The sequence below is a fragment of the Erigeron canadensis genome, chromosome 5, assembly GCF_010389155.1.
Source record: "Erigeron canadensis isolate Cc75 chromosome 5, C_canadensis_v1, whole genome shotgun sequence".
Taxonomy (NCBI): Eukaryota; Viridiplantae; Streptophyta; class Magnoliopsida; order Asterales; family Asteraceae; genus Erigeron; species Erigeron canadensis.
Genome location: NC_057765.1, coordinates 32,982,038 through 33,052,375, shown reverse-complemented (window position 1 = coordinate 33,052,375; position 70,338 = coordinate 32,982,038). Strand labels below are relative to the sequence as shown.

Below are 70,338 nucleotides of genomic sequence, written 5' to 3'. Positions count from 1 at the left end.
GGTTGGTTAGCTGGGTGTAGGAAAGTTGTTGGTCTTGATGGCTGTTTTTTTAAAGGGTACTGCACAAGGTGAGTTGTTGTCAGCAGTTGGTAGAGATGCAAATAACCAAGTATTTCCAATTGCATGGGCTTTAGTGGATGTTGAGACAACACAAAACTGGTTATGGTTCACAAGATTGATACAAAATGACCTTGGATTAGAATATGGTTATGGAATTGCTATAATTTTTTATCAACGTAAGGTTAGTTGTCTTCAAACTATCATTTTAATTCTTGCTTACTTGCTTACTTTTACATAAGGTTAGTTATCTTTTTAATGTCATTTTAATTCTTTACAATTGGGCATAAATGATAGGGTTTGATTGAGGCAGTTACTCAGGTCCTACCAAAAAGTGAACATAGACAATGTGTTAGGCATGTGTATGCAAACTTTAGAAAAGTTGGGCAGGGGTGTATTTCAAGAACTACTTATGGCAAGATGCAAAGTCTAGTTATCCAGAACACTTTTTTTACATTCTGGATAAAATCAGCCAAGGGAACGAAGAAGCATTCAATTATTTGCTTAATAAACAGCCATACACATGGACAAGAGCATTTTATAATCTAGGTTTAGATTGTGATTCTGTTGAAAATGGAATATGTGAATGCTGGAATTCAATGATCAAAGACCTTAGGAAGATGCCAATAATACATATGTTTGAAGAGATAAGAAGGTTAGTGATGATAAGGCTTAATGACCAAAGAATTACAGGCCAGTCATGGACTGATGATATATTCCCCAATGTGAGACCAAAACTGGAAGAAAGCAAAAGAACACACATGTATATATTTAGTAGTTTTCTGCTTTAATATTCAAATGTCATAACAAACTACTTATCAGTCTTTATAATTGTGTATTAGGGATTGGGAAGTGTTCAGTATTGGTTATCAAGAGTTTGAAGTGATATAATCAAATGAAAGCTTTGTTGTGAATTTAGATACCAAAGTATGTACTTGTAGAGTATGACAGTTAAGTGGGATCCCATGTTTACATGTAGTTAGGGCCATATATGCTCAATACAGAGAGCCTGAGCCATTTGTGAGTAACAGTCTAAGGAAAAGAAGGTTCTTGTCTACTTATATGTATAAAATTAGATTTGTGGGTGGTGAAATTATGTGGCCAAGGATAAACAATATTCCACCATTGGCACCACCTTTAAGAAGAATGCCTGGAAGACCAACTGTGAAGAGAAAAAGAGCAAGCAATGAGGATGGACCTATTATGTCAAGTAAGTCAAAAAGAAGTGTTCAAGGTGTTGTCAATATGGTCATAACACAAGGAGTTTTACAAATGCCCCATTCCCAAGAGAACCTAAGATATCCAAAAAGAAAGGAAGGCCAAGTCAAGGTGGTGGTGGTGGCAGAGGTGGTGGGGACAGGGGTGATGGTCCAAGTCAAGGTGGTGGTGGCAGGGGTGATGGTCCAAGTCAAGGTGGTGGTGGTGGCAGAGGTGGTGGTGGTAGAAGTCAAAGTGCTGTCAGAAGTGAAAGTCAACCTGTACAACAACCTGTACAACAGTCTGCACCTGTTACAATTGGGGTTGAAGAACAAAATGTTCGAGTTGAAGAACATGTTACAAATCTCAATGATGATGAACTTATTCAACAATCTGCACCTGATGCAACTGCTTAAAGGAAAAAGCTGACACCCAAAAAGAAACCATTTGTTCCTCCAAGAAAAAAATCTGAAAGGATTATTAACAAAAAGCTTAGCACCAATGTGATAACCAAAGATGGGGTTGGCAGTAGTGGTGACAAACCATTAACTATAGACTAGATGTATGCAATGCATTATGTAGTTCTATCTTTTGAAACACTTCTTATCCAGTATATATGCTATGTAATGCTATCTTTTGAAACACTTATGCAATTTCAGTATGTAATGTATGGTAATTATCCAAATCTTTTTTTTTTCTTCAGTATGTAACTTATGCAATTTCAGTATGTAATGCATCAGTATTATACACATTGACCATAAACATTTGCATTCATTGGATATTCAAAAGCTTACAAAACACAAACTACAATTCTTGAACAGATGAGGATATTAAAAGACTAGAAATACAAAATACCTAATAAACAACTAGAAAATACAGAATACAACAACATATAATACCCATTATAATCATTCTTGAACACTTCAGCTTTTTCTTCAATTTCTCAATTTCTTTTTAATATATCTTTCTTTGATCTCTGAATTCAACCATCTTACTTGCATACCAATCATTCGGTGGTCGTGGGTCAATCCATGTGAAGTAGTTACATCTTCTAGCAGCCTTGTAGTTAGAGCAACCAAGAAATCATCTACCTGGGTTGTTTGATGTCCACGACATCCATCTTCTTGCTACATCACCACAATAGCAACGAGAAACACCTTCCCCAAATAGAAAAGGGGGAAAATAAAACAGGGAGAGAGAAAGTGGTGGGAGAGTGGGAAAAGGGTTATATATATATAATTCTCTATTTCAATTTGATGATGTGGCATATCTCAGAGCTTGCCACATCATCTTTTTCCTACGTGGCGATCTCACGTCGTTAGTCTCTTAAACGTTGACACGTAAGCTAACACCTATACATACTTGACAAATCATCATCATAGCTTTTATTAATTATGAATAAATAGCATATTAAAAAGTCATAAGCATGATTAAAACCCACAACCTCAAGTTTATTATGTGAAACATAAACCACTTGATCTAATGAGATTTTTGTTTATATTTTGAAAAACATGATAGATATTCGGTCTAAAATCCCACAAAAAATTATTAAAAATATTATTTATATAATTTAGATGACACTTAACATATATATAAAAGAGATATATGGTAATAGTTTCTTACCTAAAATATATATATTAATGACATATTCCAAATTTATAAAAAAGTTTCCATATTTTAAAGATCTTTTTAATTCTTATTAAAAAGTAATAATGATTCTTAATTTTTTTTAATATAATATCTTTTGAGATGTAATATTTTTTAATTTATATTTAATTTTTATTTTCCAACATAAATATATTATAAAAATATAAACTTTAGATTACTTGGAACATAAAAGAATGTTGTCTTAATTTAAGTTGAATTTTTGTTTTTATATACTCTATGTTTAATTCTTTGAGGGTGGATGTAATATGTAAGGAGACAAGGTGGTGATCGACCGATGACCAGTTGAAACACCACCCGCCCTGTAGGTACCAAAGGGGTGGGTAGCAAAGTGGTGATGGTGGTGTAAATCTGGTTTCTTTCTCACCCTCTCACCTTTTTAGTTTTATCTTTTTCTTTGTTTTTTATCACTCTCAACCTCACTCAATATTTATATTATGTATGTTAATATGAAAAAAGAGTAAATACGTACAAAAATATAGAAAACAAAGGTGAAACTTATTTCTCATTCAATGACTGAATAAGCGTTATTTAGGCAAAACTACATCTCATGTGATCCTAAAAATAAGGAAATAAACTACCAACTTTACCTAAGGAATTGGTCATGGGTATGACCCATAATGTCCATATTCTCAATTGCATATAATTCGGTCAACCCCATGAATTTATATCACTTATTTGAAGCAACACTAAAACCAACTCAAATACTAACTTAAATAAAACCAACTCAAACTAGATAATATGACTGAGTCAAGATTAATTCTTACATAGACGGTGAGAGAATGGTGAAATATTCATTGCTTGTGGAAGGGGTGATGGAGAATGAAAAAAAGTGAAGATTTATCTTGAGGTTTATAATTTTTCCTTCTAATAATGTTTATTACTTTGTCATTTGATATTTTACTTCATTACATAAAAAAATATCTTCGTTCTTTGATGACAGTTTTTTTTTATATTGAACATTTGTTGAACTATTTGATAGAAATTTATGTTATCTCGTGCAACGCACTGGCTAAACCTAGTATATATATATATATATATCTTTACATGTATTTTCTTTATTTTTTAAATGTATTTTTGTTTTAGTCAATGCCACGTAAGTAGGATCGATGATGTGGCACTTAATAGGTGTCGGGTGTCAAAAACTAACAATTTTCCCCTTTTTAGAAAATTTTTAAATATTGTATCCTTTAAATAGATGAAAACAAAATATGATATCCTTTTTAGCAATTTTAGGTAAATAGGTTCCCCTTTTATATACTTTTCCTTTTAATATACTTGAATTCCAATTTTTTAATTTTGATTGATATAGTTTGAAACTACCCGTTCATCGGACGGGCTTGACACTAGTTGCAGTATATAATCAACTAACAAATTGACACATATGAGACATGTATTATCAATTGCATCCAAAAACGAATGTTTTTTTTTTCCTTTCTCTTTTCCGTTTTTGTACAAATTAGGGGACGTGATATCGACATGTGCTAAAACTATTGATATCTCTTATATTAATATTAAATATTAATAAAAGAGAATTGTTTCTAGTTATTTTTTTCTTATGTGGCAAACTCATATCTCTTCCTATAAGTGCTTTTAAAAAATTATGACATCATATTTGTTATTTATTTTTTTTGCTTTCTATAATTTTATTCAACCTTAAACATTATATATTATAAATAATTTAGGAAAGATATATCTCATTAAATAGATAACTGAATATATTATATTATTTCTTAAGTTTAAAGGAAAAAAATATAACTATATACAATTAATATATATCAATAAGTCACATAAGATTATCGTAAATTTAGTTTTTAATTTATAGTGTATAATTATTACTGCATTGATTCATTATTATTCATGCTAAATTCCATAAAACATAAAAAAAAAACTTTAGTTATTTTTTAATAAGCATTACTTGTAAAACTTTTATTAAAAATCCAGGGTTGAACCCGGGTTAATTAGCTAGTTATGTATGAATTTTGCTTTCATAAAGGTTTAGCTTGTGTAGTGTAAGTTAAGTTAACTAATTGTACACGTGTAATGATAATCCAACATAATTATATATAATTTTTTTTTTCAAATATGCAATTTTTTTTAACAGGTGAATCGAACATCACAATGCGGGATTTAGACTTTGTTGTCTTAACCAAATTCACGTTGGAGAACCCTCTCACCCAATACCTTATAAAAAGGAAAACCCTTATTAATTCATCTGAAGTCACGACGATTTAATAATCCCCAATAAAAAAAGTCTTTTAAGATTTATGCGTAGTGATATTTTCAAAAACTTAAATGGCTAGATTATAAAGTTAATTTATATCTAAAAGATACAGTAATTTTTTAAATTGATAACAATAAGTGATGATGTCTTATGCGTTCAAGAATTAGAATGACTAGTATCAATGTTTGATTAAGACCAAAAGGATAATCTTTCATGTTCAAAGTGTTAGATGTGGAACGGGTATTTCACTACCATCATTTCTCGTTAGTGTCATATTAGAAACATCCTCCCACCATTAATGAACCATTAATCTCCTACAACGTTTTTAAATACATTACTAACCAATTACTATTTTTATTAACGAGTCATTATATTTTTATACTAACATTTGGGAGAAAAAAAAACACTATTACAACTCCCATTCAATACCACAATGAAAGAGATAGGCTATTAGTGTATGTGACGACCACATAATGTCTATAAAACTCTATATTTTAGTACTTATTTTATGTATCGGCATAGTTTAAAGCTAATTTGGGTATCCAACAAAACGTACACTACGAATACAATATGCTACTAACTCAATAAGTTCAATTTAAAGCTATTGGTATATCTTATACACTTATCAATATATCGCAAACTGTTCGGCCTCAGACTAAATATTGTGGGTTACTATAAACTGGTTTACCATGAAGCCATCATGAGTAACACAATGGTGCATGCTTGTGGTGGGACTGTGGGAGCATCATGAAGACAACATGAACTCAATCACGGACCATTATGTGCCCCTCACAAGTAACGATGTGTTCAAAAGTTAAAAATATCTTATACTTGTCATATTTTAAGATTTATAAAAAGATTATTAAACTATGAGTATATATCATCTTCATTTGACTAATATCAATATAAACCCTTTGTTTCTCTGCGTATATTTAAACTATCTCTATTACCTAATAAAAGAAATCACACCCCCCCACAATAAATGTTTCTTTAGTATTTACGGTTTAAGATTAATGTTGGTGGATCAATTATTTTTATTAAAGTTACAGTTTTCAATTTTAGTAATTAAGATGTCTTTTATCTTTTATTTGGTAAGATTAATGGATAAGGAAAAGTTTTATTTATAAAAAATCTGGGCATAAAATATTTTAGACCGCCTTCCCTACCACTGTCGCTGTATTGCACGGATACTATGCTCGTATCTATATATAGATAGAGTAAAACCAACAATGATACTCGTAATATTTAGAAGTTTACTGTAATATTTAATAACGATGTTAAATGATTAATGATTAATGAAACTTTGAAAAACCATAAGTGTATTTTACTGAGAATAATAAAATAATAAATAAATATAAATTAATAAATAATAAATTGTAAATAAAACAAATTTTTTGATTGGGAACAATGTTAACGCATACACATATTCTCACACATTCTAGGACCTTCTTCTCACCCCCAAAAACGGATGATATCCTTAAGAAGAGTACAACAAACACTTAAAAAAAAAAAAAAAAAGTCCTCTATAGAAGGATCTAGAAAAGAAAAACCCCCAGTTCCCCTCCTCTATATAATCCCCCAAACAATTCTCCGGTCTCTCACATATATTATTAATCAAAAAAATTCGTTCGTAAAAAACATTCTCAGTTATTATTATTTTTTAATCAGAATTCTATAATCAATGGCGGACACAGAGACGTTTGCATTCCAAGCGGAGATCAACCAGCTGTTGAGTCTCATCATCAACACTTTTTACAGCAACAAAGAGATCTTTCTCCGTGAGCTCATCAGCAACTCCTCCGATGTAAGCCTTCTTTTCAATTTTATCTCATGATTTATTTATATAGATAATAGATTACCTGCATTCTGTAATCGAATCAGTTTTATCTGTTAGATTTATGTGTAATTATCATGTATATATATGTATGTATGTACATGTTTTAATTAATTGAAAATTGTTATTATGTGATCCTTTTATTATTATTTTGTGATTATAAAAGTAATTTTATCAATGTAACTGTATCAAAGTAATTCTCGATGTTTTTAAAAAAAAAAAATAAATTATTAGCTTATAATCTGAACTAAATTGATATCTTTCTATATGAGTGATTATATCAATGTGATTGTATCAAAGTAATTATATGAGGTGGTTCTTGTTAACTCACTTAACAATTTGTTTGCTTTGTAAAATCACTCAGCTATATAATGTTATACTATTATTATCTTGTAATTGGAAAGTGTATATTTTATCAGTTGAGTTTGTTTTATGCATAACTTAATAACATTGCTCATACATGGTAAAAGATGTATACTTTATAAAATACTTGAGTACAACAATGTAGTTGCCAGGTCCAAAAAATGACAATGTAGTGCCAATTTAATAAAACACAAGTTCTGATTAGTAGTGGCTTAACATTTTCGTTTTTTAGTGAATGGATTCAGTTTGTCTATTTGTGTTTGCCAAATTGTATAGCTAAACATAATATTCGTTCATGGTTTCAGGCTCTTGATAAGATACGGTTTGAGAGCTTGACTGACAAGAGCAAGCTAGATGGACAGCCAGAGCTTTTCATCCATATCATCCCAGACAAGACTAACAACACCTTGACAATCGTCGACAGTGGAGTTGGAATGACTAAGGCTGGTGAGAATTTAATTTAGTAGACTACTATCTTAACTTTTTAAACAATTATAAAACACAAGAAAGACTGTATAACTAATAATAATTGTATATGTTATTTTCAGACTTGGTGAACAATTTGGGTACCATTGCAAGGTCTGGCACCAAAGAGTTCATGGAAGCTATTGCTGCTGGTGCGGATGTTAGCATGATTGGACAGTTCGGTGTCGGTTTCTACTCTGCATATTTGGTTGCTGATAAAGTTGTGGTTACAACTAAACACAATGATGATGAGCAGTATGTCTGGGAGTCTCAAGCTGGTGGGTCGTTCACGGTTACCAGGGACACTTCTGGTGAAAACCTTGGCAGGGGTACTAAGATGACACTCCACCTAAAGGAGGATCAGCTTGAATACCTTGAGGAGCGTAGGCTTAAGGATTTGATTAAGAAACATTCTGAGTTCATCAGCTATCCAATTTCTCTCTGGATTGAAAAGACTACCGAAAAAGAAATTTCTGATGATGAAGATGAGGAGGAGAAGAAAGACGAAGAAGGCAAAGTGGAAGAAGTAGATGAAGAGAAGGAAAAAGAAGAGAAGAAAAAGAAGAAGATTAAGGAAGTGTCTCATGAATGGTCTTTGGTGAACAAGCAAAAGCCTATTTGGATGAGAAAACCAGAAGAAATCACCCAGGAAGAGTATGCTGCTTTTTACAAGAGTTTAACTAATGATTGGGAAGATCATTTGAATGTGAAGCACTTTTCAGTTGAGGGTCAGTTGGAATTCAAGGCCATTCTTTTTGTTCCCAAGAGAGCACCTTTTGATCTCTTTGACACCAAGAAGAAGCCTAACAACATCAAGCTCTATGTCCGCCGTGTCTTTATCATGGACAATTGTGAGGAACTCATTCCTGAGTACTTGAGCTTTGTAAAGGGTATTGTCGATTCTGAGGATCTTCCTCTCAACATTTCTCGAGAGATGCTGCAGCAAAACAAGATTCTCAAGGTGATTCGCAAGAATTTGGTCAAGAAGTGCATCGAGCTGTTCCAGGAGATTGCTGAAAACAAGGAAGATTATAACAAGTTTTATGAAGCTTTCTCTAAGAATCTCAAGTTGGGTATCCATGAGGATTCTCAAAACAAGACTAAGTTAGCTGAGTTGCTTCGATATCATTCCACCAAGAGCGGGGATGAGATGACCAGCTTGAAGGATTATGTCACAAGGATGAAAGAGGGCCAAAGCGACATCTATTACATTACTGGTGAAAGCAAGAAGGCTGTCGAGAACTCACCGTTTTTGGAGAAGCTGAAGAAAAAGGGTTATGAGGTGTTGTACATGGTTGATGCTATTGACGAGTATGCAGTGGGTCAACTCAAGGAGTTTGAGGGGAAGAAATTGGTTTCTGCAACAAAGGAAGGTTTGAAACTCGATGAGAGTGAAGATGAGAAAAAGAAGAAAGAAGCTTTGAAGGAAAAGTTTGAGGGTCTGTGCAAGGTGATCAAGGATGTTTTGGGCGATAAGGTGGAAAAGGTGGTTGTTTCTGATCGTGTGGTGGATTCTCCCTGTTGTTTAGTTACTGGTGAATATGGTTGGACTGCAAACATGGAAAGAATAATGAAGGCACAGGCTTTGCGGGATTCAAGCATGGCTGGTTACATGTCAAGCAAGAAGACCATGGAAATCAACCCTGAGAACCCGATCATGGAGGAGCTAAGGAAGAGAGCTGATGCCGACAAGAATGACAAGTCAGTCAAGGACTTGGTGCTGCTGCTATTTGAGACATCATTGCTCACCTCTGGGTTCAGTCTTGATGACCCCAACACATTTGGCAACAGGATTCATAGGATGTTGAAGCTTGGTTTGAGCATTGATGAGGATGCTGCAGATGGTGATGTTGATATGCCCTCTCTTGAGGAAGCTGATGGTGATGCAGAGAGCAAGATGGAGGAGGTGGACTAAATGGAAACACCAAAATCTGCTCTTTTATATCTTGATTGGCTTTTGGAACTTGATTGAATGTGTTGAGCTTGGTCATGTTTAGTTTTTTGTTATTTTTCTTAGTACTTTTTGGTGTCAAATTTGATGCTTTCTACCAAACAATATGCTATGATGTTGGGTGCCAAACTTGCACGGTTGAATTTCATGTCTAATTTCTAGTTTATCTGATCCAAAAGTTCATTATACAGTGTTTGAAAAATTCTGCTAACCAAGTTTGCAGGAAACAAAACCATTTGGTCGATGGAAATCGGTCAAATAGAAATGTTCTTCTAAGCTCTTGTGAGTTATTGAATTTATGTGACCAAATATGTGAGTTATCGAATTTATGCATTGTTTAGTCGATCTGCAAGGAAGCCAGAAATACTGATCTCTCTATGTCTACGAATACCAAGTATAGTAAAGAAAACAGAGAACAAAATTTTTGATGGTAAAGCACAATAAAATCGTTGAGGAGGAGTAATGGAATTCAGGTCATGAATAATTTGGGAATAACAGTTTGAAAACAAGGGTTCGTCATATGGAGTGGGAGTGTATACTATCAATTTGGTAAAAAAAACTAATGCTAGATAGATGTTTATGTCTTAATGATCCCTGTTACAACTGTTGTCATCGCTTTCTCGAAACAACTGATCATGTAGCTGGAAGTGCCTGTGGATTACATCACCTAGCTCATCTCATCGCCTTATCTGGTTTTATTTTATTTTATTTTTTTTCCAAAATTTCAATGAATTCCGCTTTAGAGAAAGAAAATGCATTTGTTATGTCTGATAAATGTTGTATATTTATGAAAGAAGATGGTGTATAACATTCTACTTAAAATCAGAAGTAGGAGACGTTTATTGTGAACATATGTTTTGAGTTAGATTTGAGAAAACAAATCAGTTGATAAAACATATCAGGGAAAACTCAAACGAAAAGTGCCCATAATAATAGTTTGTATTTAGGTTGACTTCTCATCTGGTTTCTTTGACTTTACAGGAAATGCAATATAAAGGAAGAGACTCCTAGCCTAGTCTAATTAAGAAATTGAGTTGTTGGTATCTATGAGATCATGCCATGCTAATGAAGGATGATATAAGTCTCTGATCACTGATGTAAGGAATACAGCAAGGCGATTAACAGCTCTTCATACAAGGGAAAAACAACATGGTCGTAACCTTTGTGTGATGTCGTTTTATGATGACTATCAGGCTATGTTAGGTGAATGCATGTCACGTGGAAAGGCGAGAGGTGGAAACTCCGTTCTTTAATCAGTTTGACAAAGACCGGGCTTGGAACCTTCGGATTTATTAGTTTTACAAATGTTGTGTTTAATTTGAACAACGTTCATGAATGTAAATCTGTATGGAAAAAAAAAACACGATTTTCCTAAAATTTTGAAGAATTAGTTATTGAAACAATAAATAAATAAAATGAAATAATTCTCCTTAAGAAAAGGTGAGAAGCCGAAAATTTTAAAACTCAACAAGGCTATAAGGTATATCATGTTTAATTAACATTCACAAACTAATACAAAAACCCTAATCACATACCTTATTTCCTCCGCTCCATCTCATTCCTAGTGATTTTATTTGCTAAATCAAACTCGGTTCACATAACATACACAATAATACCATGTCTATATCATTCAATTCCTGTATTTTTACCTCCCCAATCCCCACCACCCGTTCTCATTTAATTCAAACTAGAGCATCACCTAAGTCCTCCTTTCAACATATCACTAACAGCTTAAGAAGGTAAAACCATCTTAATTCATTTTTTTCCCCTTCATTTAGACATTCTATCAATCGCATTGCATGCATTATCTAACTTTTTTCTTATTGACGTATACAACTGTGAATGTTATGATATGTATAAACAAAAAGTCTTGTTTCCTCAAGCAAAGTTTTGGCAAAAATCGATTGTTGAACACCGAAAAACATTAATTGATAACAATGATGAAGATGTTTCTGATACTTTGTTTATCCTACAACATTACCCCGTTTTTTCATTAGGAACTAACGTATAGTTCCCATAAAAACTTGCTTTTTGATATACAAAAACCTCCTTTTCCGGTACATAAAACCAAACGCGCTGCAGGTGAAGTTACTTACCATGGTCCCGGATAGGTAGATTTTGTATTGTATCTTTTTTTTTATAAGTTTTTTTTGTTATAAGTTAATGTTGAGATGATATGTTTTATGCTTTAATGTAATGTATATAGCTAGTGATGTACCCGATTATGAACCTTCGTTACCAAAAGAAAAAGATGGACACTCGTTGGTTCTTAGGAGCGCTTGAGGAAGTAGTTATCCATGTTCTTTCGTCAATGTTTAATATAAAAGCTTCTCGAGTTCCGGGTTTAACTGGAGTTTGGGTTGGTAAGTTTTGTACTTTTTTAAGGCCCGACATGTTTGGTTTTGCGATTTCAAAAAGATTATGAACTTATGATTGCCATACGAAAATGATTAAAAATGGACTTTTTGTGAAAGGAAAACCTAACTTTGAAAATGTAGGTTTGGACATGTTTTTTGAATCGTCGTCGTTTGTTAATGTAAACTAGCAGGAAGAAACTAGGTTGTTGCAATCTACTTATCTTGTTTGAACTTTTTAGGGGACAAGAAACTAGCCGCAATTGGGATATATGCATCAGCAAAATGGGTGACATAACGGATTAGCATTGAATGTTTCAACGGATCTTTCCCCCTATGAGCATATACATAATTGTACATGGAATACGAGACCGTGGAGTTGGAAGCATCAAAGGGGTGTTGAATGAAACTTCTTCGACGTGTGATGATGATAAACTCATTGATATCGCTCATGATTCATTGTTAAAAGAGTTTTGTGAAGCTAGTTTTTCAGGTTGAATTGTCTCATCAGCCGATAACAAAGTTAAGGAATGTATTGATAAAACAATGAGGTTGCTTATTATTGTTGGCTAAGATTATTAATAATCAAGTTCACTTAGCAATAAAAGTTCTTTCTAATTAGCACTTAGCAATAAAAGTTCTTTCGTAATACAAAAGAAACTAACACTACAGCAGCAGCAACAACACATTTCCGTCAGTGGCAGAGAGACGAGTCCAACTAAGTTTAGAAACATTCACATCAAAGTTCCTCCATTCCACTCTAATCCAATGTGTAGTCATTAGTATGGTGACTCCTATTATACCCTCTAATCCCACCCGACCCTGCACTTCAAAGAACAGCCTCAGGTAACTATGGCAGTATGGCAAATCCTTGGTTTTAAAAAGCAAAAGGCACACAAAAGCGATAGGGTTCATTTCCGAAGAGCAATGTGCAAGGCTGGAGCTATGTGGTAGCCAAGGGTGGTCATGGGCTCATGGCAACCCCACAATTTATATAAAACTTTATATTTTTAGTATTATTTCTACATGTTTATTTAGTTTTAAGGTAATTAGCAAACCCGACTAGTATAAATGAATTTTATACTTTATTCTTACGGTTGTTAGTATCATGAAAACTGTTCGGCGACCCCCGCAAGGCGCACACTTGTGAAAAAAAATTATTAACTATTTATGTAGTATCTATAAGTCTATAACACATAAAACACTGTCATTATTCTGAAACAAAGAGAAAAAAAATATAAATAAAGAACAATAGATATACATAAAAAAAATAAAAAAATGACCAACAATTGGGGTATACTGAAACCACAATGGGAGTATCTGTTTGGAGCCAACTGAAATTGATATAGAAAAGAAAGAAAAAGAAACAACGAGAAAAACTAACCGACTTCGTGAAAGATGGTGAAACGGGGTATGCTGCCTCTAGGTTATGTTTGGGTATCGTTATATACAGAACGAAATGCAGTTGTGGTCCTTATGATATCACAGTTTTCAACTTTGGTCCAAACTTGTGAAAAGTGACAATTTTGGTGCAACAGCTGACTTTTTCAAAATCTTGGTCCAAAGTTAACATTCCGTTTGTTTTGCTCTGTGAGTCACGCCATGTGCCAGGCACGTAATGGCCAAACATGTCTTTTTACATATACGGGATCATTTTTGCAACTATCTTATTCTTTATTTTGTTTTTTTGAATTTTTCTTTTTAAATTTATATCCAACTCATCTCTTACTTTTTATATTGTCTTTTTTTTTTAAAGGTATATCCAACTTATCCTTTACTTTTTCACTTTAAATACTTTTTCACTTTAAAAAAAGGGGTAAAAAGAATATAAGATTTGCAATCTTTGATCCAACACAACCTTAAAACATTCAACTACCAATAATCCATTCTTAATGAATGAAATATAGTTAATAATGTAGATAGAACCGATAACCAACTAGCAGCGTTTCCGACAGAATCAGCAATAGAAGCAAAAACTCCATCGGTGATGAGTGAATTATTTAAAACTTTTTCCCCTCGCTTTTCATTAAAATGATATGAAAACGAACCGTTAATGTGAACTCTTGTTACTTAATCGTACTAAAGTTATTAGAAGGTTCAGTAACATATAAGTTAATGAGGAAAAACCTTTAGTATGGATGGAGCTTAAGAAGATGAAACGTTGAGATTCGGAAAGCAAACGAAAAATCTGGAACAAACGGATCCACGAGTGCCGCTTGCCAAGAGCAGCGAGCGCAAGGGGGTGTTGAATGAATCTTCTTCTTCGTGTGATGATGATAAACTCATTGATATCGCTAATGATTCGTTGCTAAATGAGTTCTATGAAGTTTTTCAGGTTGAATTGTCTCATCAGCGGGTAACAATGTTAAGGAATGCATTGATAAAACAACGAGGTTGCTTGTTATTGTTGGTTAAGATTATTAATAATCAAGTTTACTTACCAATAAGAGTTCTTTATAATTAGCACTTGAAAAATTGTTTTCAAAATGGGTTATTTTTTTCTAGTTGTGATGTGAGGTGGTATGACATGCTAATGTTAGATGAATTGTGATTGAGTGTTTCAAGCTTACTAATGTAACGAATTTTAACATGATTGTAGATAACATACATCAAGACAGTGTGTACTTAATTTCTATTTTTATCTATTATTAGTATTAAACAGATGTCACAGTTGTAGGTTCAGGCCCCAATTAATATACTCACCAACTATATATATGTATATGAAAAGTGTAAAAGAGATAATTTGGAGAACGTTTCTGTATTACTTTCTTAATAGGATACCAAAAACTTACTGCCTACTACATGCTATATATACTAATAAAACATACATAAAACATAAAACTATCTATCTAAAACTGCCATGTACTCCATGAAGTCCCCATTACTCGGTCAAACTTGCTGGACCACATCTCCACCATTATGCACATGCTTTACCTTGTAACTTCTTATCATGAAATACGATTTCTAATATCTCATAATTAAAACAAAACTAGGACTTACTAAATTACTTGTCAATACTAACTTTAATTACTTAATAAAACATGCTAGTATGCTACCAACCAAATTAAACATACTTAAATCAAGATTAGACCCAACAACAGTGTTATCTTTGTTATTTTTGCAAGCAGATTTAACACTTACACATACTATATGATAGTGAAGTATGTGTTATACTCGTTACGCTTATGCAATAATGGATTGTTCTTTGTGCCACTAGAGACTTATTTTAAGTTGCTAATCAACTAATTCAATCTGGTCAGGTCAATGTTTAGACATCAATTGTCCATTCAAATTTTTTAAAAAAATCCTCTATCGCATGAAGAAACTCACAATATGTTCATTGTTTTAGCTTTGAATGGTTCAAAGACTTCCTATGAAATAGACGATCGACTTGTAAAGAAATCAATTTGTTTAATAAGTTAGCGATAGTATCCATTTGTGCTATCGGTATTAGGGGTATTAGCTAGGGTGTTCTCCATTTATCCTTTTTAAATTGTTTAATAAGTTTTTCAAAATAGAGGGATGAACTTGATATCACTACCCTCTTGAATAATATCAAAACTGAATTCTGCATAAGATGCAAACCGTAAACAGTCTGGTATATTGGATACAATACCGGTTAGTCCTGATCTCACATATCTTATTTGAAGCTATTACTAAGTGCTTCTTGGTTCAAATTAGAGGACTTGAGATATTGAGATTAATACATTTTTTGGAAAGATTATATTTTTGGTCCCCAAATTGACAAGATATAAAGATATCGTTTTTGTTAGGTCCAGTTTAAGCTAAACTGGAGCTCTCCAGTGACATCTGGAGAGCATGAGGAATTGTCCGAAATATTAGAAGTCCAGTTGCATTGTACAGGTTCAGCAACTGATGACTTCCTCCAGTTGAGATCAGAAGACTAGAATCTGAAGACCTTCCAGTTGAAGTCAAAGACAACAAATGGAAGATAGAGATTGGCAATGGCAGCGAAGCCCAGTTGACAATCTACCAGATCAATCAACTGGAGAATCCTCCAGTGTAAATGCTCTTACAAAGCTTTACACTGATTACGAGGAGGACCTTTTTACTCTACATCTTTTTAACCGGAAAATGATATTGTCTTTGGATAAAGATACAAAGATGTAGAGTGGTTGAATAAAGTAACCTTTTGTCTTACTTTATTTAACACACACAAAGGATTATTTAAACAATACTTTTGTGTGCTGTCAACCATATTTGTACATCGAAGTTGAGATCCCCATGCTCAATCTTCGACTATAAATAGAGGTCCTTGCACAAGCTGTTTCAATAACTTTGCAAATACATATATTCTGCAATATTGGTGAACTTGTGCAATATTCTCTCAATCGTAAAAAGGAACATTTCACAACTCTAAGTGTTTCGATTGTTAAGGAGAATTTCCAAGTTTAGATCAATTGTAATTCATGGGTTGTTAGGATATTTACATTCTTGTATTATCTTGGTTCCGCAACAACCTTGTATTTTATTTGAACAAGTAATAAATAAAATACACTTGAAAATTACATATTGTCTCACCAGTTTATATACTCGTCATTTATATTATTGCACTTATTTATATTCTGTAACTCCAGTTAACCTGGTACACGATCAATCTAAACTGGTCACTTCCAGATTAATTGATCGTGTTGCAAAGTTCACTCACCATCGACATAGAGGTGTCTTCAGCACCCATCTAGTAATAGTTGGGACTTACAGTTTTAAACTCGAAAAGTTATAATTTTGATCTCTAAAGTTGGTGTTTTTTTTTTCTTCCACTTTTCACTATGCGACGAACATTGTTTCATTTTAGCCATTCAGTGCTTCACGTGACAAACATGGGAGGGCGAAAAAAAGCTCTTTCACCTCGGGGATTAAAAGTGACAAATAGACTACTGGAGGCAATAAAAGTGTAAATAACTCTTGTTTCCTATAATAAAATTTTATTAACAAAATATTCATATTTACTTATCTGTGAGTACGAATTGAAATTGTTAGATTGTTTGATTAACTAGATTATTATCCCGCGTAATTCACGAGAAAAATATATAATTAATGGAAGATTACCTTTCTTAGATAAAAGAAGTTGTAAAATGGCGATTATAAATACAAAATCGTTTTATGAATTGTTTTAATATTAGACAATTTTGATGACAACTAAATGTAATAATTATGGTATTTGCAATTTTTTAATTACAACAATTGATGTTTTTAAAATTACATAATAATTATATTAGTGATGGAAAAACTTTTAAAAGAGTTCTATCTAGCATATTTATATTTATACATACGGTTATACAATAAAGGGATAATTCCATAGATCCCAAACTATACATTCAAAATTATAAATATCCCTACAATAAATATATAATCGTAAGATATACACTTAGCTTTTCAAAAATATTCATTTTGTATTATGTAATTTTTTTTTTCTCAACAAATATTTTGGCACTCTTCAAGCTAGAATTGTAGCTGGGAGATTAGAGCTAAAACTTAAAAATAAGGCTGGAAGATGAGATTTTTATTTCAATTCTTTTTACTCGAGCCTTTATTTTAAAAATCTTTCAAAGCCATTAGGAAGTTTTTGGGGGTAATTTTTTTTATTTTTTATCTCAAATACATATTTAAACAGAACTATTATTTTTAAAAAGTTTATTTTATAAACTCGAAAGAATAACCCCTATAAAACAGACCCTTTATGTACTTTTCAAACAAGCTAACTTTGCATAATGTACTTTTTCATATAAATTACATCATCATAATTACACTAATAAATTTATTATTTGAAATGCATTTTTTAAAAAAGTTTACTTTATGTAATGTAAAAATTCTCATGAGGAATAATACAAGAAATATTTCAATGAATCTTTGAAAGTGCTTCAAGTTTGATATATGTTAGATATGGTTTCAAAGAGAGGAACGTATCATGTGTTTGATGGTTGTAGGATTGTGAAAATCACTCGATTCGAAAAAAAAGACGGTTGCAAAGAGTAGTGGAAGTTGTATTTTTATATTTACATTCTCCAAATCGAGCAGTTTTGATACTCCTGTCACCATCAAACAGATCATAAGTTTTTTAATAAATAAAAATGATTTCTTAATATTCATTACGTATTTATACAACTTTATGCGTGTAATAATGTTGTACGTGACTACCTACAAAACTCTTATATAATCGGCTTATGATTTTCATCTCATAATCCAGTATACGTGTAAAGTTTCACTATTAAATAGTGAGGGGTCTTCTGATGTCGAATACTGATTAATTATTCAAAAAATAATCTTTAATTAGTTAATTGAATACACAAGGTTTATTATATAAAAGTTATACCTAATAATTACATATTGAATAAAAGAAAACCTTATTATTAAAATAAAACTAATAATTAACAATCAAAATTGGAATCACTCAAATACTATATTCGTACATCGATTATAGATATATCATGAATTCGTTAAATTATACAAAATATATGGATTAATGTTGTGTTTCTTCAATAATAAATATAGAAATAACATAATTATTTTGATCTGAGGTTGTGATTAAAAGTTAGAACTCATCTAACTTTTACAATTAATATAGTTCTCAAGAAAATATTGTTAGATTTGTTAGTTTTATTGCAACTATTATATTTTATTTCTTTTTTATTTGTACTTTTATACTACTATATAAAACACACTATTCATATTCCTTTAAATAATTAAGATTTTGAGATGACCATATTGCTCTTTTCTTTTTCCACTAATGTAAATATCTTCTTGGTCTATATATCTATAATACCTTTAATGAAATAACTTACAACATAGATCTTCCAACCCATTAAATAAACATATTAACTCCTCTTACATCAATAATCTTACATTTACCACTGCACCACCTCACAACCATTGCCGCTGTCACTGCACCTTCGTCATTACCACTATCGTTGTCGTGTTTTCTGGACATACATCTGTGTAGATTGATGATAAATTTTTGAAACTGAAATAACTTATTGTTGTATTCACTTATCTTTAACATGTTGATATAATATGGAGTTATCTTTATTTTAATGGTAGTCTTATAGTCTTATATTACAATCTATTTAAAGTTTTTCGCGTGAACAGTGAAGTTAGCTGGCAGCTAGCTCATCTGCCTACCTGCATGTTTAGTTTGTTCTTTTTTTTTCTTCCAATTAGTGTTTAAGTTAACGTGTTATGTGGATGTTACTTTAACTTCTTAAGTTTTTTTATTTTTCCCTTTATTATGGACAGTAATATTTTAGTCCTTCACACTTTAACCACTAAATCCTTTTAAAACTTTTTTACTTTTACCTATGTTTAACAAAACTTTTTTCGCGTGAATAGTGAAGTTAGCTGGCAGGCAGCTGACTCAACTACCTCCCTGCTTGCTTAGTAGAGTTTTGTTTTATTTGTTTTTTTTAGTGTTTAAGTTAGCATGTTATGTAAACGTTACTTTAACTTCTTGAGTTTTATATTTTTCCCTTTATCTAGGGTGGTAATATTTTAGTTTTCACACTTTAACCACTAAATCCTTTTAAGACTTTTTATTTTTATCATTAAACCTTTAAACAATTCATGTGATACAAATTTAGTCTATTTTAATTTTTCACAATCAAAGTTTTCAGCTTCTTATATTTATCTGCCAAGAACATCGCAAGTTTATATTTCGTTATCAAAGTTTATGTTTTAAGATTAACAGTGTATTGTTTAACGATGTGTTTTCTATCTAATGGTAACAATTGACATGTTAGAATTAATTGCCCGCATTCAAGTCTATATTCAATTGTTAGTTATGATTTTTTCTTTTTTTGTCGTGCATGTAAATTGTAATGCACAGGATGTCTAGTTATTCTAATAGTTTTTGTTTTTCATAAATTGGCATTGGAGGCTACTGGTAAATGTGGAAGATGTTGTAGATGTTTGCGAAGTTATGAAATATATTTATTATTATATATAGTTATTATTTATGGTATACGTGTTAATAAATGGATGAAAAGTTCTTGTACGCCTCCACATATGGAATTATATTTATTTACGGATTATGATTTAAAGGGGTTTTTTTTTATAATCATATAAAGTGAAAGTATTAATATTATCATTTTAAAAAGTTGAAATAATTAAATTTGATCTAATGGTTCTAAATCAAAGTTGAAATTAATCCAAGGGTTTCTATTTGTTTAGGAATGAATTTAGGACCTTGTTATTAGTAGATTATTTATTATATATTGTTTATATTTATAGTATATTATAATAATTAAGAAGGATATATTTTGACAAACCATATAAAGTATAACTATTAATATTGTCATTAATAAAAGATGAAATTATTAAATTTGATCTATTGGTTCTAAATTAAAGTTGGAATTCATTTAAGGGTTCTTATTTGTTTAGGAATGAATTTAGGACATTGTTATATATATCGGTAGATTATGGATTTTTTTATATAAAGAGTTAATTGCGTTTCTCGTCCTTTAACTAGTTATATTTTTTAAATTATGATTTTAAAAACGAAAGAACGCTTTTTGCCCTTACGTGATTGCCACGTATTGGGCTTAATGGTCAAAATGAGACGCCGTTTGATTTTGAGTGTACAATGAAAAAAATGATCAACTTGAAGGATCAAAATTTCTATTACTATACTTTAAAAAGAGATATCTTTAAAACATGTCAAACTTGAGGTAACAAAATCACCATATATGACAAAATAAAGATATAAGATTATAATAAAAATTAGTAAATTATATGTGTTATAACTATAAGATTGTGGTTTTGGAAGGATTATTAATCAATATATTAAGAAGGAATTGTTATTTTTTTCTAAACTAAGTAAACACAAACAAAGCTTCTTTCTAAGTTTACATTTTTTTTATATAAATGTAGATTTTACAAGTATACAAAAAGTATTTTTCTAATGAGACTCAAATTTTATAGCTATCACAATACAAAGATTCATATTTAAACTCATCAAGAAAAACTTCCATGTCAAAGACTCATAACTCAAGGTTTTAAAATCATGTAAAACTTTCTTTTGAACTAGTATAAGGAGGACCAAAGACCAATCTACCTAAATGTATTGATTTTTAAAAAAAATATTTTTTTACCTACCTATTTATCTATAATATAACTAAAAAAATGGATTGGGGTTACATTTGGCACCCTAATCTCTCTCCTTGAGCCTAATTCTTCATCTTAATTAATCCTTTATTTTTCTATATCTTTTTAATTAAAATTTTATATATATTCTTATTCTATTAAAAAAGAAAATCTTTTTCTCTCCCAAAAATTATTATAAACATAAAAAAACCTCATGATTTGTTTATGTATTCTGGCCAACAACATATGGTAAAATATTAAAATTCTTTTGATTTAGCCGATTATAAATTCTATCAATTTTGATAACTACAATAACTGTTATGTTTAGTTTTTTCTTCCAAGTATGTTAATAGTTGACCAGTTCTTTTTTTTTTCTTTTTCTATCTCGATCTTAAACAATTTTTTTTTTTATTTATATGCATTAATTATATTAATGTTTAGGGTTTATTATTATTGTCGTCTTCCATGTAACTACTTCATTAACCACCTGCTCAGCATGCTTCGATTTTATTATAACAATAAATATATCGGCTTATATCCCAACTATATATTGATTTGTCTTTTTATTAATCCTCTATTTTTTAAAATATTTTATTTAATTTAATAAATGGCCGCCCTTATTATTTTTAAAAACTCTTTTTATCCTTAAAATTCTTCCAAAAATTATTTATCTATATATACAACCTAGAAAAAACCTTCATATATTCTCAAACAAAAAAACAAACCCTCATATATTCTCAAACACAAAAACAAACCTACGACAAAAAAAAAAAACACCTACGATTGACTACCAAATGAGTTTTTTTTTAGAGAAAACTTTATTAGATCACCTGTGGTTTGCTGTTTTATTATTTTTTTACTATGTCGTTTGAATTTATTATTACTTCACCATGTGGTGACTTTTTGTTTCATTAGAACCCCCTCACTTTAACATCCTTTAATTTAGATCCGTTAAGCCCATCATGTGCATCACACATGAGGGCATTTTAGTCTTTTTCACCAAAAACACCGTCTCTTTCTTCTCCATCTTCTTTTTTTAGATTCAACTCAACCTTTTTTTCCCAAATCCAAACACAAAAAAAAAATTAAATCCATAAATATTTCATAAACATCAAAATCAAAACCTAAATAACAACACAAAAATATATCTATCAATCTATATCTATATATCTACAATTTTATTCAGATCCATCCGTCTTTCTCTGTACTATCTCTCTCTCTAACTTGATAACATCGCCGACAATTTTTTCATCATCCACCACCATGAATCGCCGCAATTATCATCATCAACATCACCATCACAGCCTTCTCTCAGTGGGCAACCATATCGCCAAAAGCCAAACCGCCGCCAACGTACCACCTTTAAAGTCACTGCTCCGCATCACTACCCCACTTGCACCACCGACGCACCACATTTAATACGCTGCCAAATTAATTGAAGGCTAGAGTTATTGTTGGTTTTAGTCACGTAGGGAAGCAGCCAAAAGAGACAAAAACCACTTTTAATTTTACTAAAAGAAACCCAGGATGCATAAGCTTCCAATTAACCCTTTACCACCACTAATCTTCATTCATGGCTTCCGTAAAATTAGTTACGTCGTTGCGAAAAACCCTCCTGGTTCATTAGATCTTGTGAGTATGAAGTTACTTTGATTAACGCAAATTAATGTCTCTGAGATTTTGTTGTTGTCGTGAAACTACTTTTTGTAAGTAAAGAAATAGATGGATGGATTATTTATCCATACCAAAACAACAGCTATAAATAGATAGATATATATATTTTTGTTGTTATTTAGGTTGAGAATGTGGTGTTATGTATTGTATGTTTTAGATTTTGTGTCTATCTTTTGTTTTGGTATTTTGGGTTTAGGTTTAAGTTTAGAGGTGTTTGTTTTGGTAATGGAAAGCGTTCCTAGATCTGATAAAGAACACAAAAAGAAGATGGAGAAGAAAGAGAGGTGTTTTTGGTGAAAAAGACTAAAATGCTCTCATGTGCATTAGGGCTTAACGGATCTAAATTAACGGCTGTTAAAGTGAGGGGGTTCTAATTAAGCAAAAAGTCACCACATGGTGAAGTAATAATAAATTCAAACGACAGGGTAAAAAATGATAAAACAACAAACCACAGGGTGATCTAATGAAATTTTTTCTTTTTTTATTTATGTACTTTGTTCATATTTAATCATCATTATTATTATTTAACATTTAATTTTTATGTTATTGTTATTATTATCTCTTTTAATTTACTTTGTTTTCCATTATAGTTTCGTTATGGCTTCTTCTTGAACAACAAAAAATAAGATCACATTAGTTCATCTTGAAGATTTTAAGCCAACACATGTTAACCATCATCTACGACTCCGTGTTATGCATGTATTGACTGTTTCAGAGTGGAACAACCCGAAGAAAATCAAAACGTTCGAAATGGTCTTTGTTGATGAATTGGTGTGTATTTTTCAAATTATATACTTTGTTGCAAATTTTTTATTTAACTAAATTTAAAAAAAAAGGGTAAACTGGAATAAATATTTACATGGAGTTAATTTCCATATGTTTCTTATTTAGCTTTCGTATTGATTAAGTTATGATATTGGTCATATTAATGGTTGCTCGAATCATATTAACTTTGATTAATATATTTTAAGATTATTCGTTCATTTGACGGGTCTGAACACTGAGAGTCTAATATCATAATATAATGTATACAAATTCAAAGAAAAGATTGACACAAGAGTAAAAGAAACCAATAAGCCAAGGGACCAAAAACAAACAATATAATCAAAAAGTCTATCCAAGTATTCAAGTCTTCGGCCATAGAAGGATCTAGAACTAGAAAAATAACAAACCCTAACCCCCAAAATAACACTATATATACGCTCCAACACCCGCCTCCCTTCCGATCTAACTTACTCCCCACTTTCAAAATCATTTTTTTTTTAATTTTATTTTTTCCTACTTCGATTCATCAAATTCTTAGTTAAACTTCTCCGATAATGGCGGACACAGAGACGTTTGCATTCCAAGCAGAGATCAACCAGCTGTTGAGTCTCATCATCAACACTTTTTACAGTAACAAAGAGATATTTCTCCGTGAGCTCATCAGTAACTCTTCCGATGTAAGTCAGCTTTACTCTATTTTATATATATATATATATATATTTATTATTTACTGGATAGGTAGTTAGGGTTTATATAATTGATTAGTTTGAGTTTATTGATGTTTTTAGATGATGTATGTATATATCTGTATTTATTCATTTATTGTTGCTGTACATGAGATCTAGGGTTTTTATTTATTTATTATATGATTTTTTTAATTATATTTTTTTAATTGTTGTTAATACTGAGCTCACTTTTTATTTGTATGTATATATTGTTGATAGTTAGTGTATAAATAGTTCTGTATGCATATATATTGCCTGTATATGTATGATACATATATACATATGTTATTTTATCTGAATAAATTAATCTAATTTAGTTGTTGACTGGAGCTATAGTAAGTTTTGTTGATAGTTTTCCAATTAAGGATTTTTATGATTATCATTATATATCTTCATGTGCTCTACTTATTATTTGAAATTTATTGTGCCTATATAATGTCTATGTATGTATATATGTATCCTTCAATTAGGAACCAGGGTGTTTGGGTGTCTCAATAAAAGTTTTGTGTACAGTATTAGGTGTATAACAGCCTTTAATTGAAAAAGCATATTTATGTTATGAAGTGTAGTTATTGAATAAATATTTAGTCTTTACTTGTTTTGTGTACAATATTAGGTGTGTATAACAGGTTTTATTTGAAAAAAAAATATTTATTTGATAAAGTGTAGATATTGAATAAGTATTTAGTCTTTACTTGTTTTGTGTACAGTATTAGGTGTGTATAAGAGGTTTTATTTGGAAAAGCATATTTAATTGATGGAGTGTAGATACTGAATAAGTATATAGTCTTAACTTGTGTTTTAAGTTATGTGGGGAATAATCATTTTAAAATTATTATGTAGTGAAAAAAGTTGCAATAAGAAACATGTGTTTTGTGTGTATACTTTTTTCTTGAATATCTGACTTTGTGACTATGTGTATTCTTAATTCTGTTTTTGATTTTGAAGACCGTATATTATGGTCAATTTTGTTTTACTTGTAAAAAAAATTGTATATTGTATCGGTTGGTTAGTAATAATACAACTTGGCAATGAAAAATCTTTGTAGGCTCTTGACAAGATCCGTTTTGAGAGCTTGACCGACAAGAGCAAGCTTGATGGACAGCCTGAGCTTTTCATTCATATCATTCCTGACAAGGCTACCAACTCTTTGACCATTGTTGATAGTGGAGTCGGAATGACCAAGGCTGGTGAGTAGCGTTATATTATCAGCTATATGCATTGTTTTAGTTTTGTTTTGTAAGGACTGTTTATAACGTTTGTATGTTTTTGGATTATTTTCAGATTTGGTGAACAACTTGGGTACCATTGCCCGATCTGGAACCAAGGAGTTCATGGAAGCTATTACTGCTGGTGCTGATGTTAGCATGATTGGTCAGTTTGGTGTTGGTTTCTACTCTGCTTATTTGGTTGCTGACAAGGTGGTTGTTACAACCAAGCACAATGATGACGAGCAGTATGTCTGGGAGTCTCAAGCTGGAGGGTCTTTCACTGTTACCAGGGATACTTCTGGTGAATCCCTTGGCAGAGGTACCAAGATGACTCTATACCTTAAAGAGGACCAGCTAGAGTATCTTGAAGAGCGCAGGCTCAAGGATCTGATCAAAAAGCATTCTGAATTCATCAGCTACCCTATCTCTCTATGGGAAGAGAAGACCACTGAAAAAGAAATTTCTGATGATGAGGATGAGGAAGAGAAGAAAGATGAAGAAGGCAAAGTTGAGGAGGTTGATGAGGAAAAAGAGAAGGAAGAGAAGAAGAAGAAGACCATCAAGGAAGTGTCTCATGAATGGGCTTTGGTCAACAAGCAAAAGCCAATCTGGATGAGGAAACCTGAAGAAATTACCAAGGAAGAGTATGCTGCTTTCTACAAGAGTCTAACTAATGACTGGGAGGAGCATCTGAATGTTAAACACTTTTCAGTTGAGGGCCAGCTCGAGTTCAAGGCCATTCTTTTTGTTCCCAAGAGGGCTCCATTTGATCTCTTTGATACAAAGAAAAAGCCCAACAACATCAAGCTTTATGTTCGCCGTGTCTTTATCATGGACAACTGTGAGGAGCTCATTCCTGAGTATTTGAGCTTTGTGAAGGGTATTGTTGATTCTGAAGATCTTCCTCTTAACATCTCAAGAGAGATGTTGCAGCAAAACAAGATCCTCAAGGTTATTCGCAAGAACTTGGTCAAGAAGTGTGTTGAGCTGTTCCAAGAAATTGCTGAGAACAAGGAAGACTATGCTAAGTTTTATGAAGCTTTCTCCAAGAACCTTAAGTTGGGTATCCATGAGGATTCTCAGAACAAGACTAAGCTAGCTGAGCTTCTCCGATACCACTCCACCAAGAGTGGTGATGAGATGACCAGTTTGAAGGACTATGTCACTAGGATGAAGGAGGGTCAAAGTGACATCTACTACATCACTGGTGAGAGCAAGAAGGCAGTCGAGAACTCTCCTTTCTTGGAGAAGCTCAAGAAGAAGGGATATGAGGTGTTGTATATGGTTGATGCCATTGATGAGTATGCTGTTGGTCAACTCAAGGAGTTTGAGGGAAAGAAGTTGGTATCTGCTACCAAGGAAGGTTTGAAGCTTGAGGAAACTGAAGATGAGAAACAGAAGCAGGAGGCTTTGAAGGAGAAGTTCGAGGGTCTTTGCAAGGTGATGAAGGATGTTTTGGGTGACAAGGTTGAGAAGGTTGTGGTGTCTGACCGTGTGGTGGATTCTCCATGCTGTTTGGTTACTGGTGAATATGGGTGGACTGCAAACATGGAAAGAATTATGAAGGCACAGGCTTTGAGGGATTCAAGTATGGCTGGTTACATGTCTAGCAAGAAGACCATGGAGATCAACCCCGAGAACTCTATTATGGAGGAGCTTAGGAAGAGGGCTGATGCTGACAAGAACGACAAGTCTGTTAAGGACTTGGTGTTGTTGCTTTTCGAGACTGCATTGCTTACCTCTGGTTTCAGCCTGGATGAACCCAACACTTTTGGCAACAGAATCCACAGAATGTTGAAGCTTGGACTCAGCATTGACGAGGATGTTGCTGATGAAGATGCTGATGTGCCTGCCCTTGAGGAAGCTGATGCTGATGCCGAGAGCAAGATGGAGGAGGTCGACTAATTTCTTCGTCCTCATATTCGGCATGGTCTTGATTTATGTTTTGAACTGTTATAGCTCTTTTTATGCAGTATTTTTGTTATTTTTATGGAACAGTATTTTCGTCCAACAAGACACGTAATTGGTTTTCATCATTATTTTGGTGTTAAAGCATGAATGTGTCGGGCATACTTGTCCTTTTGCTCACAGAATTTATGTGAACACCCCCACTTTCTTTTTTTCATAAAAAGATTGTGTCATATGTATTCTGTGTGAATACCTGCACCCTTGTTTACAAAAAATTTTGCAGCATATGTTTTTAGATGATGCGACTGTCTTCAAGTTGTCGACAGTTGCATGATCATAAACAGTGGTGCACAGGTGTTACATTATATCATACAGCCAGCCCTTTAAACATGTTAGATTTTCATCTGTTAAAATCTGCAGGTTCTGGCAATAATTATTCATTTGCATCTGTTTTGAACATCGTTTCTTAATATCAGGGGCTTTTGGTATAAAACCATATGACGCCAAAAAGTTACATCAAGTAATTAGGACATCTGCCATAGGACAATGCAATATTAAATATTTAAATTTGTTGTCACAAACTGAAGTCTAGCACTATTAAACTTGGTTTTCATCTAATGCTGTAATTTTTAATTTGAACGGCATATTAAAAATGAAAGTGCTAGTAAAAAACTAGCGATAGAGTAAGTACACACTCTGAACCAAAATAAAAACACAAATTCTAAACGTGCCATAACAAAACTAAAAACTTAACATAGTATACCTCTAATGATAACACAAAGAAGGCGACCTCCCGTGGACTAACCCAAACGCCTGTTGCATAATGCCACAATTGCAGAGTGCCCTAACTGTCACTCGAATATTTGAAACCCTAACACCCGTTTCATCTGAGTTATAGATGGGCTACCGATGACAGTATTTACTAGCCGGTCAAAAGCCATAGTATCAGAGATGATTATCCAATTCAGGAAAATACCATATGATCCATGCTGTGCCTTGCACAAGTGGATATGATAATACAAAAAACAAAACACAAGTAGATATCATAATACAAAAACAAGTTCTTATTTCATTGTTCAATGTAACAATTTCTATAAACAAAAATTTCATGTTTATGCTTTAATAAGAAGAATCATGTAAATGCTGCAGCCATAGTTTGGCTAAACTTGCTGCTCATGAATGGAATCTTTCTTCGAAACTTTTACATATCTTCGACCCTTGAGTGAAAAACGAAGCTTGGAAACGTAGTTGTAATGTCCCTGTAAGCAAAATCAGAAATGGTCAATTAGAAGGCTTGAACCATTAACTACATGTTAGAGCTTGCAACAATGAAGACTTCAAGAAACCTTCAGGTAATAGCAGTCTTATAATACTTATTTAGGGAATATGAAAATCGAGGAATTGAATCATTCACGAGGACGATATGTGGATTCTTAGTTAGCTTTATCTTTTGTATGTGGTCGATATGTGGATTCTTAGTCCTCGTCATCTTTTCATTTGAGGGATTATAGTATAGTTAGCTTTATCTTTTGTATGTGATTTTTTTCTTTGTTTGTATTAATTTATACTCGTATCTCCTTACAGTGGTTGTATTGCTCTCCCTTGGAGCATGAGGCCTTGTATGAGTTTAATATGGTTGGCTTTTTTAAAAATATATTCAAGAAGGAAGTAATATAAAAATGAACTTACTTAAGATATTGCAGGGTCATATTTTTCAAGAGAGAAGGATGCCGTAGAACAAGGTTTCTCCATTCTTCCTGGTCAATTTTTCCGTCATGTTTTGTATCAGCTTCTTCAAAGGTCTGAAAAAATGCACCAACTCATCACTTGGGTATTCAGCAATTGTTTTTATATAAATATGTTTTGCAATTTACATAGCTTTTCTAATATTAGTAAAGAGTAAATGTTCAGTTACTTTGTCAATGATACTCTCTATCACATCGTCTGATAGATTCATCCCTGATTCAGCAAGGGTAGCCACCACCATCTGCTTCACCTACACATTCATTGATATGATCAGATTAGTTATTTATTCGATGCCTGCATAAATACATATATATTGACGCATATGTATTAATGAATACACATTCAACTTACCTCTTGTCTTTCTATGAAGCCTTGCTGCTTGAGGTCATAAAGCTGAAAGGAAACTGCAAATCCACAACAAGAAAAATACAAGGCTCAGGGTGCTTAGTATTTAATACTCGTATAAGAGAATCATCTAACCAAACATAATTAAACCCCAAAACTCAGTGGAAACAATTGCAACTTACAGTTAATCTTATCATCAATAGGGGCATTTGGATGAAACACTGAGAGCGCACGAGCAAACTCTTCAAATCCCAAGATTCCATTGTGTTTTGTGTCAAACAAATCAAACACCTGAAGTCAAAACAACCCAAAGAACTTCTAAACAACTTTCTATAATACATTTTACTTGACAAATGATGCTTAAAAAGCAACCATACCCGGTCAGCAAACAAACTCTCCTTTTTATTGGTCTTAAATAAGGCCAACTGAAACTTTTCCTGCATTGAAGTCAGATAGTTAGAAGTGATGCCAGAACTTCATAATCAAATCAAGACGATGCAAGCTTTAGCAAACCTTATTGATCAATCCGTCATCATTGACTGTACTACTAATCTTCTTAAATAGCTCATAAAGAGCTTCTATTTCACTTACACTAACTGCATTACACAAAAGCAACTACATTCAGATGAAATTAACATCAAACATAAAAATGGGTATGATTCTTCGTAAAGCAATGATGTCTACGACCATTCACAAATGTATGTAATAATGTAATACAAACATAAAATAGGATTGTAGAAAAATAGCATACAAACTGTTTGGCTAGCGAGGATTGCAGGATCATCAAGTCCCTGCGATTGTTTATTTAACTCAAGATCACAGCAAAAGAGTAGGGAAGCACATAAATGCTTGATCCCTTCTAAGCACTGAGACATGGCCCTTGTTGTACATCAAAACGCTCCATTACTGCCCCTGAAACAACAGACATATTTTAAGTCAGACCATATACATAGAAACAAGAAAAACAGATATAGGCAATATGCTCTCCACAAATAAACCTTTTGACCATTTCCCACAGCTGCTGAAACCAAAAGACTGCAGTTGAACTAATTCTGTTGAAAGTACACAAAAAACAATATAAGAATCCTGGATCCCACGATGCTGGAACCATTTCAGTTTAGTGCCAATAGCTACAAAAGACTCTAGTTAATCCATAAATAAAGAATATTACAAGATCATGTTTACATCCACTTCCAAATTATTGAATATTTGGATTCTCAAAAAACTAGTTCTATATGCGGGTACCGTCTGGGTTTCCCCATTTCTTTAAATCATAGATTTGCATATAGTTGCGTGTACTCAAAATTTTACCATTAGGTAACACACACACTAGCAGTACGAAATTCGATAAGAAAGTAGTAATCCAAAACAATGCAGTATACTTATGCTAAATGCTAATCTATCATTATCTATATAAGAAAAAAAAATTGTTGGAAATTAGGCTGCATAGTTTCAAAAGTGCTTGTTGCATTTAAAACAAGCATTCTGGGATAAGCTAGAAGACTAACTCCTGGTAAAAGTAGGTTTCGATAAAAAAAAATGGCCAAATCAATGATTGGTATTGGCCACGATAATGATGTAAATAACATGGGGATGGGGGACTACACTAGGAAGAACACGTGACAGGCCAAGGTATGCTTTAACTTCGTACCAATAATCAAACTTATCCTGAAGTTACATCTGATAAATTCTATAGAACTATGGACTAATTATCACATCCTGATGTCAAATTTATATAAAAGAAACAAACTTTAACCAATACAAGTAGATGTGTATCTAAACAGATAAATAAATAAAATCTTTTCAGTTCTGGTTGCCTGGGAATGGCAATTTTGACTCAGATTACACAGTCTAAAAAGGTTATCCTCATTCCTATCCAATTCACACGCCTCACCCCAAGCGACCTGAGACCTCTTATGAGGAAATCAGGTCTCTCAGACCACTATGCCACCTTGGTGGTGGTTAATTAGATGCATATCTCAGATCTCCAAATGCCATGAGCTAGCACAGATCATAAAATCAAGATTTTTTAAAAACAAAACTAATAAAGTCCAATAATTTATTCATAATTCACAATACCCAGATCAAATAAATCAACAATAAACAATTATACACCTTCAAACATGAAAAGATTGAATCTTTATTGGCTAAGAAAAACAAGAAATATATATACATATAAGGATAATAAAATTCATCATACAGACTAACCTTTCCTGATGAAAAAAGTGGCAGAAAAGATGTGTTTATAATTTGATGTATAGATATAGATTTAGAACTTAAAACACAATCAAAAGAAAGATTAATATAAAAGGGAAAAAAATAGGTAAATGAATGATTAGTGTTGGCCACGATAATAATGATGCAAGGAATAACATGGGGATTGGGGGCTACACGAGGATAACACGTGACTTGAAAAAAAAAAATCTGATGCAAAAATTTGTATTGGGCCCCCCTTTCATCATGTTAAAAAGGGCCAAACAAAATTTAATATCTATTTTGCTCAATGTAGAATGGATCTTGAATAGTTGGTAGTTCACATGATTTATGATATATAATAATAAATAATAATGATAATAATAATAATAATTTTTGTCATGGGACATGTCGATATTTTGATTGATTTGGAGGTTTTCATTTTCTAACTCGACATCGGTATTTTTCAGAAGTATTTGCAAATGTAGTACAATGAAATCTTGTAGAAGCATATCAGATGTATCCTGATAATAAAATGATATGCGTTTTAAAAAGGTTAATTGTGGTGAGCAAATGTGGACATTTTTAATCATCCAGCTAAAAAGATAAATCAAAACATTCACAAAGTTATTCAAAGTTGTTGCAACTCTGTCAGTCACCTTGTCATGTTCATTGGTTCATTCCATTACCATCTCCGAAATAGTAACAAAACAAGATTTCTGCCAAATAGCTATATTCTATTGCATCATTTCTTAATTACTACTCCATATATAGCAGCATACCAAACACAGTACAAAAACTTGCTACAAGTGGCAATGTAAATAGTATAGGTAAATTATTCAAAATAACAAGTAGTTACAGTGTGCCTTGATATCTCCTGATAATCGTAATAGTTCACAACATGGAATTACTACGGTTTTAATATCAAATCTTTCATTTAGACCATCACCGGGGCTAACTACTTGCATATAATCTCGATTCATATTTGACTGTTACTGAAGAATCTATATGCATCTTCACCTGCCATCCCCGTAAGCCCCCTCCTTTTCTTGATCTTTTAAGAATCCTAGAAATGCAAGAAACCCGAAAAAGAAGAAACCGCCAGATGACCACCCACCTCCTCCACCTCCACCACCGCCACCTCCATCATCATCACGTGGTGGTAGTCCAGTCCCTCCATCATCGAGGTCCGGAGACTTCTCTTTCCCTATATTCCAGTCAATAATCAGCAATGGCCAATGAACAACATATGATTTGAAATGAACAAACATTATTGAAAATAATGAAAACAAACGATTAGCCATAGTCTGGTTAACCAATTTATGCAAGAATATTGTTCTTTTTAGGGAGCAAGGGTACCATACCGCGCTTGCAACCAGCAAATGCATCCTTTAACCATTTTTCAATTCAACTAATAAACAAATAATAAGAATTGGGTAGTGTAATTTCGTTTTAAAATAAAACTAACTCTTTCCAATCGTTATGAAACATATTAAACAGGGTGGCATACAATGTTACTGTCGTGTCTAGAATTGTAAATCACAGGTTCAAATACTTATTTCAATAAAAGTTGGGTAAAAGGCAATCAGATAAATGGAAACGTTATTGATCATCAATACAAAGTTGACTATAAGACGGGGAGAGGGAATGTATTTGAGTGCCAAATAGGTAGCATACAAAAATGACGTGGATTAACAAGGTTCTGATGAACATAAGTTCTTCTTGTTATATAAGTTCTCATGCCTAAAGATCGAGAAACTTGATGAAGATGATGCACTAAAAACACTGAATTTACCTTGAACAGGAGCAATGGTAATTGTTGATGACTGACGTGTTACAGTCTGAGTCTGCTCTGCACCCATTCTAGCATTCTGCACAGAAGAGAATGCAAGTTCAATAAATGAATCACCAAAATTTCTAACATAACCACTTTGTATATAAATAAAAAAAAAACGTATAAAGATCTTTTATTCAGAGGCAAATGCAACAAATTAGCACACAGTATTGAACATGAGCAAATTAGCATAAGCTACAACATTTGTAATCGGCCAGGAAGTGTATAAAGTGTCATGATAACGTTCCTGCTAATAAAGAAGAGGATACACAAGAAGCAAAATTTTTTTCCAGAATATCTATACCGATGCTATGAAATCCATAAGAAGGTTAAATTTACAAAACATCAGCCAAGATCACAACCAACAGCAAAAAACAATCTATTAATAAAATGTGGCAGGTGACAAATCTGAACTCACCAATGCTGAAGCACATATAAAAGCAGAAGACTTCCTTTTTGATATACGCTTTTGCACTCCATATTTTGAAGGCTGTATGCTGATTGGTCTGAGTGGCGAAGAACTGAGACCAATACACTTACTCGAGGTCACTCTTTGTAATTCTGACTTTGCTGTGAAAAAATATATTAACATTGAACAAACCCAAAGAAGGTCATTTTGAAAAGTTCTGACTTTTGATAAACAAGAACAAGTTGCAAACAATATTTCTTAATTTCAATATCCTACATTTCTAGCCAGTGGCTACATGTCAAAACCCAATAACAGCATAACAACATCATACCTAGTTGGGAGGTAGAGCTAGGGATCACACTTGCACTTAACGCGAACATCTTTATACAGACCTGAAAGCTTTCCAAATTAGGCAATAAACTTTTCACAGTCTGGACACATACATGATGCATATACACTCTGTGCAGCCAGACTAACTAAAACAAAGAATGGTAGTGAATAACATGCAACTTATGTAGCCATAGCTTCAAGTTGGGTATGTAATTCTTGGCAATGAACCACTATAGGTTAAAGCAATTTCTCTGTTCCTCAAACAGACTACTAAGCCGGTATTAGCAAGAATAGAACTTGTAGGTCAGATATTGAGGTGCTGAGGTGAAAACAAAGGTTACAACTTCATAAAAACCCGGAAATTTTAACACCACGTGTTGCTGTATAGGTGAAAAAAAGTTTCTACTAATCAAGTTGTGTTCCAGAAGAAAACATAGATCAAACTAACTTTGACAAAAATCCAGAAGCATTATATGACAATGCCGCAGCCATCTGCTTCTAAGTCCTACTTTCCTAACAAATGTTCATCATAAGACGTCCAGAGAAAAGAAGAAAAACAAAAAAAATTATCCTTTCCGATATAAATTAAGCAATGAAAACTTGACAGCCAAACACACTTCTTTACAAATAAGTAATTCAACAAAAAATCACCAAGCAAACAAAACCGAAGGTTCCAAAAAATCGGTTTCTCTTCAAAAGGAATCAAAGTTAAATTTTACAAGGCATACAAAAATTGTCAAAAATGAAGTATATTTGGCACCTAAAATCGTCATGAAAACTGAATTTCACTCCTCTAAAGGTATCAATTATAAAACTTTTCATTGCTAAACCTATCAAAAATATGTCTTTTCATTTCTAAGCTTCTCAAAATTAAAACTTTTTTATTCAAAATTTACACATTTTTCACTCCCAAAGTTTTTGGGACTTCCAACTTTATTATAAAAAACTTATCTTCAAGAAATCCAAAAACTTTATCTATATTGAATTCATTTGCTTTCAAATTTAAAAACTGAATCATATATAACTGATTCATATAATAAATCAATTGATAAATAAAAGTAGCTAATTAATTAGATGATAAAAATCAAGACGGATTGTACCTTTTATTCAATTTTAGATATTTCCGGTCAGCCAAGCAATTATCCGGCTATGTGATTCTCGTCGTCGGCCGGCGAAGATTAGGGCTATGACGGAACCCTCGTCGACGTTAAAATTTGGGGGAAAAGAGATTTTGGTCAGAAAGTGGATTTAGAAAGATATCGTTTGTAAAACTGTAAGTTTCTTATTTCACCCCTACGGTATTTTCTTTTTACAATATTAGTCCTAGTTAAATTTATTTGGCTGTTTTTAACTACGAGTATTAGCCACTATTAGGTCGTGTTTGCTTCAAAGAATTTGATGGAATCCGATAGAATTGAAATTGAATTTCATTCGTTAGTGCGTTTGGTTATTCAAAGAAGGAGGAATCTCATTCCGTAGGAATGTAAACATTCTATCATTTGATGGAATCCTCATTCCTTGGGGATGGAGGAAGGACTTTGATTCCTTCCATCACTTGAATTCTCAAATTCCATTCCTTCAGATTCCAATTCCTTCGAAAGATTTCATTCCTTCAAAAAATATTCTGTGAACCAAACGCGCCCTTAAAGTCGGTTAAGTGTTGGGCTATGATGGATTAAAGTAGTGGGCTTTTTTATGTGGGCTAAAATACTTTATATTCGAGTCCAAGCGTTTTTAACTTCTAAGGTGTCCAGATGTTACAAATTAATGTTATCCGTGATGGATTAGGATAAGGTTTCCTAAACTTTAGACTTAAAAATAATAATAGTATGAATACACCCTCTTGCATGCCAATTTAATATTCTTCATTCATTCACGTACGTAGAAAAAAAAAAGCCTTAAATAGTCAATAGAGCTAGTTAGTAGATTTCAATTCGTTCCAATCGATTGTAAGCTAGGTTGGTGTTCGATTATTATTATTATTATTATTATTGTTATTATTATTATTATTATTATTATATATAATCTAAAAGTAATTAACCATATATATAAAAATAATAATATGGAAGGAATGAAGAAGGTGATGTCGAAAGCAAAATTGACTCGACATGCTAGTCTTGAGTGGCACAAACCATCACCTTGGGCAACAACCACGACGACTAAGGATAATAATAATGGTGGTGACACAAGTACTACTAGCGCACCAAAGCGGGAATGCGTTTGCACCCCGACCACCCACAAGGGATCTTTTCGATGTCGCCTTCATAGAGCTGCTGCTACTCGCTGGTCATGATATACTAATGAATGTCTTTTGTTATAGCCATGTTTTTCTTGGAGTGATTTATTTGATAATTACATACCCATATATGCATCCTTATTTTTTGGTTGATGTCGTATGAATGAACTCTTTTTAATTGCTAAACTTTTTTTTTTTCTATTATCATTAAAATCTACATCCAAAAAAGGTACTGTAGTTAGCGATTTTTTGCTTATTGAATATGTTTGTATTGCTTCTAATGGGTATCCCGCGATTTTAACATATATTAAATTTTAAGGTAGCGATTGTTTGCTATATGGTTTTTGGATTAATTTGGATGAGAAGGTAGTGTTTGTTGAAAGGTTTCAATGCTCGGATGGTCAAGATACTACACATCAACTAGGTTAATAGGTTATTTGTATCTTACTAGACATTTAATTAGTTTAATTATATTGCATTAATCAATATTATTTGTCATCAATAATATTGTATGCCAGATTGCCAGGTTTATATCATGGGCAAGATTACAAGCAATATAATTGGATGAAAAAAAAAATCAAAGCATCACAAACAGAAGCCGGAACACATCATTTTCATTGGCTTCATCAATCAACTATTTCACATGCATGGGATATAACTTCACTTAATCACACTTGTTTACAAGAACATTATAAAAAAATTCCAACAATCTTTGCAAAAAACATCAGACCATCAGAAAGAAACATTGATAACACAAAGAAACATAATTGTCTGCAACTATTAGCCACATACCAATTAACATAAAAATCACTACACCAGTTCTTTACACTAAACGTTTTTTCAAATTCTTTTCCATCTCCTTTATAAATGCAGAAGGTCCCTTTTCATGTTTCTGTTTACCAATCCCGAAACTTTCCCTTCCATTTACGTTACGATAAAAAATGACCAAGCAAACAATTAGATTCCGATTAGCTTCTGACTAAGCACTAATGATTTGAATTGTTATACTTATACATACTAATAAACAATATTAATGCGATTGGAAATGCAATACAAAGGTTGTTGCGGAATAAAGATAATCACAAAGGTGAAAATACCTAAACAATCTTGAAATACAAGTGATCTAAATAACTTGGAAATACTCGTAAAAATTACTTAGAGTATATCTCACAAGTTGCAATGTCAAAAGTTCCAACAACTTACAATTTGTGAGAAGCCTTGCATTTATAGACAAAGTCCAAGCTGATGTAGACTTGTCCGTACAATACGTGGTTAGGATACATTTTAAGGAATTCAAATTGATTCCTTAAAAGTGTATGTTAAAATTAAGTGTGAAAGTCATTGATGTGACAAAGAATCAATTGTGCACTTGACACGAAAATATCCCAATACCCGGTTTCACTAACTAAAGAGATTTATTCCGTTCTTATCTTGACAGTCCAAAATCTTATCAAGAAAATTCTAGTTGAAATACAAAAACAAAGAGAGAAACAAATATATTACTCTGGGTTAGCAATTGTTTCAACAGATGGGCGTTGTCACGGCCCTCGAATCCTTCTTCTTTCCAACTACAGTCAATCAATCAATGAATGAATTTGTTAAAATCAATTATACCTCTAACAACAACAATTTGGAGGATTATTACAAAAACAAATTAAGAGAAAAATTATTATTACCTCTGGTAGGTAATATTAGCATCCGATGATAATTTTTCTACATCCTTCGACAGAGAAACAAAATCCATCTAACAAATTAAATTTTAAGCCATAAAAGCTTGTAATTTTGAAGATATATGCTTTTAAGTGTTATACTTTGCAAGTTATAGTATAATAATCACAGGTTCATTACTGTCATTATTAGCTGAGACATATTGATGAAATTGTTTGCCGTAGTCATTCCACAAAGCAAATGCTACAATAATTTCTCTATTATAAATATTTCTGAAACCAATTATACTCATAATATTGTTGGCATATGATCATATTATTATAAGTCGCATGTTCGGGAATAGTTTAAGCCTACGGGGTTACACGAAATGATACGGTAACTCGATAATAATAATTGATATATTAAAGTAATATATTAATTAGTTTGATCACTAAATAATTAATTAAACATAATTAAAGGATTAATTATATTTAATTGATTAAAAAGGAGGATTAAAATGTGAAAATTGAAAAGTAGACTTGGACCTAAGTCCATTAAGGGGGGATGGCTACATCAAGGCTTTCCAAAGCCTTGATGTTTGCTTGACTTCTAAGTAATTGTTAACCTAATATCGCCCTATAAATACAAGGGTTAATTCCAAGGTTTTCATTCATTCATTCACAAAGCAAATCTTCTTCTCTCTCCCTCTTTTCTTTGTTTCGGCCGAAACACCCTTTTCAAAAGGGTTTTCGGTTTTCGATTTTAAGCTTAAGGGTTTTTAAACAAAGGGTTATTTAGGTTCGTGATCGGGGTACTAGCATACATTATTCGGGGTGTCTAGTGTGCGATCGTGGAGGGGTTTTGCTTTAAACCCTAAGTATTAATAATAATCTTATTATTATTATCTCAATTGGATCTTTGCATATAAGGTACACATCTCGATTCTCTCTTTGTTAATTAATGTGATTACATATATGTTTCGATTTCTTCCGTTACGCTTATTCGTGATCTTGTATGTTTATGTGTTCATATTCTAACAAATATGATATTATTAGGAAAGATAATTGAAAATTAAAATATAAACAAACTTGTGATCCTGTACTTGATATTCAAGTGTATATCTTTGACCATGATGCGGGCCCATAAAACGAAGAAGTTTATTTTCAGTCAATTGACCTATGATAATTCCATAACAATTAGGATTGTTTTCATATTCTTTTATAACAATTACGACTTTTGATTTGAGTAATAATTGTAACCTTAAACATTAATACGCAAAACTAATATATAAAAAGGGAAAAAAAATTGTAACTTTTTTATTAAGAGATAAAATGATCCTTGAATGGAGTTCAAACTAATTTGAAAGTATAAAAAATGTAAGTGGAAACAAATTTAAAAGAATATATTTCTAGAACATTGAACACATATATTGTATTTCATCTTTTGAAATAATTTTTTGTAGACAATATTTCATATGTTGAAATTTTTTAATCAGCTAAATGATTAAAAATTTAAAAAAAATTTTGATGGCTAAGAATATATATAAATTAAGTATTGAAGGCTAAAAAGTGTAAATAATTGATAGAAAACAAAAAAAGTGTAATTAATAAGACCTTTTCTACAAATATTAATATAAATACTATACAATAATATATTTGGATAATGATTATTAGGATTTTAATTTATAATTAAATTAAATGATGACATAAGCGAAAGTCAAATTGATGAAATTGAGCAATTTGATTGTTTAATAAGTCATTAGTTCAACTGTCTTATAGTATATATTAAGATATACTAATACTAATACACGTACAATGTACGGTAGCTATAGAGATTGTATCATAAAGAAATTTGAATATGGCACATACATGATTCGCAAGTATGAAATAAATTATGGTTAAAATAAATCAATCATCGATGCTAAGTTATACTCCGTAATAAACAGTAAAGATAAATATAATATATGTTTAATTAGCGTTTTGAATTTACCTTAAATTTTACAATCACATCAACATTGAAACTTGTAAGCATAATGGATGACGACAAATGTGAGTCCCTACAACAAGATGTAAGTCAAATATAACAAGTATATCAAGTAGACCCGATTGATAAGTAATTCTGAAATAGAGAAGTGACTAGTTCAAAATACGATCCAGATTATGGATATGAACAAAGTAAAGTAACTGAAAGTAATTGCAAGAAACTAAATGTTGAAACTATATAAGTAATATATATATATATATATAATCAAGTATATGACATTGAGACACGATGTACTTTTCAATGTATATTATTTATTGATATAAACAAATATAAAGGTTGTTGCGGAACAAAGATAATCACAAAAGTAAAAATATCTAAACAACATTGAAATACAAGTGATCTAAATAACTTGGAAATACTCGTAAAAGTTACTTAGAGTATATCTCACAAGTTGCAATGTCAAAAGTTCCAACAACTTGCAATTTGTGAGAAACCTTGTATTTATAGACAAAGTCCAAGCTGATGTGGACTTATCCGTACAATACGTGGCTGGGATACATTTTAAGGAATTCAAATTGATTCCTTAAAAGTGTATATTAAGGTTAAGTGTGAAAGTCATTGATGTGACATTTCACACTTTATTCCCAATCTTTTACTCAATTTGTTACTTTACCGGGAGTTATAAAAATAACTGGATAAAGAGAGAGAAAGTAAAAAGGCTTCCTCGTAATCAGTATAAAGTGTTGTAAGTACTTTACACTGAGATGCTTCAGTCTTCGATCAGGTAGAATCTTCTCTGAGCTCTGCTTCTAAGATGATTCTCTTTCTTCAGTCTTCAGTCTTCGACTTCAGAATGAATGTCTTCAGTTTGGGTTGATCTTGAATTCTGAAGTGAAGCTTCAGTGAACTATTTCTGAATGGTTTCAGAATTCTTTACAACTATCTTTACTGAACTTCAGCTATTTCTGAACAAATCATATTTGGCCGATTTTCGACCTAACAACAAATAACTTTGTGATTTCGAATTGTAAACTCAAAATTTTTTAAGTTTTGATGTTAATAACTTATTATTATAAGTAATATAAGCAATAAGAATTAAAGAATTGAGAAAGAAAAAGAAATATTAATGAGAAAACGATCAATCAAATAAAGTTATAATAGGTTTTGTATCCATAAGCCAAGAGTTAGAGTTTAATTTTAAGTCTAATAAGGAAATTGAATACATATACAACTAAAAAAAGCTAATTTAATAAAATAAAATAATTTAATTAAAAAGACACGTGTCGATTGAAGATTAAGTCACGTATCATTTTAAAAACATCTCAATTATGTTTTAGTTTATTGGTAGATATCTAAAACTAATCATATATATATAATATGGAAGGAATGAAGAAGGTGATGTTTAGAAATCTGAAAGCAAAATTGTCTCGACATGCTAGTCTTGAGTGGCACAACCCCCCACTTTGGGCAACAACAACGACGACTAAGGATAATAATAATGGTGGGGACACAAGTACTACTAGCACACCAAAGTAGGAATGTTGTTGCTCCCCGACCACCCACAAGGGTTCTTTTCGATGCCGCCTTCATAGAGGTGCTGCTACTTAATTTGTAGCAATCCTCTAAACTATTATATTGATGGTTAGAAATTGGTCGACGATGGAGTTTCTTGAACTTTCGCATTCTAATTGTTTCTTTTTCTTGTAATCTACTCTATATGTTAAACAAAGAATGTCTTTTGCTATTGCCATGTTTTTTCTTGCAATTTATTAGATAATTACATACCCATATACTTGTTTTTTGGTTCATGTCTTGTGAATGAACTCTTTTTATTAATAAAATCTACACTTGCGAATCTAAAAAAAAGTACCGTAGTTGTGTTGTTTTGAGCAGATATATAAAGTTTTGCTATTCGAAAAAAAATATTGTCAAGTTTTAGTCATCCAATATTGAAAACACATACCATACCATACCATACCATATACGTACATATATGATATATTGAGGCTCCTGCACAGAATGTGATTTTAGATTACCCATCAACCAAGAGGTAAGGTTGTGTGTTGAACTCGTAGTTTGGGCAAAAACAGATGTAAATAGTATTACAACATGGCTTTGAATAGCCCAGTTAAAACGTGTCGGGCTGATAGAAGCATTTAGTTTAGTTTCAGGAAGTCAACTTGGTTGCTTTCATTAATAAGAAACTTATAGTGAATAGAGGTTTATATTATAAGGCTACATTCATATCTATAATTAGAGATCGACGTATAAAGGTTCAAATTAATATAAATTAGTGGTAAACTATGTTTTAAAGGTTATGCTCAAATAACAAATTAAGATAGTCCAAGTGGAAAAATCCAAAATAGTATACTCCAATTGATGATTCATTAATCTAATAACCATATAAACCAAGTTATTAGCTCAGAAAGATCAATATAAAAATAAAAACCGCCTTATCTTCCACGAACAAATGAACAAGAAATTTTAGTTAGCATACGAGAATGAAATATTTCGTTCTATATATAAAGACAACCTTTCATTGAAAAGTTCATTCCAAGTCATTCATTCTCCTTGTTTTTCATACCTATCTCCGAACAATATGTCATTCACAAACAGATCTTCTGTGGCGTTTTTAGTTTTACTCTTCCTTTCTGCTAGTTTCATAACACATACTACATCCCGGTTGCTCCCTGAAACTTCAAGCTACGAGACCCACGAGCAATGGATGACACGTTATGGGCGTGTATACAAGGGTTCTGAAGAGAAAGAGCAACGTGCAAAGATTTATCAAGAGAACGTTCAATACATAGAGTCTTTCAACAATGCCATGAACAAAGGTTACAAATTAGCAATCAATGAATTTGCAGATCTTACAAATGAAGAGTTCAGAACCACGAGAAACCGATTCATGGCCCATGAATGCTCCCCGTCTTCCTCTTCTTTCAGGTATGAAAATGTAACTGCAGTTCCATCGTCAATGGATTGGAGAAAGAAAGGTGCAGTAACACCGGTTAAAGACCAAGGCCAATGTGGTATGTAAAAAAATCATCTTTTGGAATTTCATAAACCAAGCATATATAGACAATGTTATTATAGACTAACAAAGTTTCATGAATAATATATATATGCAGGATGTTGCTGGGCTTTTTCAGCGGTAGCAGCTATGGAAGGAATAACCCAACTAAAAACAGGCAAATTGATCTCTCTATCGGAACAAGAGCTTGTGGACTGCGACACTAGTGGTGTAGATCAAGGATGTGAGGGCGGCCTTATGGACAACGCCTTTGATTTCATAGTTAACAATAAAGGTCTCACTTCAGAAAGCAACTATCCATACCAAGGAGTTGATGGCACCTGCAACAGCAACGAGGCATCTAACAACGCTGCAACAATTACAGGTCATGAAGATGTTCCTACTAATAGTGAAAGTGCATTACTAAAAGCTGTAGCTAGTCAGCCCGTATCTGTTGCCATTGATGCCAGTGGATCCGCCTTCCAGTTCTACTCTAGCGGTGTGTTTACAGGAGAGTGTGGCACGGAACTTGACCATGGTGTTACTGCAGTCGGTTATGGAACGAGCGATGATGGGACCAAGTATTGGTTGGTGAAAAACTCATGGGGAACAAGTTGGGGTCAAGAGGGTTACATAATGATGCAGAGAGATGTTGAAGCCAAAGAAGGCATTTGTGGCATTGCCATGCAGGCTTCGTATCCTACTGCATAATCCAAGGATGACCAAAAACCAACTAAATATTGTACATTGATATTTATGTTTCATTGTTATGTAAATACAAAGAAACTTGTAAGATCGTATATATGGCTGAAGTGATATCTTCACATTGTATATCTCAACTTTTATGATCTAAAAACAACTGCATCCTTTATATTTGTACGTCCACCACAAGTTTGTATCCGTTTTAGTATGCTCGGTTAGAAATTAGCGAGAGAACGACCTATATAACATGTTTACACTACCAAACTCACCTTTTTGGAATTAGTATTCAAATTACATGTTGCTCAAATATGCAAGCTGCACCATCTATACATATTGTAGACTGAAAAAGATTAGTACTACTAACCTAATATTAATATGTACATGATGGTAAATTACCTTCTTATTCTGTTTTAATTTCCTTTGGTTCATCTAAAACAAACTCTACATACAAATCCTTAAGAGCAATAACAACCGTTGTTATCAGTGGTCCCATTATCACTCCCTGCACATTTTATGTGACATTTAGAACAATGGATTAATGATTTTTCATCTTAGATAGTATCTCAAGACAAATCCCATAAATATCAAATTCGTTTACTCCAAGATCGATTTGGGTTGACAGAGATTTAAAAGTTTTTATTCAAGGTAATCTTGAACATTTGAAGTGGGTTACCATTTTTGGGGATAAACAAATCAGAACAATTTATGTTACCTTCTTATGAAATTTATCAGCGTATTAATATAGCTTTATTGTATTAGTTAGTATTTACCTCTAAGGCACAAGGGAATATTGCAGCTCCTCCAAAGATGCTAAGCCCGGTGAGATATGCATTATGGCCCGGTATATGTTCTTGAATTTCAGAATCACCATAGTCAATAAGCACCGCATGAATAATCGGCAAGCAGATAGAAGCTAAGTATCTACCTTCCATCAGTAACTGCAAAACTGCAGGAGTTGTGGCGAAAACATAGGGAAGCAACGGGAAGAATGGGTTCACAATTGCGAGTAAAGTTGATACATACAAGAAATGGATGTTAAATAATCTTAGCAAAAGGAAAGTAAGACACCCTTGAAAGAAAGCAATCTCTACTGTCCCTAAAAGTATCCCACAAATCGCTTTATCAAGTACTTCAACACATCTTGTTCTTGCATACTTTGAGATTGGAATCATACACATAACTTGTTCAGTGACTCCACTTGAATCCGATGTTATAAGGGCGAATAAAACCCATATGAAAACCATTGCCTGTGAAAGAAAACTAAATAAACCTGCTGCTCCTGTCACAATAGACTCAATAACTACCAAAACAAGCCTAGTGCTACCACCCAATATCGACTGGCCACTAGCTAAAATGCGTTGAATCACATCTTTTCCTTGAAAAGCAATTGCTTTTGCCTTTTCAATTATATCCTCTCTACTAATCAACACTTCTTTAAAAAGCGCGTTAACCTCTGGATAAATTTCAGCCCATTCACGATTCTTGACACGTCTTCTTAAATTCAGAATCTTTTCTGCATACGGATTTGGGGTATTCAATGCAGTCGAAGGTACAGAAGAGTTTGTCGAACGTTGTGCCATTATATGTTTCATTTCCTCAACAATTTCTGTCATATTATATTGCACTGCTAAACTATCAATATGTTCATAAACAGTTCCATAAAACTGTGTTGTATATTTTGCTAACATTGCGCGAATATTATTTTCAGCCATCCATTGAACAGCATAATCACTTTCTTCAACGCGCGATTTAATTGAATATACAGCATCTCTACCTTCAACACCAATCTTATATGAAAAAAATATCACAGTAAGCAAAGTACCAACAATCATTCCCATAATCAACCCAATAGCTACAATAGTCTCCAATCTTTTCAAAATCCCTCTTGTTAAAAAAGCAGTATGAGGTGTTCTTTTGAAACTATAGTTTTTAAATGACGAAACAACAGACATTGTCGTAGCACGACCTATATTACTAGATATAAACATAAATCCTAAAACCAACAATGTAGTTGCACCAAGTCCTCCAAAATGTTCATAAGCCATAACAAACACCCATAAAGACACCAACCTTCTTAACAAAATCGAAAAGCCTCTTCTTTTTCGTCTAGGGGCTTTAAATTTTCTTGGAGTATGACCCATTATTTTACATAACAAATCTTTAATCTCAACAATTGTACCAATAAACGCACGAAACATGGATGTGGGTACAGCGAGAATTGTATTAGTTAGCCCGGATTTTAAAGGTTCAGACCAAAAAGAAACGAATGTTTGATGAATTCCTCGTAAAGGGATGGAACAAATAACGGCCCAAAGTAATGGTCTAAGATAAACATCTAGTAATTTGCTTATACCGTATAGAACAAAAATGGCGAATGCAACGCCTGCATGAGCCATGGCAATGTAGAGGGCCAGACGGACCTGTGGGTCATCAGTTAGGGAAGAACCTTCCATGTCTAGATATATATCACAGTGGCCGGGGTTTGTAGTCGGAATGTCGTGGTGGTGATAGGAATATTTTGTTGCTATGAAAGGAAACCAAAAATATAGGATGCTTAGAAGAGAAAGGTGTGGGAATTCTGAAAAACTAATTAAGGTGGAATTGAAATGGATGGATGTGTATGCATGGAGGAACACAAGTCATAAGAAAAAATGAAAAATATAAAGATTAAATATTTAAATTACACGGATGATGAACTCTAATTCTCTATATTTACATTTTGTTCTTAAGTTGGATTATTTGTTTCTAACAAAGTAAAGATCTTGGTAATTAAGTGGATTGGAGTCAAAGATTTTTGTTTTCACCATCTCTATCTCTATCTTTACAACATAAATAAAGCAAAAGTTCTTTTTTTCATTTTAATATTCGGTCTTTAAAATACCATAAATTACTTTGACATTTTATAGTACTTCATCAAATACATACTAAAATACCATAATACCATACATACCCATGGTGGATTCTACATTATGTATTCAATATACTACACTATGTATATAAGTGGATACCATGCTATATATTTTTTACATAAATATATTTAATCATCACACCTTGAATGATTTATATTGTTGTCGCTGTATCGCGAGTACATCCATTTAATTTAACGAAAAGCTTCGAGTACGAATCTCATCGGTATGACTAGAAAAATTGTTTGCACCTAGGGTCTACATGTAATTATGTATATATATATGAAATTTTTCCATCTTTCTATTACATAACTAGGAACTCAATTCGATTTATTTCGATTCGATATGATTCTTGAGAAAATCGTGACTCCTCTCAACGATCCCGATCCCCGAGTTTTACCACCTTTACAATCGATATGCTATACGCAATACGCCTATATCTATTTCCCTATACACTTTCTCAGTTGCAACGCAAAATCACCCATTTCCATTTCCAACTTTCCAATTTCATCTTCTAAAAGTTTTGCTTCAACATCTTCTCTAAAAAACCCTAATCCCCAAATAAGCCATGTTTCACAACATTTGTTTCTCTTAATTAATCTTCTTGCTGCAGATAAAAACTTGCGAATTTCAGGTACCTTACTCATATAACTGCTTTACTATCACTCTATACGTACAGTAAATACAAAAAGATTTATTCTTTGATTAGTTAGTTTAATCTCTGCTATGATTTGGGGTTGTTTGGCACCCTGTTTATAATATTTTTTTAGGGTAGTATGTAGCTACTAGTCATTTGGGGTTTTGTTGTCTAGTAGAATAGAATAGTAATTGATTCGCCTTTATCGTGTAGCCTAGTTTGTTCCTCGTATTTGGATAGTAAGTACCGCGGGTTTAGTCCTCTGCAGAACCAATAGTTTTCCCGAAAAATGTTAGGTATTTAGTAGTCAAATTTGAAAAAAATTCTTGACATTGTTGTTCACTGTGAACATTGTGTTGGGTATAAACTCAAGTTCGAACATTGGTAGATGGAATAACATAAGCTTGTGGTTTACTCCATCGATTGGTTTTAGAGTGAAACCTCGTTAGGCATATGAGTTGGGTTATTATAGTTTGTTAGCAGTTTCCAGCTTTAGGATACTAAAAAATGGTTACCCAAGAGTAATATGTTACTGATTTTTTGTGTATGATAATCTTTGCAATGTTTAGGTTGATTAAGCATACGATGTTATACTGTTTGTTAGCTTTATGGTTTCATTGTAGTTGACGATCTTTTATTGATTTTGTTCAAGATAATGCTCTTCCTAGGAAGATGCAATCAGCTTCTTCAAGCCCCTCAACAGCTTGCATTGTTAGTTAATGTTGGTTTTCGATTTTATTCTTCTGATTTGGAGTTTGAAGTCAAGAGAATTACCAAAATCATCAATGACCATCCTTTTCCCGACCAACCCATTCGTCCTGCACTTGCCCAGACTATCACTTCAGCTGCCATTTCAAGTTCCCTTGTAGAAAATGTTCTTGGCCGTCTCTTTTCAACCCACTCTAATGGCCTTAAAGCATTCGAATTCTTCAAGTTTTCCCTTCAATTTCCCGAATTTTCACCCACTCCAGATTCATTTGAAAAGACACTTCATATATTAACTCGAATGCGGGATTTTAGTAAAGCTTGGGAGTTAATAGAAGTTGTTCATAAAACACACCCTTCATTGATTAGCCTCAAATCAGTGGGCATAATGTTGTCAAGAATTGCAAAGTTTCGATCTTTTGAAGAAACCCTTGAAGCGTTTGAGAAGTTGGAAAATAAACTAGCTGATGGCAAGCAGTTTGGTACCGATGAATTTAATCTTCTGCTTCAAGCATTCTGCACACAGAGGCAAATGAAGGAAGCTAAATCAGTATTCAACAAGTTATATTCACGATTCTCACCCACCACCAAAACAATGAATATTTTGCTTCTGGGATTTAAAGAATCTGGTGATGTTACTTCTGTTGAACTTTTTTATCATGAAATGATTCGAAGAGGTTTTAAGCCCAACATAGTGACTCACAATATCAGAATTGATTCTTACTGCAAGAGAGGTCGTTTTGTAGATGGATTACGGCTTCTTGAAGAAATGGAACAAATGAACTGCTTTCCTACGTTACGGACCATAACCACTTTGATCCATGGAGCAGGGATTGCTCAAAACACGGTCATGGCACAGCAGTTGTTCAATGAGATCCCCAAGAGAAATTTAGTGCCCGATGCCGTTGCATACAATGCCTTAATAAATGCTTTTATCCGAGCAGGGGATGTTAAGTCTGCAACTAGATTAATGGATGAAATGGATGAGAATAACCTTCATCATGATAATGTTACATTTCATACAATGTTCTTAGGATTGATGAAATCGAGTGGAATTGATGGTGTTTTAGAACTTTATCACAAGATGATCAGTAAAAATTTTGTACCCAAACCCCCAACTGTAGTAATGTTAATGAAACTTCTCTGCAAAAGCGGTAGGGTTGATCAGGGGTTTGGTTTTTGGAATTACCTTATTGAGAGAGGGTATTGTCCACACAGTCATGCCATGGATGTCTTATTGAGAAACTTATGCTCTCATGGGAGGGTAGAAGAAGCTTTCAAGTGCTCTGCACAGATTCTTGAAAAAGGGAGGCATTTAAGTAAAAACAGTTTTCGTGTTTTAGAGAGGTATTTAATAGAGATGGGTGATGATGATAAATTAAGGGAACTCGACATAATGATCAAAAAGCTTCAAACTGCTGTACCAGCTTCAAAAGGGCATGCTATTGGCATTTCTAGCATGAATCATGAATGTGTAGCGTCAATATAAATTTCAATATTTCATCTAGGGAATGGGTTGTCGTGTTCATCAGATTCTTGGAGGTTTGGTCATGAGGATGGCTACCTGCCATGAAGGTAATGCACAAAGTTCGCCTTTCATAATGGGATTCTGCTGAGGAGGTAATTCTTTTATAAATAAAAGAGAATTGTTTCTAGAAGATTTTAAAAATTTTTTTTTTATGTGGCAAACTCACAATCTTTCCTACAAATGTTTTTACAAATTATGACATCATATTTAAAATTATAATTTTAGCAACATTTTAGTTTTTTAAAAAATTAATCTATCTTAGTACGTTACTTCATTAATAATTCATATATTTTTGTAATTTACGTTTAAGTCTTGATGTAACTTTAATAAGTATAGACATTTTCTATTTATCTCCAAGTAAAAAGAATATTCTGAAGTTTAAAATATATTACATGTTTTTTTTACATGCTAAGTATCTTATATAAAAAGAAAAAAAGAAAAAATAGCTTGATTTAAGAAGTTTAAATTAAAAAAATTATCATCAGATATATATTTATGTTTGTTATTTAAGTACACCAAGTATATTTGATACACAAAAGCTTAAATGTAGCCATATGCATTTTGTTTATCAAAACTATAAAATGTTGTAGTATATTATCACATAGATATTTCAGAATAGACTCAATCCATTTCGTCGTAACTTCAGCAACGATAATACATTTTTAAAAAACTTTTATTAATATGTCCGGGTTGAACCCAGGTTAATTAGCTAGTTACTTGTTACGTATTAAAATGTTATTAGAATTTTTCTTACAGAAGGCATATACATCTATAGGATCTTCTTTGATCTGCTGGCTAGTCTCTGGTCTCTTTTAACCTTGTTCATGGTTTGCTGCAGAATTTGACAAGGATCTGCTACTAAAAACACCCGCAGCTCACAGCCACGGAGGATCCGCTGGCATCAAACAGGAATGATCCTTTAGTATTTAATGGCTAATTCTCTCTGGAAAAGTAGGTGGATTCAATGATGACCGTGAAGTTCCGTGTATATATAGAGTTGCTAGCATTTCTAACTATTGCATCTGACCCGAGCTTTTATAAACTAAAAGAACACTGTAGTTGCCAACATTGTAGAAAAATAGACAAAATTAAACAGGCAGGACGTTTCTTGCATTTGTTCTTGGTGTATTATCATGCCAAGTCTAATTATTCATCATACCGCATTACTTGTTTTGTGTGTTGCTAACGTGACCTTGCAAGTAGCATACACCTTTCAATGTTATTGATTATATTCAAATCCCAGAATATGCTTTATAAGGCTAAAATCATCTCAGATTACATATACAGTTTAGTTGGAACATTTCTGATTTTAGTGGCACAACCATATAACTTATTATTGTTAGTGGCCAACTATTGAAGTTTTATGGTCCTTTTGTGCTAAAAAACAAATGGAACTTGTGATTGGAGTATCTTGTGAAAAATAGAGGAATATGTTCTTTGCAATCTTGATATAGTTGAAGTGTAGTGGCGTGGTGATTACACGATTTCTGAATAGTGGGATATTGCTCACGTAAAGATCGGATTTGCTACGTCTGGAAAACCCATTCCATTCGATACTCAGAACCTACTGGCATCAGATGTGTTCACACCTTCATTCCGATCGAAAAGAGTAAGTTATGCTTTCCAGTTTCACAAAACTAACATAGAAATGTGGTAAGATTTACAATATGGTTTTGGTTGCGAGATTGATCCATTATAAGAATATATGTATAAATACACACATTGTCACTTTAAACACAAACGATAGTAGTTCTACAGTTTTAGGATTATACTATGATTTAAAGCAGTCTTAAAAGTATATATTCTTGTAATGGAACATAGTTGGTGCTTAAATAAGCCCAGACAAGAGGCATGTGTTCCCAAAATTTTCAGATTCTTCCAATGTCAACAATGCCCTCATGATTTAAGCTAGTTATATTCCCTCTATATATCCCTTTTGTTTACTTTTTAAAGGTTAAAAAATGCCAATTGAGGATGAGTCATTCAAGAATGAAACTTTTGATAATTGGGCATTTATTCTCTAATGATAATTATATCGTTCATATGTGATCATAATGTTTCGAGCCTAAATGAGCCAAGTGGCGGTCGAACAAGAATAAAGAGTCGACGTCCTTTTTCCCCAAAAGCATAAAGAAATAGGCCACAAAGCTCGAAATGTGTAAATCGGAATGATTCTTACGACATTCATTTCGATCGTACAAATTTCTTTAAAAATATTGTCGTCGATAATTATATTGCAAGGCATGTGGGAAATTATGCATGATTAGCTAATCATGTCCATATGCTTTTAAGTTGAGTAAACAAGTGTGTAACCATGTGCACCAATTTGGATGTATCTTGATTCTAATAGAAAGAATAATAGAAGCATACTTTATACCCAATTAATATGTACTCTTTTGAGATCCAATCATCCACACCATGTTATATTTTTAGTATCCAATGAGTGTTTTTTTATGGATCTAAAACCTTTGGTTCATGTAAAATGGTCTCATAGATTCAAGCATCTTTCATTTAATATTGATAAAATACATTACTTTCTATTGTACTATTATTGAATTTCTACAACGAACTTATTGATGTGCACAATCATGGCAAATGTACATATCCACCAAAGAAAATAGTTGTATCAAACAATATAAATGAAGATGTGATGTTTGTATTCACACTCATATCATTACATGATTAGTTTTTCTTGTCGACATAATGGACTTTGTTGTTGACGGGTCTAAATGCCCCCATCTAATTGTGGGGGCACAACAATTAAGACGACTATATAAAGTTGTTTGGTGGTGGGGGTCCTATATGATTTGTGTTTTCTTGAAGATTTCTTTCGATTTTGTACGTGTGTGGTTGTTATGGATGACCCTTTGCTTTTTGATCTCTCATTGCTTCTACTTTTCATCTTAGTTTGGGTACATAAAAGTTTTAACTCAATATTTAATGGGGTGGTTGAATGAGATGCAATACCGGTGGGTAAACGGATGAATGGTAAAAATTTTCTTATTCAAGGTTATTATTAAAGATAAACGAGTTTTTTTTTTTTATTCAAGTGTACATAATTTAATTGAGTTATTATCATCGTGTCTGTTTCCATAGCCTTTATCTAGCTATACTCATCAAATATTTGTTTATGTCCAAACTTGAGACATATACCTTTCCTAACAAATCAGAAGGAAGTTTGGTCACAATGCTATATAGAATGGTCAATTATTTTATTAGATTTTTAACAAACAAAAGTAACATATTTATTTGAAAATTTACAACTACTAACTCTTTACATTACACCACCAGTATGAACCATCTATCTAAATTAACGTGCTGACGTCTCTAACTGTTGTCTTTAACTAAAGTTTTATATTTTAACTTTAGAAATAAATTTTGACCTAAAATTTGAAGTTTATTATTCGAATTAATTATCATATTTTGTTGCGCATACCCGTTGGGATCATAGTTTCCTGGAAAATATTTATCATACACTAAAAGTCAAAGAAGTTTAGACTTGAAACTGGAAAAGTGTACTCAAGTTCATTTATAGAATTGGAACCTGGCTATATACTTAGAATTGAGATTCCTTAAAGTTAATTACAACTTATTAGTTTTGGCTATCACCATCACACATTCACACCAACGGCGCGCATCTATAACGTCAACGTAAGGAAACGGCCTTTCCACACCACCACTACCTAGTAACATATAATAGTAAAATATTGTTGTTTTTCTTTATTTTTCTTATTATATGCATTTCGGACCCTTGCTTTGCCCTTTGGTACATTATATTATACTACTGTTACGTACTTACATTATATCTGCTGAAAATGACAACTTTTCTATGCAAAAATGATTACTTACTCTCTACCAGAAAAATGGTTTTCTAAAAGAAATGCAAACATAAAAATGAATTTTAATTAGTCACCACAAAATATCTAAAAATAATATGATCGAAGTATATATTGTGACAACTTTTGTCGTCGTCATTGCAAACTATTATATAAATTTGATTATTTAAATTAAATAACGCATTAGAGATACAAATATATGTTGCAACGACAAATATCGTCGCACAAAGAAACTTTGTTTCCTTAATTAATGAAGGCATATTGTCTCTAAAGTATCTGAGGCGACATTTGAGGTATATAATCGTCATTAGAAATGTTGGGTAGTAATGTCGATATTTTTAACGGAGAATCACGGATAGTGTGACTAGTTATGGTGATTTTTAAAAAGCGTGATGGTATTGTCAATTTGTCATGCAAGTGCTTATCATTTTCCAAAAATAATACGAGTAAAAAGTTATCATGTCCCTATCGCCAGACAAATTAACAAAAGTATTGTTGTATCTTTAAAATATTTAAATGTAGTTGTTTTATTCCATAACTTTATGTATGTATCTAAGTCTTAAGAATAATTTAATAATGACGGGGAATTTTAACCATAGCATAATTACTAATTAAAAAAATCCTCAATCTTTTTGTATTTCAGAAACTAATATTGTCAACTACATTATATTACATTGTTTTTTATATGTTACACAATCCATGGCTACTTTGTACACAATCCACATCAAGTTTTATATATGGCATCAGTTATTTCTAGACAACGCCTAATCATAAAAACTGCCAAATAACATATTGGTTTGTGCGTACAAGAATAGTATGGACAACCGAAAATTCATATGGACATATTTGTCTCCTCCGTCTATTGACCATAGACGTAAGGTCGATCACGTACTCACGTTATACGGGAAAATTGTTAGTTTATTCTATGGTATCGTATATGATGAAATAACTCATTTTGTTTATATTTTTAAAGTTATAAAAATGGACATGCGTAATGTGAAGTGATGAATGATTATTTCAACAAGTTATTAAATTTAAAGTTACACTTTTTAATTAAGGTTATGGACATACATAAACTATTTTAAGTATATGCTTCAAAAGGTTACGGTGGTTGTCAGTCGATAGCCGGTTTTGTCGACGGACGGTTTTAGGCTGTGTAGCACACAGATATAGAATTTACGACATCCCAAATGAATAATAAGGGTCTTGTAGATTATAAGTTATACCATAGAACACCTTATTTTTCTGTGTCTTAAATATTTTTGCTAATAACTACTTTTTTCATAACTCATTGATATAGGGCATGTTTAATTTCCACTTAGTGAAATGATTTAGATCAATGGTTATGACTCGATCGAAGGCATTTTAGACCGTTTGGTTCAAAGAATTTAAAGAAATTTTATGAACTTTTTTTTTTGTCATATTAAATTAGGGATAAGTGCATTAAAATGTAAGTAACTAAAGACGAAATATTATACTCTGCACGAACTAATAGCACCATTATTGTATGCAAAAACTTGGTAACTATGTTCAAATCACGTAACATGGTATACGTGACGCTCTATATGAGCTTACACGTGCACGTTTTAATTGGTTGATCATAGCTAATTACAAAATTTGAACAATTTTACTAAGTTCATGCATACAATAGAGTTTTTGAAACTTTGTGCACGCTATAGTATTCCGTTCTTAGCTATTTACATTCCGGTGCAGTTAACCCTATTAAATTGACATAAAAAATTTTTAATTTATTTTAAGTTGACATTCTAGTGGAGTTAACCCTATAAAATAAGGGGAATGATCATGCAACAACAATATTTAGTCATCTACAATAATACGTGCATTATACAGTTGTACACTGTACAATAAAATTTGTACATTTGTTTTAGATGACTATATTATGTTGTAGCAATATCACTCCCCACAAAATAAAGAATAATTCTCCTTTTGAATTATTTTTAGAAAAAACTATGATGTGACTAGGGATGTTCATTATTCGGATTAACCGAATAACCCGCCCAATTCATTTGACTTGTGTATTATTTGGATTGGGTTATTTGGAATTGGTTTGGTGTTTGGGTGAAACCGATTAAGAAAGTTGTTAAATGGTTCGGTTTTGGTTTAGAAAATTTTCAATTGGGGCCCAACCAAAACCCGATTAAGCTTTTAATCTTTAATAAAGCTATAATAACCTAATTTAAATGATATAAATAGAACTTCAATTATTTTAATAATTTAATCCAAAAAATCTTAATACATGTAATTATTTGAATAACCTCACCATGAATAAACAAAATGATGTACATTAACATTCGAACCGCATAATTATTCAAATATACTAAATTAAAACTTGAAAATGTTTTTTATTTGGGTAATCCAAAACCCAACCAAATAACCCGAACTTTATTTGGGTGGTTTGGATTAGGTGGCCACATATGTGATTGGGTAATGGGCGGTTTAATAATTCATAAAAAACCGAATAACCCAAACCGAATAACTTTATTCCCCCAAAATCCGACCAAATGAATACCCCTAGATGTGACATGTTTATATTTTCTTTTTAAAAGTTTTTATTTATTTATGATTTCATATTTAATTAGTAATATTTTTATTGAAAATTAAAAAGCCCACTAATTAAATGTTGATTTTAAAATTTCAAATCTTTAATTGAAATAAAAAAAATCTGTATAATATAATGAAATGTATTTTTATGTTTCAATCAATTTGCTTATTGTATTAGTCAATTTAGTATCTTTAAACCGAGTTATAATATATGAGAGTAAGTACCCGCGCGTTGCGAATGTGAGATGGATGGTGGAGATGATAGGTCATAAAGTGTGATAGCCAAATGCCTTAACTGTATGGGTTCCGTCTCCGGATTAAAAATTCGTCTAAAGTATATCGAATGACATCTCTAATGAAAAAACATGAAATTTTAAGAGCACCCACATAATTTTTATAATTTATCGATGTATAGTTTTTGAGATAAATTTTTTTGAATAAATTGGAGGAATAAATGATTTATGAATGAGAGAAAAAAAATGATTGTTTGAGATTTAAAGAAAGAGAAAGGGTATTATAGTTATTTTAGATAAATATAGAATAAATTGAAACATTTAAGAAAGTAAATGTTGAAACTTAAAATTTAAACATGAGGAATTTGCTTTATAATATAGTATAGATAAAAAACACAACTTGACATACGTCTTTTGCAGATTTTTTTTTTTTATATAAATTTAATTAAAATGTATAGTTTAACCCATATAAATTAGCTAATTAAATAAAATTTAAGAATTGTAATGATATATTGATTATTTCCCATATGAAGTTTTGTAACTTTCAAACACATGGGATTTAAAATTTTATAAGGATTTGTAGACTATAGAAGTAATTCGATACTTCACCATAACCATTAGATCGAAGGTTATAATTTTTTTAGAACTAAGTTTTGGCAATGGTCCATTTTTGTCGTTAAATACCAATAATTTTCATCATGATTTTATGATTGAAACTGTCATATGCCTAATATTTAGTTGGTTCTGTTTTGTAGCTAATTCTGACCTAATTAATACTCCGTAGATGCTAGCTTATGATTTTTTTTAAGTTATGCTTTAAATCGAAGTTTTAAGACGGCAAAAGAAAAAGAAAGTAAATGTAAAGAAGGGATAAAGATATTGGTGGTACGTGGTTGTGTGGTGCTACACACTCAAAAGTATCCCTTTTTTTTGTTGGTATTTTCGCCATTTTCACCTTTTGAAATTCAAAAAATGGGTAGAATTTGTGGAATATGAAATACATCGGATTAGATAATATGATTCATGTCTTTGAGCTTTAGCTCAACGATTATATAACCAACCCCCTTTTCATGAGGTATTGTATTCAAGCCTTGAGGATGACATATGTATTAAGTCCCTTTATAAGGGTTTGGTTTGGATATACCCAGGTTCAAGTTCGAAGGGGCAAAGTTTACCCCTATTAATCGTCGTGTCTTCGGGTGGATTAGTAGGGGTTTTCCCCCATCGGGTATCTGAAATAGGCATTTCTACTTCGAGAGAGCTCTCTAGCACGAAACCGGTTCAAACAACGTATGCTAGACCTCTATCTATCGAATCGCGACACGAAGTTTTTGGTGAAATTTATCTTTAAAAAAAAGATAATATGATTCACTTTATCGAAAATGCAATAACAAATGCATGTTATCACAAAAATTATAACAACTTTGTCGCAATACATACGGGTTTTTTTATAACGAGTTAATAGTTAATAGTTAGCATTTTGCATTTGAGACACAACAGTGACAATTGGACATTATGCGATTTCGAACCACGCATGTCTGTGATTAAACTCAGGACTCTCAAAACCCCTTAATAATCCACACCTACAAATATAAAATATATGTATAAGGTCTATTTTTTTTTTCTTCTAAAATATACAAGTCATTCACCTTAAACATTTTAGAAAAGTTGTTCGTTTACTTGTATTTTTTCTTTAGAAATATGTGACATATATAAGTAAAAAGATTTAGAAAAAAAAATATCTTTCTTATGAAACAAGTTCGAATATATATTTTAAGTTGAAAGCTACTTTTAACACTCTTACACATTGTTATATTAGAAAGGATACATTAATGTATCGATCCTTATATATTGAAAGATACTTTTATTCAATATAATAAATTTATAAAATGTGTCATCGGACTTTGTTAACAAAGTCTGTAGTATAAATTAGTCAACAAAATATGACAATAGAAAGTTTTATTTAATGTTACCTCTATCAAATTAGTCGTTATCTTTTACATTTCTTTACTTTTTTCTATATGTCAAGATAAAACTTTCTTTATATTGTCAAAATAGAATACTTCATTTAAATGAAACTAATATCTTTCAAAAATAAAAAATAAAAAAAGCATATACGGAGTACTTTATTACATCTTTAAAAAGCTTCAAATTTTCCGCCATTAATTCCATCATCAAAGCAAAACACACACACACATAAGCATATATCAATATAATCAACAACTACTTCTCTGCATTTCATTGTCACACAACTACATCATCATCATCATCATTATCAAAAAGTAGATATATAGTGAAATTTTTTCTTTTTGCAAGATTTATGAAAGCAGATTGATTTGTAAAAAATGGTGATCATAACTCAAGATATGATCAAGCAATTCCAAACCTTAATGGAATCAAGTAAGTTTTATATATATATATATATAAAGTAATTTTTATTAAATTTTTATAAAAAGCCCATGATTGATTTTATATAATATTTTTTGTGATTTATGTTAAAATTTGTTTTTGCAGTTGATGAACAACTCAAGATCACATTTCAGGTTTAATTTCTGAGATCTGCTGCTATTAATTTCATAATATTTTTGATTACTTGTGGATTCCCTTAATAAAGTTTTAATCTTTTTCTTGATCTAAGCCAATAAAGTCAATCAGAAGTCACCATTTGATTAAATCTTGGATAAAGTCCAAAACTTTATTGTGTACGTTTGGGAAATTAGGTGTTTAAATGAATGCCCAAATTAAGCTCAGCTCAGATTTCATAATCATAGAGTTGTACAACACGAAACGTGTTTTTGGATCACAAAGCGCGATAATAGATCCCATGAAAACTCTGCAGTTAAGCGTGATAGGTGAGACTAGTACCAAAATAGGTGACTGACCCCCTCTGAAGTCCTCATGTGGTCTACTAGAACAAATCCGTATACTTGTGATCTAGACGAACAATATTGTGGTCGTGGTAGTTTATGTTTGTCTTTATATGTTGGTTAGGATTATATTCTGATATAAAGTTCATTTGCAGAATCTGCATCAAGGATATCCAACTGAGACTTTGGTTCGATTTCTTAAGGCACGAGATGGGAACGTACTTAAAGCCCATAATATGGTTATGATCAAACTCATTCTGGTTGGTAATCGAAACTAGTTATCACATTACATGCCTGCTGATGAATCTTGTATTTTCAGCTTATTGATTGTCTTAACTGGAGGATTGAAAATGAGATTGATAAAATATTATCGGTGAGTTTTGTTCAGTAACTTTCACACATATGTTTAAAGAGTACTTGAGAGTTCTAACTTGCTGCTTATATTTTCAGAAACCGATAATTCCTGCTGACTTTTATAGATCAGTACGTGACTCGCAACTTATAGGGATGTCAGGTTACACAAAAGATGTATGTTTTTCTTTCTTACAATCAGCTGATACTATTTGTTCCCTTTAGGTCCAATGTGACCTTGACTGATGGTCCGATTTCTTGAATTGATTTTAGGGAAGACCTGTTTTTGCCATTGGTGTTGGGCTTAGCACATATGACAAAGCATCTGTAAGAAAATAATGCCTTTCTTTAACAATTCACACAAAGAATGCATATCCAAACATTCAATTTGTTTACCTTTCATTCGAGATTGATCACAACGTTTCTTGGTGTTTTCTCTTATATTTTAGATTCATTATTATGTTCAATCACACATCCAGATAAATGAATACAGAGATCGCGTGGTATTGGTAAGTCTAAATATTATGATTAGAGTTTTAACCACATAATCTATGGTAGCTTCTCAAATAGGCTCACTCTCCTCCTTGCATTGTAGCCCTCTGCAACAAAGAAGTTTGAACGACATATAAGCACCTGTGTCAAGGTTTTGGATATGACCGGGCTTAAACTTTCACATCTTAATCAAATTAAGGTGAGGTTTTTGCTATTTTGTACTATTGAACTTGGTATTCTTTTGTCCCTTAATAAAACCAACTCATTTTTCTTCATTGCAGCTACTGACGGTTATATCTAGTATTGATGACTTGAACTACCCAGAGAAAACAGATACTTATTACATTGTGAATGCCCCGTATGTATTTTCAGCATGTTGGAAGGTTCGCCAGTTTTATACAACATTGTTTAACAACGTGAATACTAGTCCACACACCTAAAAGTTTGAATTTTTGCAGGTTGTGAAGCCGCTCCTGCAAGAAAGAACAAGAAAGAAAGCTCAGGTGCTTTCGGGTTGTGGTAAAGATGAATTGTTGAAGGTAATATACCAATATCAGGGTGTTTGGTTTAGGGTATGGGTATGATAGGGTTTGGGTAGTTTGGTGTGAGGGAATGATGCTGGGTTAAGAAATCCATACCGATTCCCGTTCCACTGTTATCTCACCCACATCCATAGTGATTCCTATCTGCAAACCGAACTCTGCCTTGGTGTATAATTATCTTATTGGGATCTTACAATAACTACATTGTCTTGAAATGGGCAGATAATGGATTACGAATCTCTACCCCATTTTTGTAGAAGACAAGGGTCTGGATCATCGCGCCTAAATAGAAACTCCATGGGTGGTGATGATTGTTGTTTCTCATTGGACCATGGGTTTCACCAACAGCTCTATACTTACATCAACCAGCAAGCTGCAGGTATCAAGCCTCGAGCCCCAGTCAAGCAAGGATCATTTCATGTGGGTTTCCCTGAACCTGACATAAGAGACCGTAAGATTGCCCAAACTATAGAAACGGAGTTCCATAGGCTGGAGATCCAGAATGGTTTCACTGATGAAAAAGATCACCTCAAGACAAATGAAGGAGACCATCAAAAGGAAATGATTGCACCAAAGCTGCTTCCTGTTTAAACCCGGAATCACTTATTACGTTGCGTATATGATAATTATTCTGATAATTTTTTTTTTTAACTATATTGTAATGTTATAACTTGCCCGATTGGTGGGAGTAGCAGGCTTCACACTCCCCTGAAACGGAAGGAAAATAGTTTCTACTTTTTTAACTTCAAAAGTCAAATATAGCGAGACCAAGATTGAAGCACAATAAACTATCAAATTTCCACCATCACCTTACTGATTTCATGTTCAAATTGTATTGAAGCAATTTTTTCTGTTGTATATGTAGACTGGTTATGTGGTTCTATGTTAAACTTGAAATGCTATTTAAATTCTATCAAAAAGTCTGAATAAAAATCTAGGAAAAAATAGGCCTTTGATGTAGAATGATGGTTTGAAATCCTGCTATTAGGAAGTTAATAGAGTTACGCAAATTTGGCTGGGCCAGGTTTGGTGTCAAGCTGCCATTGGGGTTTTGGTCAAGTGGTCAGGGTGTTTTCTAAAACATGAGAGAGTAAATCATTTAGGGCATTGACATAATCAAGATTTAAATTCGGGATGGGCACACCAATTTCCGGGAAACTTTTTTTTTTTTTTTTTAAACATTCAAAAACCATTTTATTGATATGAAGAACTAACAAGATGCTAAGTTTACAACATATGAAACGGAATAGAAATAGAAGACAAGGAGTTGTTTACATGGAAGTTATACATTGAAAGAGCACCAAGCTTCCCAATTAGTACGATATTTCACGGATCTATTTGTGAGCTATAAGAAGCTTGTAGACTTGATATATCCTTAAAAGCGAACCAATTTTAGGGAAATCTTCTACCAAGCTAGTAATTGTTGTTACTGGTCAAAGTTTATTAGGCCAGGTTGGGTTACTCATGTTTTTTATAATATGGAATTTTATTATCGCAACTAAAATGATGAAATTGACCCAATTACAAGTAGATTGCTTAATTGGGTCATGTTATACTACATTAACCTACGATCTTTCAAAGACTTTTTTTTCTCTTACATCACAGATCACACATTTGTGCTGGCCCAACCACCCAAAATTGATCAAAAAGTCATACTCCCATTTAAAAAAGCTTTTCGTTGTTCTTTCTTTAATCATTTCCTCTATTTTCAAAGACTTTGAAAATACTAACTCTTTAATTAAGAAGCGATCATAAGAATATCATATGTGTTGTATCTATAGGAAGAAGATTGAATAGATTTTAATAATAAAGGTGAATACTTATATTTATCATTATTATATGAAACGATCAAACGGGCCAAAGGCCAAAACATTAGTAGTTTCGTTCTTTAACACATTATTAACTAAACGACCATTTGTTACTAATTTAACATACTAAATCCAAACCACAACATTTTACAACATTTACATTTACAAAAGACATATTAGACTCAAGTTACAAAATGGATAACGAGTTTGGTAACAAGGGATCAACTATACTGAAAAATGCAAAACGCCATTTTACCATACTACCTTGTTGCACTACCAAACTACCAAAAGTAGGCTACTTCAACTTTACAAGATTCAAGCGAGTCAATCCATTTTATCTTTGTCTCTTGAACCACTTACGCTTATAAAATAGGAAACAACTAAAGAATATGCAATTTTCGTTAGTGTGTACATAATATGATTATGAAAGTTATCTACATCAAATCATCATTGTAGACTAGTATAATCATTAGCAACTCAACAAATGTTATAACATACTTGTACTAGCCGAATTCTACTAACAATACTTACATGGATCTAATTCTAGTAGTCTAACCACATTCGTACAAGGATTGAACCAAAATGTCAATTCTTATAAAACAAATGTAAATGAATAAACAAAAGTTATGTTTATATCTGTCAACTAGAAGAATAGTTTTTTTTTTTTTGGTTCATATTCGTTTATCTATAATATCTTATAATAATTATTAATCTCTCTCATAAAAGTGTTAGATGAAAAATTACCATTTTACCCTTTATAAATTAATTTACATCATTAATCCTTTATCTTCTAAATTATATCTGTTATCATTTTACATCAATTACATTTACACAAATTACTAACATAGTTACACCCACCATGAACAACACCACCACGGCCACCGTCACCACCGTCAATCGTCGTCACCACCAAACCGCTGCCGCATCACGCGGATACAATGCAAGTTAACTTTAATGAACAGACAAGAATAAAATGTCTAACAAAGGGGAAGGAAGAAGTGTATAGCAAATTAATAGAGGTGACCAAAATTGAAAGAATAAAAGGTCAAAGTGGCAAAATGGTAAAAATAGGAAAAGTTAAGTGTTGAAAATGAAAAAAAAAAACAAAAATTGTGGATAAACCTTAAACTTGGAAAAACACATTTCTAGTCCAAAACCCTCTTCTCTCTCCATTAAAACCCTTTTTATTGTTTCTTCTTCGCCGCCGTTCTCCATCCATCATTACCTAAACTTGTACCAGGTATCATATATACATCTACATATATATATATACACACACCATAGAAGCACGTAATTATATAAATTCTGAGTGTATATATATATAAGTGGTTAGTTTTAGTGAGATCTGTTATTGATTAGCAACAGCTTTGTTTGTTGTGTGATCTGGAGAACTAGTAACATCATTTTTACTGTAATATAAATTATTAGTTATGATTATGTGGTTTATGTATACATTTAATTATTTATGATGATGATAATACTGAAAATTATTATTCTGATTTCGTAAAATGAATTCCTAAAATGGTGGTTTGATTTTGTATTAAGTTTTTGATTTAGTGCCACCGGTTTGTTAGCCTTTAGTTCGATGTCGTTCGAGTTATCGGCAATATGTATAACTTAACTTATATATATATATATCATGAGTGAATTTGTATGAATGAATGAATTTCTTGTATCACGTTGCCGTTTGATTCACTAGTATTTATCATTTTTAGTTTTGAAGATGCCTTACTAGGAATTGAGAATTTATATGTTCCGTTTAGAGCTTATTGTATGTTATGACTTTATTTTTTTGTAAACTGTTTGGTTACTTTGCATTTCGGATAAAATACCTACGGTAGTTTAAGCCTATGATTTATACTGCTTTCGAATTTGAAAAATGTTGATAGTCTGAATTGGGTCTAGTTGTTGTTGAAAGTTTTATTTGTAAATTTTATCACACATATGCGGTTTACTATCTTTTCAACATGTATACATTTTAATAGTTTTTATTTCATGAGACAATTTGATTTGACATTCTATCAGACTTTTAATGGCAGGGAAGATGAATTTCAACAACATGAAGGTACCCAGGGTGCCTGATGGTGGTGCAGCATCTGCATTAATAAAGTTTGGAGCTGTTGTTGGTATCGGACTGTATGCAGTGTCTAACAGTTTGTACAACGTTGAGGGAGGGCATCGTGCTATTGTCTTCAATCGTATTGTTGGTGTCAAAGAAAAGGTCTATTTTTACTCATCTTACTAACTAATACAGGTTTAATTGCCGTCTGTTAAATTTTGGTTAATTACTTAATTCGCATATTCATATAAACATCTTGGCATTGTTAAGCATGTTAGTTACTCTTTGCACTTCTGTTTTCATCTTAGTGATGCATGCATGTATCTTATGGACAATTAAGTGCAAATTTGGTTTCACATAAAATATTTCTTGGTTTGTTCTTCAACACTCAGTTTTATAATATTTTTGTATAAGGAAATAGTTGTACAGCTACTTAATGTTCACATTCACTTAAAAGTAAAAGTAATTTTGTGAAGCTATTAAACAAAGGATATTCAACATCAATCTTTCAGTATATACCAAATAAATTATTACATTCACAAATAACATGACTAGCTTTTTTAGAAAATGAGGCAGGTATCTTACTGAGTCATATACATGTACTGATGTATACATCAATTTTGTTTTAAATTTGAAGCACTCTGCCTCAATTTTGGTACAGTTGCCACTGTACGTATGATCAGTATCATATGAACATTCAGATATCGTTTTATCTTGCAAAATCAAATGATACTGTCCCTTCTTTGGAAGATTCGTCATGTATAAGTACAATCAAATGAATGCTCTCCCCTTCTTTGTTGTATTCTTGTATGCCATTCTTTCAATTCCATTTACATTATATCACTTCAAAAAGCTCTGTGATCGTGATATGTCCATTTTAAAATCTATCGAGTATAAAGCTAAATGTTTACATGTTTGATAAATAGGTTTATCCAGAAGGGACACACATCATGATCCCCTGGTTTGAGAGGCCAATCATCTATGATGTCCGTGCACGACCACATCTAGTGGAAAGCACTTCTGGTAGCCGTGATCTACAAATGGTATCTCTCTCTCTCTCACTGTAACTGATATCTGTCATTTATATACTGATATGTGTATGTTTGTCACTTTGTTTTTAATTAATTTATGGATGCACGTGTCATATGTTCATGTAGTTCAAATTTCCTACTTTAATGTTATATTGCTAGTTAGTCAAATGGGCTTGAAGCTAACAAGACAACATCACTTTCTGTGGTTGTTTTCGTTTGATAACTATATCTTCTTACACACCCCAAGCAAAAGTTTGTTTTTATTTAGTTTATCTAAATGCTCACAAGCTCCCCTTTTGGCAAATTAATTGCTATTTTATTATGCCAATTTTCTGGTACTATCTAAAAATTAATTCAAATTTTGTCATGCAGGTGAAAATCGGTCTTCGAGTTCTTACTCGTCCTGTTGCTGATGAATTACCTGCTGTGTATCGAACTCTTGGTGAGAACTACAATGAGAGAGTCCTTCCTTCAATCATTCATGAAACATTGAAAGCTGTGGTCGCACAATATAATGCTAGCCAGCTTATTACCCAGAGAGAGGTATAGTATATATGTATCAACTAGCAACCCAAAAGCAGTGCCTATGTTTTATTGTATTAGGTATATTTATATATTCTTGAAGTAACAAATGCTTGATTGTTTATATCTAAACATGTTGTGTAGGCTGTTAGTAGGGAAATACGGAAAATACTGACAGAGAGGGCAGCCAATTTCAACATGGCACTTGATGATGTTTCTATCACAAGTCTCACCTTTGGAAGGGAATTTACTGCTGCAATTGAAGCAAAACAAGTGGCTGCACAAGAAGCTGAGAGAGCCAAGTTTGTCGTAGAAAAGGCTGAGCAAGATAAGCGAAGTGCTATTATCAGAGCACAGGTTAGACTCTTTCATTGATCCACTTACATTGTTTGAGTTTTACTGATAAATTTAAGGATATCCTAAATAAATACGAATTGGTAAATTCTCCTGGATCAAAATAAATGTGTGTGAGTGTGTTATTGTCCTGTCAAACAAAAAGATTACTTTTTTTATTTATTACAAACAACCCATCCTTTTTACAAAAATGCAAAAAGGATATTAACTTTTGCCAAGAATAGGCTATTTTCTACAATTAAGCTGTGTTTTTCTACCATTAACACTGCATGGTTGCTCAAAATTTGTAGATGTAATTTTGCAAAAGGCATGGTATATCTCGTTGTCATTTCAAAAAAATGTGATAGGGTTGCATTGGAAAAACAGTCACATTGGCTTGAAGTCGTAGAACCTATATCACGGCTGTCACTGGTCAAAACAAATCACTTTAGTAGACATGACATTGAATATGGAATTTGTGTAATTTTATGGGGGTATGAGCATCTTGCCTACGCATAATGCGAGCATATCCCATAAATCTCAAACTTTAGATTTGACTGGCATTTTTCTTTTCATGTTGAGAATAATCACGATTTAAATGTAGTGAAATATATAGAAGGGTAAGATAATATAGTTCTTGGAGGACACGAATTGAAAAAAATCTGATAGGTCAAATTTAAAAAATTAGAGGTCGCCTGTTTAAAGTTTGTAGATGAACTTATACGTGTTGTTTAAATTGCAGGGAGAAGCAAAAAGTGCCCAACTGATAGGTCAAGCAATTGCCAACAACCCAGCATTTATCACACTCAGGAAGATTGAAGCCGCTCGGGAAATTGCGTCAACAATGGCTAATTCATCAAACAAGGTCCTTTTGAATGCTGATAATCTGTTGCTCAACCTTCAGGAAATGAGCCTGGAGAAGAAATAGACTACTAAAAATAAAATGAATGATAATTGTCAATTGAAACATTGGAAGGCCTTTTGTGTTTCTCTTTAAAACCCGTTGTGAAACTGAAAGATTGTAACGTAACTGGTACTGAAAGCTCAAAACTTGCGGGTTCTATCAAGTCCTTGAGATGTTGGATTTCTTTTAAATGGTGCATGATGATGACAAATTGACAACGAGTATCATGTATGGTTAGTCATGGGTTCTCACATGATTTTTGGTTGGTCTTGTGGTTTTAAATGTTGGCATGACTTGTCAAAAACTTGTAATGGTTCTTAAATTTATGATTATAATAACAGTTGACGTCTCCGAAATAAAAAACCACCCTAGGGGGTGTTTGGTATATGGACTTGAAATCCTTGGATTTCAATTCTTTGATGTATTGTTTGGCAAACACCTCCTTACATTAATGTACATGCGTGGACTACATTTTGCTTTGTTCATTTGGATATGAATGGATGTTCTAAATTCATTTGTAATACTATATGCTTCTGAATTAGTCGTGAGCAGATACTTTAACCTACTTTTGTGTGTAGTATTGCCCTAAAATTTAAGCATATTTTCAGGCCTCATTTGTTTCTCCCCAAACTTTTGAAAAACCTTACTCTGATCCAGTTAGAGGTTTCAAGAGTTTGGGTGTTCGTTTTTTATTCAAATCCAGCGGCTCAAACTTCTTAAACAACTCATATCATTTGAAAGGTTTACAAACTTTTATTTTCCTTAAATAGTCTGAGCATTGTTTAGATGCAAAGTCAAAACCAAGAACGAATATAAACAGGGCCTTTTTCTTGGTCCCCTTTTTGAGTGTCTGCCCGTGTCTGAGAATGATGAGAACGTGAGTGGGTTTGTAACGATGCATTTCCAAAAGTAGATGGATATATACAATGGACAGTACCAATTACACATTGAAATAACTACATATATATTTGATTTGGGTCTAACAAACATATATATGTAGTGAAGCCAAGTCCCAATATTGTTCTCAGCGTAACACAAATGAAGCAATTTACAAGTAAATAAGGCAATTTAAAGAAATAGCTAATAGACCCATATCATATATTAAGCATTAAATACATGTAAAGCAAGCCAGGTTTATTCAAATTGCAACTCCAGTAGCACCGAAGCAGAGATGTATAAAGCTAGACCACAAACTAGCGAAGGAACCAGGACACAACACGTCCTGATTCCTGCATTTGTATTCTTTCACTCGATAGATTCACGTTTAACCTATCAACTGACATTGATACGCAAAGATATTTCACAAACATCACAGGTAATACAAACTCATATGCCTAACATAGTGTTAACAAAATGCAGCTAGCCCAACTGTCTGTAACAGTTGTAAGCAACTGCAACTGAGACTGCAGCACCAATAAGAGCAAGAGCTGCATACACATCTTCACTCTCCCAGGTCTCGAGCCATGTTGGCATTGTGCAAACCTTGTGTGGTGTGGGTGCAACTTTATTGCCAATGTTGATTGAAATTTGATTCTTGCTACCCTTTCTCTTTTCAGCCATAAGCTTTGTATCAAGATTAAAATTCACTGCATTTTCAGGTGGATTAGAACTGCCACAACAAGCAGAGCTTCCATTTGCTTGGCAACATCCGCCACCCTCCACCTTGGATCTGTCACTATGTACCGCCACAGCTGCCTCTTGTATGCCCCTCTCCATGTTGTTACCGCCATTTTCTATAACCCGTTGTTCTTGAGCTTTCAATTGGTCTTCTTCTGATAGACCCATCTGTCCCCTGAGGATATAAAATCCTTAAAATATAATCCACTAATATTCCGCCTTTTTAAAGTCGAGTGTAGTTGGTAATTTAGGTAATATAGTGAGATATCTATGATTTCAATGATTAGAAAGATCGATAAACATTCAGTACTTCACATGCGATACATTAGTTTGTCTATCTATCTTTACCTAACTAAAGAAAGTTTATAAACCCCAACCCAAATGTGTCTAGTTTCACATGGTCATCACATATTCTTTGTCCATTGCCCATAGCGGTCCTCTTGTTGTTTTCTTTTGATATACAATTTAAAAAACTGACTGCAGCAGAAATGGTCCATCGAGCTGATATTTAGCTGTGTTTGTATGCATAGTACACAATCGAATATGCAACTCTAAACGCATAGGATAAGACATAATTACCTCCAAAGCCAGTCAACAATTTCACCTTTCTCAATGTGTTGTTCAAGCAACGTTGGTACATCATCAGGCATAACATATCCATACCTGTGAAAAGCATAAACTCATAACCCATACAAATTTTCGACTGAGTACCAAACAATTCAGCATAGGGTATTGTATGTATGCTTACCAATGACCCGTCACTTTCCCATGATTGTTTGATCCAAATATAATCACGTTTCCAGCATACTTGTGACCCCCAATGTGCGAGCACGGACGAACTGACACTTTATTTTGATGACCACGCAACTCTATTTCATCTTTGAATCTAGAAACGAGTGCAGGCCCACAGACACCGCATCTTTTATCCCTTGCACCATGAGCACATACAAAGATGTACGATCCTCTTAGTGGTTCGGGACTTCCAGGCAGCCATTCACCATCTTTTACAAGAACTTCTTCCACGAATGTGTCAACATCAAAATGTGTCAATCTCCTACATTTTCATCAGATTGACCACTCATTATAACAATAACAAAATAACATTAGACATAACTAATGGTTGATATTTCATATACAAACCTATATCTGATCATATCAGGGAAGATTAATACATCTCCATTTGATGTCTCGGTCCCATCATATCCCTCACATATAGTCAGCCGAGTCTATAGAAATTTGAAACAAGTCAAAAACAAACATACAATCACCACTAACCACAAAAATAAGATGATTAACATGTTCAAAACTTCAACAACAAAAACACGGATATCAATATCATCCAAATGGGTGTTTAAATTAGCTAAAATTTTCCAAGCTTATCAGTCAATTAAAGTTTTAAAAAGCTAATAAGCACATCTAAATTTGACTAAGCTCATATGCCTATAACAATGAGCTTATCGGCTTCTTGAAACTTTAAT

The 70,338-nt window shown here is 32.5% G+C and overlaps 10 protein-coding genes and 1 pseudogene across 12 annotated transcripts in view; 7 read left to right on the top strand and 4 right to left on the bottom strand.

Moving 5' to 3' along the window:
- Positions 1–6,696: 6,696 nt before the first annotated feature.
- Positions 6,697–9,920, top strand: LOC122602030 (heat shock cognate protein 80). Its single transcript, XM_043774763.1, has 3 exons — positions 6,697–6,947; positions 7,646–7,787; positions 7,889–9,920. The coding sequence occupies exons 1-3, from the start codon at positions 6,825–6,827 to the stop codon at positions 9,718–9,720; spliced, it is 2,097 nt and encodes a 698-aa protein (XP_043630698.1). The 5' UTR covers positions 6,697–6,824; the 3' UTR covers positions 9,721–9,920.
- A 1,005-nt stretch (positions 9,921–10,925) lies between these two features.
- On the top strand, positions 10,926–12,660 carry LOC122601625 (annotated as a pseudogene).
- Positions 12,661–24,111: 11,451 nt separating this feature from the next.
- LOC122602161 (heat shock cognate protein 80-like) lies at positions 24,112–27,620 on the top strand. Its single transcript, XM_043774882.1, has 3 exons — positions 24,112–24,322; positions 25,419–25,560; positions 25,655–27,620. The coding sequence occupies exons 1-3, from the start codon at positions 24,200–24,202 to the stop codon at positions 27,484–27,486; spliced, it is 2,097 nt and encodes a 698-aa protein (XP_043630817.1). The 5' UTR covers positions 24,112–24,199; the 3' UTR covers positions 27,487–27,620.
- Positions 27,621–28,530: 910 nt separating this feature from the next.
- Positions 28,531–31,922, bottom strand: LOC122602163 (calcineurin B-like protein 3). The gene is made up of 10 exons (XM_043774883.1): positions 31,789–31,922; positions 30,579–30,632; positions 30,332–30,492; positions 30,094–30,176; positions 29,958–30,017; positions 29,763–29,871; positions 29,587–29,639; positions 29,405–29,485; positions 29,179–29,291; positions 28,531–28,748 (listed from the first exon to the last, which is right to left on the bottom strand). Exons 3-10 carry the CDS (start codon positions 30,453–30,455, stop codon positions 28,691–28,693), a joined length of 681 nt encoding a protein of 226 aa, XP_043630818.1. The 5' UTR covers positions 30,456–30,492; positions 30,579–30,632; positions 31,789–31,922; the 3' UTR covers positions 28,531–28,690.
- Positions 31,923–32,573: 651 nt separating this feature from the next.
- LOC122602164 (protein YELLOW LEAF 1, choloroplastic-like) lies at positions 32,574–35,569 on the bottom strand. Its single transcript, XM_043774884.1, has 5 exons — positions 35,447–35,569; positions 34,348–34,408; positions 34,026–34,177; positions 33,569–33,644; positions 32,574–32,980 (listed from the first exon to the last, which is right to left on the bottom strand). The coding sequence occupies exons 2-5, from the start codon at positions 34,394–34,396 to the stop codon at positions 32,790–32,792; spliced, it is 468 nt and encodes a 155-aa protein (XP_043630819.1). The 5' UTR covers positions 34,397–34,408; positions 35,447–35,569; the 3' UTR covers positions 32,574–32,789.
- A 7,242-nt stretch (positions 35,570–42,811) lies between these two features.
- On the top strand, positions 42,812–43,936 carry LOC122600669 (senescence-specific cysteine protease SAG39-like). The gene is made up of 2 exons (XM_043773422.1): positions 42,812–43,244; positions 43,344–43,936. The coding sequence occupies exons 1-2, from the start codon at positions 42,812–42,814 to the stop codon at positions 43,934–43,936; spliced, it is 1,026 nt and encodes a 341-aa protein (XP_043629357.1).
- A 391-nt stretch (positions 43,937–44,327) lies between these two features.
- Positions 44,328–46,431, bottom strand: LOC122601624. Its single transcript, XM_043774371.1, has 2 exons — positions 44,698–46,431; positions 44,328–44,429 (listed from the first exon to the last, which is right to left on the bottom strand). Exons 1-2 carry the CDS (start codon positions 46,378–46,380, stop codon positions 44,328–44,330), a joined length of 1,785 nt encoding a protein of 594 aa, XP_043630306.1. The 5' UTR covers positions 46,381–46,431.
- A 727-nt stretch (positions 46,432–47,158) lies between these two features.
- On the top strand, positions 47,159–50,816 carry LOC122600270 (pentatricopeptide repeat-containing protein At3g61360). Of its 2 annotated transcripts, none has more exons than XM_043772969.1 (3): positions 47,159–47,467; positions 48,123–49,750; positions 50,542–50,816. In XM_043772969.1, the coding sequence occupies exon 2, from the start codon at positions 48,126–48,128 to the stop codon at positions 49,662–49,664; it is 1,539 nt and encodes a 512-aa protein (XP_043628904.1). In that variant the 5' UTR covers positions 47,159–47,467; positions 48,123–48,125; the 3' UTR covers positions 49,665–49,750; positions 50,542–50,816. The 2 variants fall into 2 exon arrangements, with proteins under 2 accessions (XP_043628904.1, XP_043628903.1); XM_043772968.1 differs by having other exon boundaries at positions 48,123–49,795.
- A 7,706-nt stretch (positions 50,817–58,522) lies between these two features.
- On the top strand, positions 58,523–61,444 carry LOC122599431 (SEC14 cytosolic factor-like). The gene is made up of 11 exons (XM_043771942.1): positions 58,523–58,734; positions 58,849–58,877; positions 59,357–59,440; positions 59,521–59,574; positions 59,652–59,729; positions 59,826–59,879; positions 60,002–60,061; positions 60,148–60,243; positions 60,326–60,427; positions 60,503–60,583; positions 60,809–61,444. Exons 1-11 carry the CDS (start codon positions 58,680–58,682, stop codon positions 61,175–61,177), a joined length of 1,062 nt encoding a protein of 353 aa, XP_043627877.1. The 5' UTR covers positions 58,523–58,679; the 3' UTR covers positions 61,178–61,444.
- A 2,082-nt stretch (positions 61,445–63,526) lies between these two features.
- LOC122599302 (prohibitin-1, mitochondrial) lies at positions 63,527–67,628 on the top strand. Of its 2 annotated transcripts, none has more exons than XM_043771796.1 (6): positions 63,527–63,634; positions 64,420–64,615; positions 65,380–65,496; positions 65,857–66,027; positions 66,151–66,363; positions 67,082–67,628. In XM_043771796.1, the coding sequence occupies exons 2-6, from the start codon at positions 64,427–64,429 to the stop codon at positions 67,265–67,267; spliced, it is 876 nt and encodes a 291-aa protein (XP_043627731.1). In that variant the 5' UTR covers positions 63,527–63,634; positions 64,420–64,426; the 3' UTR covers positions 67,268–67,628. The 2 variants fall into 2 exon arrangements, with proteins under 2 accessions (XP_043627731.1, XP_043627732.1); XM_043771797.1 differs by having other exon boundaries at positions 63,537–63,634; positions 64,434–64,615.
- Positions 67,629–68,310: 682 nt separating this feature from the next.
- The window catches only part of LOC122599408, a 2,774-nt gene continuing 746 nt past the window's right edge, over positions 68,311–70,338 (bottom strand). The window contains exons 2-5 of the mRNA XM_043771913.1: positions 70,001–70,086; positions 69,609–69,914; positions 69,440–69,523; positions 68,311–69,035 (exon numbers count right to left, since the gene is read on the bottom strand). Of these exons, the coding sequence (XP_043627848.1) occupies positions 68,603–69,035; positions 69,440–69,523; positions 69,609–69,914; positions 70,001–70,086 (909 nt within the window). The 3' untranslated portion in view covers positions 68,311–68,602. The remainder of the gene's footprint in view (positions 69,036–69,439; positions 69,524–69,608; positions 69,915–70,000; positions 70,087–70,338) is intronic.

Excerpts from the sequence above, each read along its gene's own strand:
- LOC122602161 (XM_043774882.1), top strand. The coding sequence starts at position 24,200 with ATGGCGGACACAGAGACGTTTGCATTCCAAGCAGAGATCAACCAGCTG. Across the intron at positions 24,323-25,418 it reads TCATCAGTAACTCTTCCGAT|GCTCTTGACAAGATCCGTTT; the intron begins GTAAGTCAGCTT and ends AAATCTTTGTAG. Across the intron at positions 25,561-25,654 it reads AGTCGGAATGACCAAGGCTG|ATTTGGTGAACAACTTGGGT; the intron begins GTGAGTAGCGTT and ends GATTATTTTCAG.
- LOC122600270 (XM_043772969.1), top strand. The coding sequence starts at position 48,126 with ATGCTCTTCCTAGGAAGATGCAATCAGCTTCTTCAAGCCCCTCAACAG.
- LOC122599302 (XM_043771796.1), top strand. The coding sequence starts at position 64,427 with ATGGCAGGGAAGATGAATTTCAACAACATGAAGGTACCCAGGGTGCCT. Across the intron at positions 66,028-66,150 it reads AGCTTATTACCCAGAGAGAG|GCTGTTAGTAGGGAAATACG; the intron begins GTATAGTATATA and ends CATGTTGTGTAG. Across the intron at positions 66,364-67,081 it reads GTGCTATTATCAGAGCACAG|GGAGAAGCAAAAAGTGCCCA; the intron begins GTTAGACTCTTT and ends TTTAAATTGCAG.
- LOC122600669 (XM_043773422.1), top strand. The coding sequence starts at position 42,812 with ATGTCATTCACAAACAGATCTTCTGTGGCGTTTTTAGTTTTACTCTTC. Across the intron at positions 43,245-43,343 it reads TAAAGACCAAGGCCAATGTG|GATGTTGCTGGGCTTTTTCA; the intron begins GTATGTAAAAAA and ends ATATATATGCAG.
- LOC122601624 (XM_043774371.1), bottom strand. The coding sequence starts at position 46,380 with ATGGAAGGTTCTTCCCTAACTGATGACCCACAGGTCCGTCTGGCCCTC. Across the intron at positions 44,430-44,697 it reads TATTCCCTTGTGCCTTAGAG|GGAGTGATAATGGGACCACT; the intron begins GTAAATACTAAC and ends TAAAATGTGCAG.
- LOC122602030 (XM_043774763.1), top strand. The coding sequence starts at position 6,825 with ATGGCGGACACAGAGACGTTTGCATTCCAAGCGGAGATCAACCAGCTG. Across the intron at positions 6,948-7,645 it reads TCATCAGCAACTCCTCCGAT|GCTCTTGATAAGATACGGTT; the intron begins GTAAGCCTTCTT and ends TCATGGTTTCAG. Across the intron at positions 7,788-7,888 it reads AGTTGGAATGACTAAGGCTG|ACTTGGTGAACAATTTGGGT; the intron begins GTGAGAATTTAA and ends TGTTATTTTCAG.
- LOC122599431 (XM_043771942.1), top strand. The coding sequence starts at position 58,680 with ATGGTGATCATAACTCAAGATATGATCAAGCAATTCCAAACCTTAATG. Across the intron at positions 58,878-59,356 it reads AACTCAAGATCACATTTCAG|AATCTGCATCAAGGATATCC; the intron begins GTTTAATTTCTG and ends GTTCATTTGCAG. Across the intron at positions 59,880-60,001 it reads GCACATATGACAAAGCATCT|ATTCATTATTATGTTCAATC; the intron begins GTAAGAAAATAA and ends CTTATATTTTAG.
- LOC122602163 (XM_043774883.1), bottom strand. The coding sequence starts at position 30,455 with ATGTCTCAGTGCTTAGAAGGGATCAAGCATTTATGTGCTTCCCTACTC. Across the intron at positions 29,640-29,762 it reads TATTGATGATAAGATTAACT|TTTCCTTTCAGCTTTATGAC; the intron begins GTAAGTTGCAAT and ends GTGGATTTGCAG. Across the intron at positions 29,292-29,404 it reads TAGAGAGTATCATTGACAAA|ACCTTTGAAGAAGCTGATAC; the intron begins GTAACTGAACAT and ends GCATTTTTTCAG.
- LOC122602164 (XM_043774884.1), bottom strand. The coding sequence starts at position 34,396 with ATGTTCGCGTTAAGTGCAAGTGTGATCCCTAGCTCTACCTCCCAACTA. Across the intron at positions 33,645-34,025 it reads TTATATGTGCTTCAGCATTG|AATGCTAGAATGGGTGCAGA; the intron begins GTGAGTTCAGAT and ends TCTTCTGTGCAG. Across the intron at positions 32,981-33,568 it reads TACCATTGCTCCTGTTCAAG|GGAAAGAGAAGTCTCCGGAC; the intron begins GTAAATTCAGTG and ends ACTGGAATATAG.